At 47.6% G+C, this 71875-nt stretch overlaps 1 protein-coding gene and 1 non-coding gene across 5 annotated transcripts; one reads left to right on the forward strand and one right to left on the reverse strand.

The window, feature by feature from the left end:
- The first annotated feature begins 1570 nt into the window (after positions 1–1570).
- On the forward strand, positions 1571–46346 carry GYPC (glycophorin C (Gerbich blood group)). 4 transcript variants are annotated; one of them, XM_050752574.1, is made up of 5 exons: positions 1580–1961; positions 36026–36082; positions 39853–39960; positions 43420–43476; positions 45622–46346. In XM_050752574.1, exons 1-5 carry the CDS (start codon positions 1913–1915, stop codon positions 45816–45818), a joined length of 468 nt encoding a protein of 155 aa, XP_050608531.1. In that variant the 5' UTR covers positions 1580–1912; the 3' UTR covers positions 45819–46346. The 4 variants fall into 4 exon arrangements, with proteins under 4 accessions (XP_050608533.1, XP_050608531.1, XP_050608530.1 ...); XM_050752573.1 differs by having other exon boundaries at positions 1581–1961; positions 36026–36133; XM_050752576.1 differs by lacking the exon at positions 39853–39960 and having other exon boundaries at positions 1571–1961; positions 36026–36133.
- Positions 46347–52484: 6138 nt separating this feature from the next.
- Positions 52485–52591, reverse strand: LOC126933352 (U6 spliceosomal RNA). The gene has a single exon (XR_007718574.1). It is a non-coding gene; the product is annotated as a U6 spliceosomal RNA (small nuclear RNA).
- Positions 52592–71875: the final 19284 nt, after the last annotated feature.

A 71875-nucleotide genomic window follows, 5' to 3' on the forward strand; every position in this document is an offset into this window, starting at 1 on the left:
CAAGAGCAAAAACTCCGTCTCAGAAAATAAAAAATAAAAATAAATGAATTAATCATTGCTTGTTTCTGTTCATTAAATGCCTTTTCTGTTCCCACTGTGATTCTACAATCACTGCCTCTGTAAAACCCTGGAATGCAGGTGTTCTTGCCTCCATTTTATAGATGAGGAAATCAAGACTCAGGGCATTCGGTGAGGAGTTTATTTCAATTCAACATGGCTGTGCTGCACATGGCAGTTGGACTAAAGATCTGTCAGCATCGGGGCTTCTTCATGATCTAACTAAAGTGAATCATAAGTGCTTTCCCACTGCGTCAAGAAGGCCTGGAGTTTGTGCAGCCCAGGTAGAGGTGAGCAAAGCCTCTGTGTTGCACATCTCCAGGGCTCAGCCTCTCATTGTATTCAATGCAGATGACAGCCCCAAAGGCACCGCCCATACATTGTACAGACAACTGGCCTGGCTCTCTGGATTGTGCAGGACAGGCCTTAATGGCAGAAGGTAGGGGAGACGAGGGCGTCACGAAAGTGCTTGGGGAACTATAAAGTACATATGTTTATTGCGGCACTATTCACAATAGCAAAGACTTGGAACCAACCCAAATAACCATCAATGACAGACTGGATTAAGAAAATGTGGCACATACACATCATGGAATACTATGCAGCCATAAAAAAGGATGAGTTCGTGTCCTTTGTAGGGACATGGATGCAGCCGGAAACCATCATTCTCAGCAAACTAACACAAGAACAGAAAACCAAACACCGCATGTTCTTACTCACAGGTGGCAACTGAACAATGAGATCACTTGAACACAAGAAGCGGAACATCACACACCTGGGCCTGTGGTGGGGTGGTGGGAGGGGGAGGGATAGCATTAGGAGATATACCTAATGTAAACGACGAGTTAATGGGTGCAGCACACCAACATGGCACATGTATGTATATGTAACAAACCTGCACGTTGTGCACATGTACCCTAGAACTTAAAGTACAATTAAAAAAAAAAAAAAAGAAAAGCAGCACAGGACGGTTCAGATATCACACAGGAGAAGCACAGGGTGTTCCCCTGGGCGGCGATTTAAAACAAGGGCCTCAAGTTCCCTGCCCTTGTCTCTGGGCAGAAGGGGCAGATAATGCTATGATACACTTTTTTGTAGGTGGTGCCAGTTGACTGCATTTAACCAACCAAGATATGTAACGAAATCCTTGTGGAGGTTTTCATGGCAAAAGTAGAGCGAATTCACAAACTGCACTGTGTCTGGCAGCTTCAGACAAAAGCAATGGGAACAAATCACAACCCTTGTCCGGCAATTCTTCCTGTTTTGGAACGATCTTTGCTCAACACCCCATCCATGGGTACAGGGCCCCCAAAGGCCAAGAAGACAGGGACTCTCTCCAGGGACAAATGCCCCGTGGCTAGCTCAGAGAGGCCGCCCAGCTATCCAGCGGCCGCGCAGCCAGCCAAGATTTCAACACAGGTCTGCCCTATTTGGTCACCATTCCCGACAGTGCTGGGCCAGGCCAGCAAGTCACATTGGCGAGTTCTCCCTGCACTCCAGGGGGAATTCTCAACCACAACCTCTGTATCCGGTAGTGGCAGATGGAAAGAGAAACGGTTAGAAAAGCGTGGTTCTTGCGCAGGAAAGTTGGAGCAAAGAAGAGTTCAGAAGTGGGCGGGTGTGTGTTCAAAAAAAAAAAAAAAAAAAAAAAAGGGTGGAAACCCTACCAGCCAAGTCTGCAGAAAAAAAATGAAGTCTGCCTATCTCCGGGCCAGAGCCCCTCCCCTCGGCCCGCGCGGGAGGAGTGTGACCCAGGTGCCGCTTCCTCTCGCCGCTGAGGGTCAGGAGCCCGGGAGCGCGACCCTCCCCCGGCCCGGCCCGGTCCGGCCCTTCCCCGCGGTCTCTGCCCGGGCTGATGCCCAGGACCAGCAGCCCCAACGGCACGGCGCGGCCACTCAGCCTCGGTGAGTACCCGCCGTGGGGAGGGGTCCTGGGGACCCACTGGAGGCCGCGGCCCGCAGCAGCCAGGGGCCGAGCCGCGGTCACGGACTCCCGGGTGTCCTGGTCCTTGCCCGGCCTCCAGGCGGAGGAGGCGCCCGCTGGGCTCAGATCCCCGACTCCAGCCCCGGTTCCCCGGCGCCTGGGCTGCGCGGAGTCCCTGTCCCGCGTCCCGGACGGCGACGCGCAGCCTCCACGCGCCCCGAGCTGGAGAGGCCGCCAGCCCGCCCGCCCAGGGCGTGTCGCCCGCTCTCTGTTTCTTTGTGCGGGGCATGGGAAATGTGTGGGGCCAGCACTGTCCCCCTAAAGAACAGTTAGGGAAGAGTCCACATCACAAGTTGCGTCTGTGCTGCTCCCTAGCCAGGGGCCGACCGGGCAGGCTCTGGTGTACTCCAGGCAACTCCAGCCTTGCCCAGGGACTTGCTCGCTCCTCTGGGCGCTGCAAAGGCACACAGATGCGGGGGAATCCTGCGGCCTGGATCCTTTGGGGATTTGTAATTCCTCGCTGCTTGTTTTCTTTCTCTTTTAAACCATTACGTTTTCTTGCTGACAGGAAATCATATGCGATGAAAGTCTTTGTAGGTGGTTGGAAACATTGCTGGGCCTCTCTCTGCGCTCTTCCTCTGCTGTTACTTTTGCAATAATAACTACCATTTTATTTTACCTAAAAACCTAATGCATATCCCTCTTATCCCCCACCCTGCCGCGGTCTTATTCTTAGAGTCTGTCAGAGAGGAGATAGCCTGAGCCTATCATGTGATAATGTTACCTTATTGATATGATGATGATATGGGTATTGGAGACACCAACTCAAAGTCTTTGAAATTCAGGGGGTGGTGAGGCCTCAACCCCACCCTGCCGGAGCCTGGAGCTTGGCATGGAGGAGCGTAGCTTCGGTCTACGTGTGTACACGGCACTCCGTGTGCCCGTGGTTGTGCTTGGGTCGGCCTGGGAGTGCGTGGGCATAAATGGTACTTGAGAGCGAGGCCCCTCAGTCTGCACTGGGATCACTGCACTGCCTCTAAACAAGGCAGCCTCTCTTAGCTCCAGTTTCCTCATCTGCAAAGTAGGAATAATAACAGGAGATTCCTCATCCAGCAGTAAGAAGTCCGTATCAATGTCCCAGCACGGAGACTGACACATCATAAGTGCTGGATCCGTGCTGGGCATGTTTATATCATTGTCCATGAGACTGTGGTTCCCGGAGTTTACGTGTGTGTGTAACTTGAGCACGTGTTTGTGTGTGTGTGTATGGCGGGTCCTGGGTTAAAGGGACAGAAGCCACTGTCATTATTCCAATTCAGGCACTGAGGAGGTGAGGCTGACAGGCATTCCCATGTCTGAAGAGGATGGGCTTGCCTGACCCCCGCCCCCGTGCCCAGCCCAGCCCAGCCGCCCAAGCAGTTCTCCAGGACTCAGATTTCAGACCTTCAACACTTGCCTTGGGAGACAAACAGCTGCGCAGCCCTTGCTTGCAAGCCATTCCGCTTTAGACTTCGGACTGATTTATGGCAGGATCCCTGCTGTGCGAAAACGGCAGGGGGTGGGGGGGGGGCGGAAGGGGGGCGGCTATTTCTTGCTGCTAACTCAGGCAGGATGTGTCTATATCCTGTCTCAGTTTATGTAGCCGCTGCTCATCAGAGCCAGAGGTTAGAGTGGAGAGGACCCACTTCCGCCAGGCAGGCCTGCTTTGCTCAGCTCAGCTGGGCTAGGTCCCAATGCCACATTTACTGCGCGGGAGTCATGCACAGCGATCCGTGGCCTTGCCCTTGGATGGAAGAGGTCAAGGCTCAGTGAGAAGATGGCCAGGTTTGGCAGCTTTATATAGAATACACCGCCTCTGGCAGAAGCAGAGGATTGCATTAAGTGCCAAATGAAATTCCACCTCAGCCATTGCTCAGTTCCTCCAGATGTCACGGGCACTGGGAGTCGCAGGGCGCTGGTGGTCAGCAGCTGGACCTTTCCAAGGGTGCCAGTGGTTGGGCAAGTATTTCTGGGGACTTGCAGAGCTCCCTGGGGAGCAAAGGGGTGGGAAGTACAAGGCATTCTGCGCTTGTGGTGGGAACAAGTGAACTCGTCTGCAATGAGTAGGAAGAGGTCCCCTCCACAGGGGTGAGAGGTTGGGCCAAGCCAAGTCAGTTTGCCTCTTCGGGTGGCAGACCTGTATATACATCTATGCCTCAAGTGCCTGTCTCAGGCCACAGCCAAAACATCTTCCAGTAACTGAGCACACACAGTGGGCCAACAGCACGCTCTAAACACAAAACCAAACAGTAAAGTTAACAGTGAATGAAGGGTTAAAAATAGGAAAAAGACACCTTTCTCCCTACCTCAATGGCAATTACTGTATTTATTGAGGATAATCCTTCTAGAAGTAAATTTGCTGATACAAATATTTCTTATTTGACATAATAAAAACTTATTTTATATATTTAATGTCATCTTGCTTTTTCCCTCAGAATATCTCTGAAAGGTTATACCTTGTTTTTTTCTTTAACCAGTTCCTCTGCTGATGGGCATTTAGGCTGTATGCAGACTTCATTTAATTTTTTAAACCACATACAGTACTCCTGTGACAATGCGTAAGGAGGATTTTACGTGCTTGTGTCTGTAAACTGTTGGGATAAATTCTCCCACCTCAGCATTTGATTTCTGGGACAAAGTATGTATCCATTTAAAATGTTAGTCGATCTTAAGAAACTACCCTCCTAAAGTTCACACTGGTTTCTCATGCTCACAAATAGCCTGTGAAAGTCACTATTTCACTATTTCCCTGCATCCTCACTCACACTGCACTTTTTTATCTTAGCCAAACTGAGGGGTTAAAAAAAAAAATGCTGTCACTTTGGAATGAGCCTCTGTAATTAAGTGAGACGGAGCATGTTTTCTTACTTCCATAAGAGGCTGCATTACTTTTCTGGGAAGTGTCGGTTGATGCCTTTGTCCGTTTCCTGTCAGCACCCCACCCCCGTGAGGAAACGTGCCCCAGAAGTGAAAGGACATGTCCTCATCACATGATGAGTAAGAGGCAGAGCAGAGGCCCGAGCAACATCCGTGTTGTGGAGTCAGCCCTGGGTTTGATGGCCCTCCAATGTTCACCAGCTTTGGGAGAGACAGGAAATACCCCAGCACCTCAGTTTTCCCATCTGCGAGTGGGAATAACAGCTGCTTCCCCAGAGTCACCTGATGAGCAACAGCAGAAGGGCCTGGACCTGCGCCCAGTGGCAGAGGCTTGGACGGTGGCTTTTGTTAACGGAAAACGGAATTTATTGGCGCAAACCTGGCCTGAGGATGCTGGTAATTTCAGGAGTGACCCTCCAGACAGCTGTTGTTTTTAGCTTTTGATAAAATAACAACAAACTTAGATGCCAAGCCCTGGTAAGGGCCTTGCCTGGGTCTCCCCTGCACACCTGCTATGATAGGCATTTTTCTTTCCTTTCCTTTTTTTTTTTTTTTTTTTTTTTGAGACAGAGGCTCGTGCTCTGTCATTCAGGCTGGACTGCAGTGGTGCGTCTCGGATCATTGCACCCTCCACTACCTGCGTTGAAGAGATTGTCTGCCTCAACCCCCAAGTAGCTGGGACTGCAGGCATGCAGCACCACACCCGGCTAATTTTTGTATTTTTTGTAGAGATTTTCGGGTGAAACACAGTTGCCAGACCCCACAGGCAACTGAGGCCAACCCAAGGGGAGAGTTGCAGGGTATGTGGGCCCGCAGCTTGTATGCGCCAGGCAGGGCATGCTGCTGTGGATCTGCACACCGAGGAACTGCATGCACAGACACTCAGGACCTGCCTGCCACCCCCAGCTCCTCAGCCGGGCCTGTGTCCCACCCCAATCCACCGTTGTGCCCATGCTCTGCTTTCTGTGGTCAGGCCTGGCCTGCGCTGGGCTGCTGCTGTCCTTGCCTGCCTCAGCAGCTGGCTCAGGGTGGCCCTCAAGCCCTCCCTCACGCACCGTCCCAGGCCTGCTGCCTTTCCAGTCGCACCCCTTACAACTGCTCAGGTTAGACCCCTCAACACACTGCGGGCCCGGTGCACACTCACCTGCTGGTCTGCTAGGACCCAGTTTCCCAAGCCTAGAAAACCACCCACCATGGCCGTGGGCACAGTTTGAAGCCCTGACAGATTCCTGAGTCTGCCCTCTTCTCAGGATTCTGACCTCTCCAGGGGCTCTGTGACCCTGCCTGTCCCCCACTCAGGGCCTGTCACATAGAGCTGTTTGCTGAGCCACTTTGAGGCGGGTGGATGATTGCAGGGATGACCCAAGGTCCCTGCTCCCAGGACTGCCACCATTCCAATACCAAAAGAGCCTTTAAAAGCCTTCACTCAGGAGTTCCTGGTGTAGAACTTGGCATGGACTTGGAGGCCAGTAAATACTAAGTTGAAATGGACAGGAGTCAACCCCAAATAAATTCTAAAGGCACAGTTGCTGGGCCCCAGGAATCCCACCTAGTCCTTCCCACCTTCTCACCCAGCTGGAGTTCATTTTCATATCCACTCCCTCCCCCTACCCACCTCCCCTCTCATCTTGGCCTGGAGTTTTCTTCAAATCCTTACATAATCTGAACTTCTGAGAGAATGCCGGCTCCTGTCCTTAGTTACTATACATTTTCATTTTTCTACATTCTTCCAGAACAATGTTCCTATACAAAATCTCAACCGATGGCAGAAACTGGTATGAGCCGGTTTCCCATGTGCAGGCAGAGCCTGGCCCACCGACACTGGGTTCCTTCTTGGGCAAGGCGAGGGTCAGGCAGGTCCTGGCATGACTTCTCCAGCCCCTGGAGAGCCTGTGCAGTTCTCACCCCTTCACAAGTGAGCACTGGGCTTGGTGAGGGGTGCCTGCCTCGCCTGGCGTCCCCCAGCTGCAGATGGGGGCAGAGCAAGGTTTGCTGCTGACCTACCTGGCTGTGTGGTCCCTGCTCCCTCTCCCGTTCTGCTGGTGTCACCACCCCTCCTTCAGAACTCTCTATGGAATTGCATTCTAGTCTCTCTTGCTTCCACTTATGCATGTGAAAACCAGATGTACTTTCTCTTTTCTTTTCTTTTTTTTTTTTTTTTTTGAGATTGAGCTTCGCTCTTGTTGCCCAGGCTGGAGTGCAATGGCGCAATCTCACCGCAACCTCCATCTCCTGGTTTCATGCAATTCTCCTGCCTCCGCCTCCCGAGTAGCTGGGATTACAGGCATGCGCCACCATGCCTGGCTAAGTTTGTATTTTTAGTATAGACAGGGTTTCATGTTGGTCAGGCTGGTCTCGAACTCCTGACCTCAGGTGATCCGCCTGCCTCGGCCTCCCAAAGTGCTGGGATTATAGGTGTGACCCACTGCGCCCAGCCTACCAGATGCCCCTTCTCTTATTGCCAAAACACTGTGGTCACACACTGCTTGGGGCCCAGCAGGCACAACACTGACCCTTTCCAGGGCTCAGGGGAGGAAGCGCCATTTTGGGGCATGTAGAGCCAGCCCTGGACAGGGTGACCTTGCTTATCTCCCTGCATCCCTGGCACACCCTGATGGCGCTGTTTATCTGCACTTTGCACATGATGGTCTTGACTGACACATCCTCGCGGAGAGCCACTGCCAGGGCACCTCACACCCGCTGCTCCCACATGCAGCGGACATTTTTACGAGGGCCTCAAGCACAGGGCCTCCAGCTGACCCAGCCCAGCGCTGCCACTCTTTCTCCTTGAACTCTGAAATGGAAAATCTTCACATTTTGTCAGCAGCTGATGGGCACATGTATTCTCAGCAGAGTCTTAAAAGGGGGGAAATTATGGGGTTGCCAGATCAAAACCTGATAAAACAATGATGCCTCTGGTGTGGGACCCAGCCGAGCCCTTCTCCTGTATTCACCGGGCAACAGGGTCCCACTGGATGTGAAATCCACTTTCACTCGAGAAACTCTCCAATGCTCTTGCTAAAACCTACACACAGGCCTCAGCAATGCTCAGAGTTTCAAGTTCAGGTTCCCCTTCTGTATATTTTTTTAAACCTTTAGTTCAAATAGACTTTGTGTCAATTTGCTAGTGATAAAGGGTTAGCCTTGAAATCTGAGGACGAGGTTTTGGGTCTGGATCCACTATGAGCCAGCTGTGACCTGGGACAAGTTGCTGGTCCATCGTCTGGGACAGGGATGGCTTCACGGGGATGGGACCCGCCCAGCAGGGTCCTGCACTTCCTTGGTTTAACGCTCTGCCACTGCCATCTTCAAATTCTTCTCTTTCAAACAAGGGGCCTCATATTTTTATTTTGCACTGGGCTCTGCAAATTCTATAGCTAGTCCTGAACCTGTCAACGGCGCTAATAATAGTCTCTACCTCAGGGCTTTGTTCGGAGGATTCAGTGTATTCTCATAGATAAACATCCTAGTGTAGTGCCTGGTATGTGCTTATAATTGTGCTTCATTGCTTCCGCTCACTGAGTGCTTGCATGTGTGCTTAAACGCCAGCTTCCTCCCTGCTGCCCTGCTCCCTCCTTGCTTCCCAGACTCCTCTCTGTTTGCCCTTTTGCCACTGAAAATCATACCCAATGACAGGGGGCCATCTGCATCTGCGTGGTCCCACAGAGACCAGGGCAAGGCCCTCTTGCTCCTGATGCTGCTCCTTCGTAGTTTTTATTGTTTTTGTTTTTCTTTTGAAATGGAATCTTGTCCTGTCACCAGGCTGCAGTGCAGTGGCGCGATCTTGGCTCATTGCAAACTCTGACTCCCTGGTTCAAGCAATTCTCCTGTCTCAGCCTCCCGAGTAGTGGGGATTGCAGGCGCCTGCCACCACACCCATCTAATTTTTGTATTTTTAGTAGAGATGGGGTTTCACCTTGCTGGCCAGGATTGTCTCGATCTCCTGACCTCCTGATCTGCCCGCCTTGGCCTCCCAAAGTGCTGGGATTACAGGCGTGAACCACTGCACCTGTCCTCCTTCGTGTTTTTATCCAAAAGTCAGCACTGCGGTGGAGACAGCCCAGAAAGCACAAGCAGGCCCTGCTCTTGGCCACACACACACCAGCTGTGTGACGGGGAGCAAGCCTCTTACCTTCCGGAGCTCCACTTCCTCACATCACCCTGGAGAGAGGTCATCTTCACCCCCACCTCATCTGGGCAGCAGTCCCTCAGCCACTCATACCTGGACCGTCTGGTTCTCCATGGAGAAGACTAGGCTCTTTGAAAGCACCCTACGAGTGAAGGAATGAGTGAATGAGTCAGCAGATGGATGGAGGGATGCGAAGGTCCATCCATGTAGGCAAGCAGCTTCTGCAGAGAGGGCCCTGGACCCCAGCATTTACTGCAGCCTCTCCCTGCCCTGGGCGAGGCCCTGACCCTGGTGTACTCTAAGCTCCTCTCAGCTCAGCCCCCAACCTCTCCCCTGCCTGCCAGTGCCCCCTGCGCTCGGGGTGAAGGGGGCCTCCTTCCCGCAGCTCGCCTGGCCCTCACGCGCTCTACCTTTCAATGTCTTCTTTGGGCAGTCATTTCTCCTTTTTCCTTCATGCTTCCCTTTGAACGGGCTTGGAGCTGGGTCTCTCTAAGGTTCTGGCTTCTCTGTCTCTCTGTCTGTCTCTCTGTCTCTGTGTCTCTCTCTCTCTGTGTCTCTGTCTCTCTCTCTGTCTCTCTCTCTCTCTCTGTCTCTGTCTCTCTCCATCTCTCTCTGGAGAAAGCTCCTTCTCAGGCTTTTCCAGCCTTTCCAGGTCCCAAACTCCTGGGAGGGGAGCCAGGCCTTGCTTGATCATGCCCTGGATGGACTGGTCACCTGTGTCCCCTTCCTTCAACTTCTGCAAAACTTCTCATTTTAGTGAAATTAATTTCAGTTATGGCTGAAAATCCTGAGTATTCCCTTTTTAAAAAATTTTCATAGTCTTTTTTTTTTTTTTTTCTTTTTCACTGATTCTCTACACGATCCTGAGCCATCTTCCTCCTCTGGTGACTGTAGCCCTGTCTCGCAGCGTAGACATGAGGCTCCACTCCACAGACGCCATCTCACTTAGCCCTCTGGCAGCCCCGGGGAGGTATTTTAATCTCCAGTTTGCATGTGATGATACCGAAACTCGCAAGTAGATGTGACTTCCAGAGAACCTGCTAGCCCCTCGCACCCCCTTCTCTTCCCCCTCTACACGCAGGGTCTCTGGAAGGCTCAGCCAGGGCCTGACCCCCGGACGCAGTGCTCAGAGCCCACAAGGCTTCCAGAGGCCCACGACAGTGTTAGAGCTTCTTTCAAATCAGAAGGAAGGAAATGAACCTTTAAGATCAAATAGTACGTTTGCCTTTATACCAGTGCAGCCATGAAATATGATTTCTCATATTTGGGAGGAGAAGGGATCCATAAAGTAAAGCACCTTGGCCCGTGGAAGACACCTGTGACCTGAGCTCAGCCCATTGGAGGCTGAGGGGCCGGAGCCCACTGCCTCTGCTCTCCCTGCCTGAATCTGCCCCTGGCTCCCGGGGCTCTGATCCTCCTCTGCACTGGCAGTCCTGGTTCCCTAGCAGTCCTGTCTGTCACCGCAGGGCTCCCTGGGCTGGACAGCTGCAGGGTCAGCCTCTACCTCTCCCTGTGGGACTTCACGAACACAGCTGGAGCAGATGCTAGGGAGGCTTAGGGCATGCACTACTTGCTGTCTTTCTCTTTCTCTCTCTCTTTCTCTCTCTCTCTCTCTCTCTCTCTCTCTCTCTCTCCCCCTCTCTCCCCCTCTCTCTTTCTCTATCTTTCTCTTACTCTTGTGTCCTTTTAAGTCAGAAGATTAGGCTACTCTTCACTTGCAAGTTTAAAAATAAGTTGTCTTTGGCCTATTTCATTTTGCAGAAGCAATTCATGTTCACTGTAGAATTGTAGGAACAAGATCAAGAGGAAGGATGTAGGAAGAATCTCTCTGGGGAAGGGGGTGACTCTGAGATACAGTCTCTTGCCCTGATCTGAGCTTTCAGTTACCTGAGGTACAGTACAGTAAGATACTTCGAAACAGAGAGAGAGAGAAAGACTAGTTCCTATAACTTTTATACAGTAGATTGTTACAATTGTTTTACTTCATTATTCATTATTGTTGTTAATATCTTACTGTGTCCAATTTATAAAATAAACTTTATCGTACTTATTCGCACATAGGAAAACTATCATGTATGTAAGGTTCGGTGGTATATCTGGTTTCAGGGATCCACTGGGGGTCCTGGAAAGCATCCCCCATAGGTAAGAGGGAACCACTGATTCATGGGACAGATAGGTGATCACCCAGTTGCAGCTCAGAGGGAGATTAGGGCACAGATAAGACTGGAGGACGTCAGTGTAAAGAGGCCACCCTGTGAGGGGTCCAGAGGGGAGCCCTGGAGAGCCTCTGGGTGCATTGATCACCTCAGATGGGGGCCCAAGGGATGCCAATGCAGGGCAAAGCACTACGGCAGACTCAGCACCGGCACCTGGGGCTGTGTACACCCTGGCGAGCGCCCACCCTGCCCTGCACCACACCTACTGAGGACATGTGACACACACAGTGCCTCCTTTAATGCTGAAGGCAAGGCACAGATGCAGATATTATTAATTCCAGTATAGGAAGATACAAAGTGAGTTTCAAAGAGGTTATTTCCCCAGTGCTTCCCTGTGCATCATTGACATGCTCTCTCCTGGAAGCCAGGTGTGTCCTCCTCCAGCTCTAGGACTCTGCAGCCTGCCCTGCTGGGAGGGGGCTGCCCATGACCCCTTGCCCTTCTGCTCAGCTCCTTACAGCCCTGAGGTCACTCTCCTGGTCTCTGAAGAAAAGGCCTTTCTTTGCTCCCCCTACACCCGGAACCACTTGTGTTCCCTCTGCCGTCTGCAGGCATCCACCTGTGGCCCAGCAGCTGCGAATGCAGTGCTCAGAGTGGTACACAAGAGCTGGGTTGTGACTGTCCTGCCAGCCCCGGCCAACCCACTCTTCCCCCGGGGAAGCAGTGGGCAGCTGCCTCCCGAGGTCACTACAGGGGCACTGGGAGAGAATAATGTCCCCACCAACTCTTGGCCAATTCCTGGAATGCCTCCACCGCGGAACCACCCCTGGGCTGGCAACTTTGTTCTGTGTTAAAATACAACAAGCCAGCTGGAGGACCACTGTCACTGCATGACTGCAATTTCTGTTACACTTTGCTAGGCACTTTCAAATCTGTTTCCTCTCTTCATTTAAGAGATACTAGTCTCCCTTTCTCGCAGGTAAATAAAGCAGATCTCAGGAAAGTTCAGTGATTTGGCAGAATTTACACAACCAGGCTGCAATAAAGGGAGCCAGACTGGACCAGTCCCTGGTCCCTGACTCTTTTGTGAGTATACTGTTCAGGCCACAGAAACTCATTCATCATTCTTAAGTGGGAGGGTCTGAGGCTGAAGAATCATTGGAAGTAAGAAACTGTGATGTTGGCCTTCCATTCTCCTGCCCCCTGTCCCCTCCCTCCCTACACACACACACACACACACACGCACGCACACACACAAGCACACACACATTTCTTCCTACACATCTCCTCGCATTTCTTAGCAGCAGGCAGGTATCAGCCCCAGACGTGAGGCAGACCCTTGGGGATCTGGTTTGGGACAGGGCTGACAAGGATTTGGTCCATGGATCCTGCTGACTTCCCAAAGATAACTAGAAACAAATGTAAGAACTGCTGCCTACAGCATCTTTTGGCCTTGGGTGTGAGGTACTCCATGCTTTGGAAACTTTTTCTACTCCACTATTTTTAGGACTCTGTTCCCATTTCTTTGCTCAGTGCAGAGCATCTGCCATGTAGCCTATCCTCTCATAGCCTCTTCTGTCTGCTTGTCACTCAAGGTCATTGTAGCCATCAGACCCCACCTAGCAGACAGAGGATTTAGAGACACATGGATTTAGAGAATTCAGCAAGGCTGTTTTGCTTATTTTTGGTTTAGGTTCAGCACTAAGTCTCCCATACCCTCCTGCAATGAATCCCTCCTGAGTCTATCAGTAAAGAAAACAGAAACAACCTTCCCCAATTATACCCCAGTAGTTAAATATTTGGGTCCGTTTCCAGATATGACTCCTACATGCATTGCCTATCACATGATCCAGAGTCCTTTCTTTTTTTTTCTTTTTCTTTTCTTTTTTTTTTTTTTTTTTTTGAAATGGAGTCTCGCTCTTGTTGCCCAGGCTGGAGTGCAATGGCATGATCTCGGCTCACCACAACCTCCGCCTCCTAGATTCAAGGGATTCTCCTGCCTCAGCCTCCTGAGTAGCTGGGAATACAGGCAGGTGCCACCACCCCTGGCTCATTTTATATTTTTAGTAGAGACGGGGTTTCTCCACGTTAGTCAGGCTGGTCTCAAACTCCCGACCTCAGGTGATCTGCCCACCTTGGCCTCCCAAGGGGCTGGGATTACAGGCTTGAGCCACTGCACCTGGCCTGTGGAGTCCTTCTCTAAGTTCCAAGTCTGCAGGGGCCTGTGGTGTAGCAGGTGACCTGAGCCCCGAGCCTTGAGCTCTTCATCCACTTATAGTGAATCCAGTCATGAGCCCCACCGTTCAGATCATCCCAGTCCAATCTGAGGCATTTGATTTTAATCCAGGGAGTCCCTACTGTGTGCAAGGTGCCGCACAGGAGACATAAAGGGACAAAGAACATATCTTCAAAGGGGCTTCAGCCTAGTTAGGAAGGGGAGATCCAGGAGCGTCAGAAAACAGAGCAAGTCAAAATGCTGGTTAGAGACACAAGGCGCAGCAGACTGCTTGCTACACCTGGCTCAGGCACAGGTAGCAGAGCAGTGCCAGGCTGCTGTGAGATGAAGTGGCTTTCACCTCAAAGAACTTTCAAAAGAAGGGGCTCCTCGCCTGGGATCCCCACCCTAAAAGTCACATACACACAGAAGAGTGCCACAACTACAAATCTCTATTGCAATATTTTTGGTTTTGACTTATTTTTGCAGCAGTGGTAATTTTATAAAATTAATTCTTACATGAAGTCTAGAAATACATAAGAGATAAAAGTCCATCTGACCCAGCTGAGTAACGAGTCAGGCTTGGTGACCACACCCCCAGGGCCCCTTGTGATGGCTCACTCCCGAGACAAGTTTGAAGGCTCCTGCCTGGTGCTTTCCAGAGCCAGAGCAGTTAACTGATGCTCAGCCACTATTTGCTCTCAAGGAGGACACTCTGAGGCCTGGATCTCAGGTGATCCCTCCATAGCAGACATCCCTACCCCATGCAGTTGTAAAATGCTCTCATTGTGGTTAAATATTTGCCTGCAGCCCACTACAACGCACACACAGCTGTTTATCACTTTACCAATTAATTCCATGAGAAAAATGCTTATCAAACTTCAGAAGCTCTACGCTCAAACTCCAGAAAGAAAACCTGAAATGTTAAAAAAGAGACTGGATACAAAATTTGATTGCAAGAGCAATTCATCCACAAGTAATTACTAATCCCTTTATACATCCCTGGTTCCACCATCGTGGGAAACTCCTAAGGTTATGGTGGGTTTACCCCGCCATCAGTCCTCAGAACTGAGAGGGGACAAAGGTGTGAGATGAGATGGCTGCCCTCGAAACATTGCTGGGCTTCTTGGGGCAGCAAGGTTCACATCACGACAGGAATAAAAAGTATCCAGTCTTCCCGGTAAGAAATTTCTTATCACACGAATTCAGGTTTCAGATCGAATTGCCTACGACTTACTGTGATTAGTTGCTGAATGGCTAAATAGCTACCTAGCTATTTAGAGAATAACTTCAAGGAGTATACTTCCCCCCACGTAAATGGGTGCTTTTCTAGCTAATAGGAAATGATAGTAAATTTTTGACCTAGCTAGACATAGTCTCAGCTTGTTGAATTAAAATCTTGTGCTTGAAGAGACAAGTTGTGAGTGATCAATGCTGACTGCCGAGGATGCTCTAACTCTGGAGAATGAGTTGGTAAAGACAAGTTGCAGGGCTACACAGCAGGAAGAACAGTGCTAATGTCCAGAGCTCGCTACGTGCACAGTGTTGCCTGGAGACTTTTGTCCCTGGTCATGGTCCTGTGCTGCGAGTGGGTGCTCCGGGCTGTGCCCCATCCTCAGGGTACAGGACATGTCTGTGAGTGGCAGGGTTGTGATTCAAGCCCAGAGGTTCCAACCCCTAGGCTATCTCTTAACCCCTGCACAGCACCACCCCTCATATGTGCAGAAACTGGGGAGTTTCAAGGAAGAACAGAGTATCCCTTCCCAGGAGGAGTGACAGAAAGTTGGTTCAAGCAGGCTGTCGAGTACATTTATTTATATCAGGCTTTGGTAATTCGCCCTGGGTCATTTCTTATTTCAGAATCCTGGAGCAGTTGAAAAACCCTTTTGGGACAGGCTATTTTTAAACAATTTATTTGAGTGAAATGAAGCTTGTCACTCACTGAGAAAACCAACAATGCTAGAGGAAGTCAAAATGCCTCTTTCAGGACGTGGCGGTCACAGGCGGATGAAATCCACGGTATTCCTTCCAAGTTCCGATGAGCTAGTGTTTCCTGCTCATGGGCACTTCTGAGCCTTATTATTATTATTTCCTGGAGGCTTTTGTCCTCTGCCTAACTCTCTTCATGGTCCTTTTCCCCTCTGTTTCCAGAGTGGTGCTTTGGTAAAAGCCTTCTCTGAGGTTGCAACATCTCAGAGGCACAATTATCTGAGTTTCTGGCCACATCTCGTCTTCCTCGACCCAGGGCTGTGGGAACAGAGGCTGAACTGTCTGGTGGATGAAAGGATGAAAGACTGGCCTCCCACTGCCCTGCCTCCTGCCCCGAGAGCCCCAGTAGTTCTCAAAGACGGTTCTCCTTTGAATTCCCTGCATGTGAGGCCCTCCCCAAGGAGAAACAGGTTCTCTCTGTCAAGTTCTTGGTATTTCCTTCTGATACCACAGTTCCCACTCAGGGAGTCTTGTGCTGCAGCATGCCACTGCCCAGAGCTGCTCCAGCATCCCTGGACCAAGCCCTCAGTTTAGCCAGGACTCACTTGCATGGGGCCTTTCTGGGACACCCCCATTCCACCCTGGGGCTCAGGATTGCCTGGAGAAGTCTCACTGTGCAGCGCCTTGCCAACCGGTACACTCACAGAGGGGCACAAGAAGCCCAGCAGAGCCACCCACCTCACCTCCCCATTGCTGTCTCGGCCCTGCCATGAGCCAGTGAGAGTGGCCTTGGGGTACTGGTTTCATCCCCTTTGGTCTCTGCTTCCCCAGCAATGCCTGTGTCCTCACAGGCACTTCTGTAATCCCTAGAAGGGGCTGAGGCAGCAGGGATGTGCCTGCGCTCTGACAAGAAGCAAGATACCGCATGGGTCACAGGCCTCGAGAGGACCAGTCTGAACCACAGGCACAGCTCAGCCTCTTGGTGGCTTAGTCCCCACAGGCACCTTGCATGAGAGGCTGTGGATGACGGTCCAGGCCTACCACGGGGCACACACTCAGTAAATGTTAACCAGCGAGGAACCCAAGAGACTCAGAGACAGGGAGACTTACACAGGAGGGCTGCAAACTGAGACCCACCGCCAAATCCAGCCGCCCCCGTCTGCACACATGAAGCTTTCTTGGGGTACAACAGCACCTATCATTTACCGAGTGTCATGCACTGCTTCCCTGCTACAACAGCAGCATTGAATCTTTGCCATAGAGACCGGTAGCCCCCAAGCCTAAACTATTTACCGTCCAGCCTTTTATAGACTCCTGACTTTAACCAACAAGAGACTCTCTGATAGCACAACTTCTAGGCCTGGGCCCACCTGAGCCCGTTGCACCTCAACCCCATGAATGGATGGGAAACCACGGAAGAAAAATCCACCCCGAGGTCAGGGAGCAGGCAGCAGCCAGGGAGGCCCACTCAGGCTGGGGCCCACTCACCTGGGCCCACGAGAAGAGCACCAGCTCCCGTTCCCTGACCTGCCACTGCCCAGGCTGCCAGCAGGCAGGAGGCGCTCTCGTAGTCTTCCCCTCTCTCCTGCCCTCCTCCAACCTCCTCTGGAAATACAAGCACTTGGGGCTTTGCATCTGCGCTGCAGAAAATCCCCACCTCACTGGGCAGGTGCAGGAGGGAGAGCCAGAGCAGGTGCAAGCGTGCGAGGCAGGCTTCCCTCAGCCCCACAGCTAGGGACAACCAGCTAACACCCAAGTTCAGACAACAGCACATTATCGCAGGCACAGGCGCAGGGGAGCAACCTCTCCACGCATGGGCAGGTGTCAGCCGTGCACTTGCATGCTTCCTCATTGAAAGCTCTTCGTACCAGGAGTCCGTCATTCAGATTTGGAGATGGAGCCTCGAGGGTCGATGTGTGTCCACATTCGTCCAGTTATAACCTGGTGGCTCCTGAGCTCAGCCGTGGTCCCCTGGAGTCCACACTTCTGCCAACTGCCCCAGCACACCTGTGGCCTGGGAGCTCACATGCCACAAATGGTCACTGAGCACCAGCCGTGCGTCAGGCCCCGGCCAAAGCCCTGGGAATAAGACAGTGAACAAACCGGCAGAATCCCAGGAGGAGCTCACGCTCTGGTGGAGTGGATGCGTGGGTAGAATGTTCAGTACATCAGATGGACAGTGAAGCTGGGAAGGGAGATGGAAGGTGAGAGGTGAGGGGTGCCATCTTATAGGGTGGCCATGGAAGGCTTCACTAAGGGGGGCAATGTTTGAGAAAGCCCTGAAAAAAGTGCGTGATCCAGACATGCGGTCATCTGAGAGAAGCATGACAGGCAGAGAGCACAGCAAGTGCGAGGGTCCTGAGGCAGCTGCAGGCCTGATCTGACCGAGACACATCCAGGGCCAGGTGGCTGGGGGAGGAAGGAGGGAAAAGGTAACTGAGAGAGGCAGGTAGACAGGTGAGGTGACAGAGAGATGAGGGGACCACCTCCTGGCACCTGTTACAGCATCCAGAAGTCCACCATCCCCTCTAAGTCTTGGAGCCTTCGAGCCCCCTCCAGAGGTCTCGTGACTCTGAAGAGGTGCCCTTCTGCATCTCACCTGAGCTCTAACAGGGGCCTGAGAGGAAGGCCTGGGCAACCTGTGACATGAGGTGGGAGCTGGGAAGGAGGAAGAGGATAGTGAGCCCTCCTGCAGTCCCTGAAATGGGGGGTTCACAGAGTGCCCAATTTGCATATGCATCTGTGTACACACACACACACACGCTTACACACATACACGCTTACACATACATACACACACACTTACACACACACTTACACTCACGTACATGCTTACACACACGCTTATGCATAAACGCACACACACACACGCACATACATGCTTACACACATGTGCACACATACACACATGCGCATACATGCTTATGTATGCTTACATGCAACACACATATGTACTTACACACAGACACATGCTTGCACACATACACGCTTACACATACACGCACACTTACATACACACACGCACATACATGCTTACACAAACACACATACTTACACACATACACACATACATGCTTACACATACATGCTTACACGCGACACACATATGCACTTACACACATACACATGCTTACACACATACATACACACACACACACACACACACAGAGGCTAGTTTTCAGAGCCTGTCTGAAATTGTCAGTTGTATCTTTTGGGTGCCTGGCCCTGCAGGGAGTGAGTGTAAGTGTGGGTCCCCTGTCCCCTCAGCACCTGCAGTCCACAGAGTACACAGGACCCTTAGGGAGCAGGGAGAATATGCATGGGCCCCTCACCCGCAGCTCTGGGTCAGTGCAAGCCCTAGAGGCATCAGCCCGGGAGAGAGCACAGAGCAGTGACCTTCTCCCCTTGGGGTGGAAGGGCTGACCCAGCAGTGGACAGAGAACAGAACCGTGAAAGGATGTGGATACGGGAGGTCTCGACCCGCTGCTTCTAGGTCCAAGCTGCCACCTAACCTGGGGGAGGAAGGCCAGGAACCACACTCAGACCCACCCACACTTCCCTGGCACAATGAAAGCACAACCCAGATACATGGACTCCTTCTCCTGTCTGAAAACAGAGAGGCAGAGAGAGCAGCTCGGGCTCACACAGCTCAGGCTAGAACCCAGTATTCTACCACCTCAGTCTTAGCCTCACCCACGTCAGAGGTACAGACTAATGTAACTCACCCAGAAGGCAAGTCACACTCGAGGTCAGGATCGTAAGACCCAGAAGGGTATTGGGAGGTGCTTTTCATCTGCTTAATGTAATGAACGGTCCAGGGAGGTCTAGTGAGCGAAGCCCCTCCAACCCAAGCACACGGGCTTTTTCTGTGTGCCTCCTGTCCTCAAGTAATACGATGCCAGGACAAGAATCCAGTTGCTCTGTTGACTCCTGATTCCCGCGCTTCTCTCTTCACCTAACGTCTTGGAAGTTGGCCCCTGGGCATCTGCTGTCTCCACTTGGAATCGCTCATGCACACCAAAACACATCCACATTTCTTATCCCTCTGTCCTCACCACAGCCTGGGACCGTGGCGGGTGGGGGTGGAGAAGGTGATCACGTTCACTGAGCCCTTCCTGTGCCAGGCGAGCTGCCAGTGTGCTCTCCGGAGAAGAGTGTCATTACGCCCTTGTTTAAAAGACAAGGTCTGGGGTCCTAAAACAACTTGGTATCGTGAGTGTTCCTAAATAAATGAGATCGGAAAGGTGTGAAATAACAGTCCTAAAGCCACAGCAATAGCAAATGGCAGAGCCGCAACTAGAATTCAGGTGTTTTCCACAACCTCTGTCCCCCACAGACTCATGGGCAGGCAGACTGTGCCAACTCCTCTTCTCGGTTCAACCAGGTGCTTTAGGTACCATAATTTTAAGCAGACAAATGGTTTCATGCTTAAGCACCTCCAGATCCTCTCCATGAGATGCACACATGTACACACATACACACACTCTCACACACACACACGCACATGGGCACAGGCACACTGTTAGGAGACTTAAATGACACCTCTTCAGTCTAGGAGGGTCGGCCTCTTGGATTTAACCTCGAGTCTCTGCTAAGCTTGGCCCCTGTGCGGCCTGAGGGCTCCCAAGTGGTTCCAGAGCAGGGATGCCTGTGGCACCTTGTCCTAAGAAAACCTGTCTCTGAATAGAAAGTGAGACACCTGCCTCCTGTCTGCAACATCAGGACACAGAGCCCGGTCTCACAGTCAGGCAGCTCGGTGGCTGCATCTGAGTGTGCCTGGGCATTGTATTGTAACATTTCTTCCAAGGGCCGTTTTTCCCTCCTCTTATTCAAGCTGATGGAAATGGCTCCTCCACCCAAGCCTGCCTCTGATAAGCCTCTGAGCGGGAGAAGCAGCAGAACTGAGCCTCTTATCAGGCAGGTGCAGGGGGACCCGGTGGGCCTGCGCTGGGTGGCCTGCTGCTGATAAAGTGGGCCTGGGCCAGCCGCTCACCAGCTGCTCCCTCAGACCCATCCCCAGGCCCCAACCTCTCAGAAATGGGAGCAGTGAGACCCAGAAAACTTCTTTACTTTCTGAGATACCAAAGCAAGGCAGGCTTCTGGTGGCCATAGGCAACAGGACCTGTTTGGAAACCAGAGGGGATACAGGCTTGGCAAGGCCACGGGTGAAGAAAGGGCACTAGAGAGGCCCTTGGGCCCTGAACGTGGTGGTGGGAGCTGGTGCCTCCCACAGGTGTGACAGGATTTTGCGTATGCTCAGAATTCTCTGTAAGGCAGACACTACTGCTCCCATGTGACAGCACTGAGCCTCAGAGAAGATGGAAGCTTTTTTTAAGTGTTTTGTTCCTTTAAGGTATAATGTGGTGTGGTCGGGTTGGAAGCCAGGTCTGCTGGTGCCTAAAGCCCAAGCACCTTGCTCCTTCCTGGGACTGGAGGGGTTCATCCCTCCAAATCCCACCCCCGCCACACACACACACCCTGTTCGAGACAGCACATTTTACCTTCAGAAGTTAACTTTTCTCCTCAGCTTCTGTTACTGTTAACCCCCCAACACATTTGGTGAGTTCAAACAAAGGCCTGACCCGCAGTGGAGCTGTCATGCAACACTTGGGACGTACTTATATTCAGATAATTTTCATTGTTTATCTGAAAGTCAGATTTCACTGGCTTCTTGTATTACGTCTGGCAGCTGTAATAGAAAAGGACCTGAACATGGGTGTTTCTGAAAGGGTCCCAGATGATTCCAAGGTGCAGCCAGAGCTGAGCACCCAGGGCAAGGGGTGCCCGCTGGGCGTGCCCACCTGCTGCAGCCCTGCCAGGCCCCGCCACAAAGCCCAGGGTGGACGGACCCTTTCTCATCAGAAACATCCTCCAAGGGGCTTTCCCTGGTTCCCTTCCCATCCTTTGCATCCATCTCATGGATTCCTCCCACAATGAACAGAAATCTATTTTGTATGTAACTGTGGAATCTGAGACCCATCTTAATTTTTAATTCTTTACTGTAATTGTGGAAGTGATTCAATAACCAGGCATGTAGAAACATAGAATAATAAATGATTATTCATAACACTCCTACATCTCCCATCACACTGATGTTCCCTTCATTCGCTTCTACTCACACTCCTGCCTAAACCCCAAATTCTCAGACCACCAGCCTCTCCTACAGCTCCTGCCTCACATCCAGACCCTTGCCTCTGTCCGTCATTCACTCCTGTGAGCCTCTCATTGTGTCATCCTGATTCTTTCTCAGTAGCTTCTAAGTGCTATTCTAAACAATGGGCTCTCCTTTCCATCCCTGCCCTGCTTCAAAACTATCTAGAGAATTCCCTCCTCTATGACCTCGTCACCTGTCGTGGCTGTTTGTCACTACCTGAGAAAACCCAGACTTCTTAGCCTGGTCTTTAGGATCCTTCATTGCTCATTCCTCACCCAAGCAGGTGACTAATAAGATTGTATTAGTGATATTCACCATAGTAGTGATGGTGGAAGAAGTAATAAGATGAGGAAAAGAAAAAGATAAAAATAAGCTAATGATATGTACTGGGTTTAGCCATTTATATTCTTTCATTTATTCCCTCCTAAAACCACAGCTTTTATACTTCCCAAAACAACTCTGAAATAGTTACATTAAAAGTGTAAAAAAAAAAATTAATGCATTTGTTTCATTATGAAATCATCTATACTTGAAAATGATACAATTTTGAAATCTATACAACCTGGCTTCTTGCAGTTGTGCCATGAGCCCTCCATACAACCTGGCTTCTCTAGGAGCCTCTAATCCTGATTAGACAACCTGGCTTCTCTAGGAGCCTCTAATCCTGATTGAAGAAACAGATCCACCCCTGTAGCTGCCTCATGTCTTTTTGGGTAACTGCTTTCACTCTGTTACTTGGTTTGCTTAAGCAAAGACTTCTTGCCTTTATCAAGGAAATTAGCACACCAGTCTGACAGAAGAATAGATTGTGTTTGCACTTACCCTTCTTCTCCTAAGATTAAGTGTTAGCTTTCAAACTTGCTTTTGAAGTGCTAAGAACCCTGATGAGAAATGATGAACAAAGCCTCCTGTTTACATTGGAAGCATCAAAACATCAGAACTGGGCCAATTCACGCATTCCTGTTGGTCATTAGTCATGAACTGATTGTCCAACTTCAACCACATTACCTACAAAACTCTGAAGTGAAACAAAGTCTAAGTTAGTTGACTTTTCTTTGATTAGTCTCCAGCGCATTTATCACTTTCTATGAAAGAAACATCTAATTTAGATGGCAGTTGATTTGTGTCATGGGATTTCTTCTGACAGGGGGCAGAGTTATGTATGTGTTTATGGCTTCTTTGCTTTTAAAAGATTAATGTTGAGCAAATATAAATCACAAGACCTGGACAGGGGGCTGGGAAGATGGAGCAAGAGCTTGCCAGGGTGATGGACTGAGATGTATTTTAGAGGATTTTCATCTGCTAGAAACACAGTGAGAAGATGGGGCTGAGGGGTGGTGGGGCAGGGATAGTGAAGGGAGATGGCTTTTTCTCCCTAAGCACATAGAAAAGACAGGATGGGCGCTTGAGCCAGGGCAAGTGGCTTCCTGGCTCTGTTTCAGAAGCAAAATGAAATTGAACTGGTAACTTCCCGAAGCTCCTTTCCTGCCCTGATACCCAGAAGACAGGATTGGAGGACAAAGGAGGGTTCACAGCACAGCTGGAAGCGCTCAGGGTACCCAGCTGCTCCAGGAGAGAAAGTGCTCCCTGCCTGCCCCAGTCACAGGAACTGGCCCCTGAAGCCAGGCTCCCACACCATACCTTCCCATAGAGCAAGTCTAGGCTTCTGTCCCCCGAGGCTGTGTGTGTGTGCATGTGTGTGCGTGTGTGTGCCTGTGTGTGCATATGTGGGAGAGTGTGTGTAAGAGTGTATGTGTATGAGTGTATGAGTGCATGTGAGAGTGTGTGAGTGTGTTAGTGTGTGTGTGTGAGAATGTGTGTGATAGTAAGAGAGTGTGTATGTTAGAGTGTTAGAATGAGTGAATGTGTGTGTGTGAGCATGTGAGTGTGTGAGTCTGAGTGTGTATGTGTATGTGAGTGTGTATGTATATGAGTGTGAGTCTTTGTGTGAGTCTGTATGTGAGTGTGTATGTGTGTGTTCGTGTGTATATTCATCCTTAAATATATGAGGACAATCAGAATAACTCCCATGTGCCCTGCAACGCCCCGATAGCCACTCTCGGTGATTTGTGTGTGTTATCTTTCACTAGGGATGAGCACGCATGGGTCTGGGAGGGGTGCTTGGAGTCGGAACACGGAGCACAGGACTTACTGCCAAATCTCTGGCACCAAAACCCATGCTCCCTATGCCACCTATCAGGATGCACCCTTAAAGCACTTTTAAGATGCGTTTTGGAAAGAGCCATTTTTTGGTGTGCATTTGTCTTCACCACCGCCCCAAACATAGCTGCCCAATATTCAGATGAAAATGCCCCCCGTCGGCCGGGTGCAGTGGTTCACGCCTGTAATCCCAGCACTTTGGGAGGTCAAGGTGGGCGGATCACGAGGTCAGGAGATGGAGACCGTCCTGGCTAACGCAGTGAAAACCCGTCTCTATCAAAAATACAAAAAAACTAGCCGGGCGTGATGGCGGGCGCCTGTAGTGCCAGCTACTCGGGAGGCTGAGGCAGGAGAATGGCTTGAACCCGGGAGGCGGAGCTTGCAGTGAGACGAGATGGAGCCACTGCACTCCAGCCTGGGCCACCGATCAAGACTCTGTCTCAAACAAAAAAAAAGAAAGAAAGAAAATGCCCCCCGTCTTTCCAACAGGCTTTCAAATACGAGTCTGACATAAAAGACAAATCATGGCATCACCAACGGCAATGGCTAAGATGTACAGTGTATACACTCCCCACGACTTTCACAGGCATCCTCTCCTGCAAGCCTGGTCACGTCACCGCCCTCTGCTGCAGGCTCCCTCCCCATCCCACTGAGCCAGTGTGCCTCTGGCTGGCCTGAGTAGGGAGAAAGCAGTGGCCTTTCCTGAAGCCTTGAGTTCTCACGGAGCCCTCCCTGGCTAGAGAGGAGAAGAAGGCTTCCAGGGAATGAGGAGAAGCGGCCCCCTGCATCCTGCTCCTGCACTTTTCCTTCCTTCCAGCATTCTTCGCCACCCCATCTCCACCCGTTGCGCCCATAAACCGTGGGTCCTCTTGTCTCTGGGCCACTTTGGCCTCCCCTTCCTGAGCACATCTCCTGGGCAAGCGCGGCCATCTGCCTTGGGATGTAGCCACGAACCTCCTCCTTGGAGCCAATCCTCCTGGATGTTTGAACTGAGCTTCCAGGCAGCAGAATGTTCCCTCCTGCCGCCCCTGTGGTCCTGCCCACTCCCCACACGGGCTCTGCTGCTCCTGCCTGTCAAACCCGGTGGAGGAAGGAGAAAAACACTTTCCACATCCTGTTCACCAACTGATGAGCCTTCTGGAAACCCAATAACAAAGCGTACCTAACTAAATCATCATTATTTACACATGCAGCCCGATTGAGGACATTTAGTCATGTAATTAAGTACCTAATTATGCTGAAAATGCAATTATGTGATTTTTTAAATGAATTAAGTCCTCCAGAGAAGTGGTAAAGATTAGCACGCAGCATCTCTCTGGGGAGCAGGGACCTCGAAGGGCACCCAAATGTGACTCCAAGCTGCACAGGGGCCAACTGGTCTGAACCCAGATCACATGTGTGAGCACACACGGGCCCACACAGGCTCACACACAGAGGATGCCAGCTTCACCTCTGTGTCTCCAGGACTATACAAAGGTCTGCTGCACCAGGAACTTAATAAATGACAGTCATTAATGTCATTGATGTCATTGGAAGCATAGTGTATATCTATGGAGTGACTATTGAGTGACTTAGAGAATCTTAGGGAGGTTTTCTATCCAGCATCTGAGAAGCAGGTGTGTAGAGAAAGAAAAAAAAAATGAGAGAAGGATCAGCCAGGACATGACAGAGAATATTTTAAGCAACATCACTCATTCATTCAGATGCTAGAGCAAAAAAAAAAAAAAAAAAAAAAAAAAAAAAAAAAAAAACAACACAGGAGCTCAAAAATTAATGCAGAGTCAGCCGGTCCTGGTGGCTGACACCTGTAATCCCAGCGCTTTGGGAGGCTGAGGCGGGTGGATCACCTGAGGTCGGGTGTTTGAGACTAGCCTGACCAACATGGAGAAACCCCATCTCTAAAAATACAAAATTAGCTGGGTGTGGTGGCGCATGCCTGTGATCTCAACTACTCAGGAGGCTGAGGGAGGAGAATCGCTTGAATCCGGGAGGCAGAGGTTGCAGTGAGCCAAGATCGTGCCACTGCACTCCAGCCTGGGCAACAAGAGTGAAAATCCATCTGAAAAAAAAATTAGTGCAGAGACAGAGAAAGCATCTTAATGGTGATATGAACAGGTTGTTCAGCAAACTACAGCCCGTGGGCTAAATGCAACCTGTGGCCTGTTTTTGTACAGTCGGGTAAGCTAAGAATGATTTTTACCTCTTTAAGGTGTTTCCTCACTTTCACCCCATGCAACTCAGGTTCCAAAACCACAGTATTAATCACTCAGTGTACATCTAAAACTCCAGTGGGGGGTCCAGAGTGATCATTGTGTGCAGGAGCCAAACCTCACATTTCTTTACAAATACGGAAACAAAACGGTGGAGCCAAATTGTTGATGAAAGAAAGATTCATTATATCTTGGAAAAGGAAGCCAACGATGTGGATAAGGATGAAGAGGTTGAAGATGGCCACAGGAATTGTCAGAGGAGATGGAAAAAGATGAGGCCAAGAGGAGAAACTGAGTCTCCACACTTCAGTGTAGGGTTTCCCTCCATGAGGCCAAAATCCAAGGGAAAACCCAGAGCCTCCCCTCAGATAATCCTGGCAGGGGACTCTCAATGAGTGTAGGAAGTGAGAGGAATCTTTCCAGTGCCTCTAAGAAACGTTCACACTGGTGATCCCTGAAAGGACAGCTGAATAGCACACCAATAACAAAGTCAGGCAGCTCGAGAAGCAAAGTCCGTGGCCAGCAGCGCTGTGACTCCAAATGCCCAGCCTCTGACCTGCTCCCTGAGAGGTCAGAACTTCCCTTCATTTCCACCTGCAGAAGCAAGGGACTGGGGCTGAACCAGGGACTGAAGCCACAGCCCACATTTCTCAACCTGCAATTGCAGCCCAGGGAAAGGGTGGGAGGAGCTGTGGTCACTGAATGCACTCCTTTTCCACAACATGCATGTCTTTCTTGGAAATGAAAACGGCTACTTGGAGCATGTCCTGACCAGATTAGGCAAATGATGTGTGGACACAAGACTCAGAGGGCCATTCAGAGAAGGTGGCCATGGTCCTGCTATCCAACCACAGCCTGATGCCAGCTCGCAGGAGACACTGCCAAGCAGGTGCAGGCACCCAGCAGGAACCTGGAGCAAGGCAGGCAGGTCAGGGCGGCGGGAAAGGACCTTGACAGACCTTCTAGTCGGCGACTTTGACGATTCTGCAAGACAATAACCAGTTCTGAAGATCCATCCCCATTTCTTCACTGTAAAAGTAACACATGTTTTTTGTAGATGACTTTCGGAAAACACAGACAGCCATATATTAGAAGAAAACTAAACCACTCCTAACCCATCTACTACTTAAAAGCCAGTACTTAACGTTTGACGTGTATTTCCTTTCATTCCTTTGTCTTAAGACTTTTGTGGAATATTTCTCATCATTTCTATTTAGAGGATCTTGTTTTCTTCACTTAACATCATACCCTAAGCATTTCCTCCGGTCACTAAGTTCACATGCACCCCTTCCCTAACTGCATAATACTGGGTCATATGCAGGTATCGTAATTTACATAACCAATGCCCAAATATGGAACATTTAGATTGTTCTCTCTCTTTAATTTTTCATTTTAGACTGCATTGCAATCTACTTTCCTGAGCCCAGACTTTTGTTCCTGATCCAGATTGTTTCTCTAGGATCAATTCCTAGAAGTGGATCGCTTGATTCTCAGGGTGATACATATGCCAAATAGTATACCAGAGTATTGAAGGTACTTGTTTCTAGGAATCCCATTTTGACATATTGACGATCAGAATAATTAATGTTCAAATAGCTTGACCTATGTCAGGCACTGTGTACCACAAACTAGCTTACAAGGAGGCTACATGGTTGTGCCACCGGGTTTTACATGTGAAGAAACCGTGGTTTGCAGTGAGATGAGATTGCGCCATTGCACTCCAACCTGGGCAACAGAGCAAAAACTTCGCCAAAAAAAAAAAAGGAAAGGAAAAGGAAAAGGGAAAGGGAAAGGAAAAGAAAGAAAAAGAAAAGCTATATAGCATTCCTCAAAATAGTCTGGCCATGAGTGTCGCCACTGAGGTGCCACTCCCTCACCTGTCTGCGCCATGCCTGGCAAGTGTGCTGACTTCACAGCAGGGTGGCCAGATGCCTGGCCCCGAGCCTGGCAGATGGGTGAACCCCGGAGCACGGTGTGCAGGATTACACACCCTCACTCTCCTCAGGGAGGTGTCTGGATGGAGCTGAGGCTGAAAATTGGTGTGTCCAGGATATTCTGCACTCCAGCCACCTCTGGTGGAGCTTGGAGCTGGCAAGTCAAGCAGACACTGATTGGGATACACGGGCCTTCCTGGCTCCTCAGAACATCTGCACACAGCCATTTCCTTTGCCATTTTGGTGCCCCAAACACCTGTTTTTGGAGAAGCATTTCCCTGCTGCCTCACTGGAGCTCAGCTATCCTTAAATCAATCAGCAGTGGTCTAGTAGGTGGATCAGCTGGGAACACGTGCTTAATTTTCCAACAACAAGGCCAAAAAGACTGCAGTCTCAGGAGCTATAGAGCAGGAGGGCATATGCATGGACCAGACCCTGGCACAAGGGCCCCAAATCCCCAAACCCAGCACCAGGCGTGGGGGCAGGCAGAGGACAGACAGAAGGAATAGATTCTCAGAGTCCTCCACTGTGCCCAGTCCCCATCTTTGTCAGGGTGGGGTTCTTGCGAGCCTGGATGCTGACTCACTCTCAGACGGCATGTCCCGCTTCTCCCCTCAGCTTCAGTTCCCTCTTAAGGACTCTGTTCTCTTTCCGCTGTGAAGATCCCTCAGCGTGATGCAGATGCAGGGGCAAGTCAGAGGTTACATGGCGGGGGCTGCCCTTCTAGTGTGCTAAAGCCACCAGCTGTTCACGGCAGCTTTCTGCTTCCAGGCTCCTTTCAGCAATCTGGGCATTGTCTTAAGCCTGAGCTTCTTCAGTTGCCTGCTGACCCCAGACACCCACTCCAGTCCCTACCCATCTCCAGCAGCCAGATGCTGACCGAGCCCCAGGAACTTCCCAGACATAAGAGCCACTAGAATCGCCTCCTCCCCACTCTTCCTGCCTCTTTCAAATTTTATTTCCCTAGAAATCTTCCAGCAGGGTGTGTCTGCTGGGGGTCAGGCTGGGGAAATTGTGGTTCTGCTTTCCTTCAATCTATGCCATGAGTAAAGAAAGATATCTGTGACCAGGTGAGGTGGCTCACGCCTGTAATCCCAGCACTTTGGGAGGCCAAGGCGGGCAGATCATGTGAAGTCAGGAGTTTGAGACCAGCCTGGCCAACATGGCGAAAAACCCATCTCTACTGAAAATACAAAAATTAGACAGACATGGTGGCAGGTGCCTGTAATCCCAGCTACTCGGGAGGCTGAGTTCAAGTGGAGAACCCACCACTTGAACCTGGTGGGCGGAGGTTGCGCCATTGCACTCCAGCCTGGGTGACAGAGCGAGATTCTGTCTCAAAAAAAAAAAAAAAAAGGATATTTGCTGCTTTCCTGATAAATTACAAATGCTGCACCATCCACAGCTGACAACTTCCTCTCCCCAGTGGTGGACAAGAGTAACTTCACCTTGCTCAGCCAGGCTTTTATCCCCAGATTCTTCCTCCTTCAGGGTGCCTTCCTGATTTCTGCTGTTGTCAGCATCCTGGACTTAGGAGTCGATGGTTCCGCTTTTTCATATTGTCTCCTCACAATGAAGAAAAAACACTCTTTCCTTTTACTTAGATATTGTAGCTCAACTGAGGCAGATTGGTTATGGTGTTGAAGTAAGGTTGTGTTTAAATTTTTTTTTAAGGCTCAGGGGGAATAACAGGGAATCTATACAGAGAAAACCCTGGAACCAGACAGTTCAAGTTCTAAGTCACGGCAGCCTCACTTGCTTTCCAGTTCTCCTCCTGGGAGCACATCCCAAAAGCAAATGGCTAGGTAGGAAAAGTTCCGCAGCAAGACTCCAAGATGTGCGTAAGGAGCAGATGTCCTTTGCTGACTCTGCCTTCTGAGTGTTGAGCCTCTGCTTCATCCCAGTTTACTGACATGGGAATGACTGTCTTCTCCGGGGCAGAGAGGCCACGTCTCCTCCACACCCACCTTTGCAGGCCTCCACACTTCCATCCAGATGGTGCCGTGCAGCCTGCATGGGTCCAATCCTGTCATCCATGTGGTGTTTTGGTACCGTAGCCACAGATAAGACCGGATAAGGTTTAGGAGGAGGAAAGCACTGCTGATAGTCTTACATAGGGTGTCAAAGCAGTACAGCTAAATTGCACAGCACCTTGGCAGCCCTGGGGATTGTTGGGGGACTGTTTGTAAGGTCACCCATATGGACCTTCAGGGCAATCACATTGACCTTGAGACTTTCAGACACGTTCTGAACAGGCAGGTCAAGTTCACATCAACCTCACCTGTGTATTCCATCTGCAAGACCAGATGAATGCACATGTGCTTTCTGCACAGACAGGAAGGGTGGCCATGCCTGAGAGTGAAGGCAGATTGAAGACCTCATAGCATACATCCAGCAAGTCCCTGCAGCCCATGGTGGTCAGGCGTCCAGGAAGGCTCTCCACCCAACCCAGAAACTTACTGACCACTCTATCATCACGGCCTTCCCTTCGTGTATCTCTCCCACCACCATGCCCACTACCACACTGGCATTGCCCACCCGCCATCTCAGGACAGACTTGGGGCCACCTCTTCCAGGAAGCCTTTCCTGAGGACACTGAAGATCTGTGGGCTCCAACAGAGAGCAACCTTTTCCCAACTTACCCACATGCATTTGTCCTTGTCGGTTACACAGTGTGCTCCTGACTGCAGGGGCTTGGCCTTAACGATAGAGCATATGGCTGGAGTGTAGGAGGTGCTACAAAAGGTTTGCTGAAGGAAAGAATGAACCAGCACAATTATGAGCACCCCCAATGCCATAGAATCCTAGAGTCCTGGGGCTCAGTCTCACGGTTGTGTCTCCACAAGTCTCCAGACCACCTCGTCAATGCTCATTTTGATGCTTCATCACACAGAGACTGTGGGCAATCTGACTTTTGCACCTCCGCAGCCAAGTCATATGCTTCCTGGGGACACACACCATGTTCTCCTCTTCCCTGCAACTCTAGGGCTGAATAAATGCTAACTGCTCAGCCAACACCGACTGGCTTCTAGGAGAAATGGATGGATGGGTAATAAGCTATTTATTTGTTTCTTGGGGGCACTTTACTCTGAGACCCTAGAGCCTGTACACTGCATCTTTTGCGGAAGCAATAATAGCCAGCCATCAAGGGCAAGTAAATGCATTTGACCTTTCCTACCAAAAAGAAAAGTTAGTTCATGTACTTCAACTGTCATCTGATTTCTACTTCACTCGTGCAAGGATGCTGAGGAATCCAGAGCAGGAAGAAAAACCACACTGCTAGCTGCGAAGCACTTTCCACGCCCCTAAAGGTTACTCTTCCTTCCCCTATAGCTGTCCGGTTCTTGAACCCCAAATCAGACTTGCACAAAGCCTTGCTGCTTCAGAGTGCTTGGTAAATTGACTTTTCTTTTTTTTTTTTTGAGAGGGATTCTCACTCTGTCGACCAGGCTGGAGTGCAATGTTGCGATCTCAGCTCCCTACAACCTCGACCTCCCAGGTTCAAGTGATTCTCCTGCCTTAGACTCCAGAGTAGCTGGGATTGCAGGCACCTGCCCATGCCTAACTAATTTTTGTATTTTTAGCAGAGACGGGGTTTCACCATGTTGGTCAGGCTGGCCTTGAACTCCTGACCTAAGGTGTTCCACCCACCTCAGCCTCCCAAAGTTGGGATTACAGGCGTGAGTCACTGCACCCAGCCTGGTAAACTGACTTTTCTAACCAGGCCCATAAGTTCCTCTCAATTGAACACTCTGGGTAACTGGCACAGCACCTGGCCAACTGTCAAGCAGTCGACGCTGCCATTGCTGCTGCATCACTGTCACCAACAAGGTTTGTCATTGCAGAAGTCTCCAAGTCCCCCATGAAAAACCTACATTTCCTGTCATGATGTTGAGGCTGAGATCATCTTCCTCCTCCCAGAACACTTGGGGGTTCTAGTCTGAAGCCATCCTCACTCTCACTCCCCTCCTTCAAGCCCTCACCCTGTGCCTGAATTCTTCTTTCTTTGCTGGACCAGATGGACAGTGGAAGACAGGAAGTGGGGAACTCCTTCAACTCCTATGGCAGAGGGGAGCCATGGGAGTTGGGCCCGGAAATGTAAAGACCAGCCCATGCGGGAAAAAAAATAACTTTTTAGCACAGTGTCATCTGAAAATGCAAGAGAAGAGAGGCTCTTGGTGGCAACAAAGGAGCATGACTTCCATCCTCAGGGCTAGCACCTGACCCCTGCTCTCCATCCACGTCGGAAAAACACCACTGCCCCCTAAGAATCCATTGCAGCTGAGGTCCTTCACCCCAATAGCTGCACTCAAGCTGCCAACTGAAGCACAGAGCACACTGCCCGCACTGCAGGGTTGTGCATGTGTGCCCCACTGCCTCCAGGGGTGGCTGCCTTCCGCCAGAGAATAGACAGCTGACATCCTGAGGACATAGAGAGTTGATAGGGATGACTGCAGCCAATGGCAAATTCTCTGGATGAAAACCCATTCCCAGCTCCACAAAGATGAGCATAGTGAAGGCTGCAGTTTAGTTGGTTCGTGGTTCCCCAGAAGGCTTTCAAACGTTCAGCAGTTGTCATTCAGTGCCAGGCACCCAGTACAAAGCTGAGTATAGAGTTGTGAGCAACACAAGCCCGAACGTGTGGAGCTTCCTGTCTGGCGGGGGTGTTGCAGGGGGCAGCAGGGGACCTTGCAACCTGGAGGAGGGCTCACAAGAAAAAAAGTAGGATGCTTGGGTCTTTCCAAAAAATGGGTCCTCTCATGTCTGTCCAATCGCTGTGCTGGGTAATTGTCTATTTCTGATACCAGACCCAAGCTTGGCCGTAATTAACACCTTATTCTGCCACAAACGCACCCCCAAGGCTGCCCGCAGATCACCCTCATCCTAGTTGCTGAGCTCAGCATGAACCTAATCCCAACCTCAGAAGCATCCCTCAGCTCCAGCAAGGGGCAGGCTTTCATTCCAGGCCCCTTAAGCTGGATGCAGACAACCACCTACTTTCTGGGCAGGACCTGAGCTCACTCAGCCAGCCTTCTCCAAAGACCTCATATCACTGATGCTAGCTGAATGAGCACAGGGCAAAGGAGTGCACCGAGGGGGACTCTCACCCCGCCATCTCCAGAAGCTTCCAGAGCCTTGGAGCTGTGGATGGCAAGCAGACACTGGGGAGAAAGCTGAGAAGTGGGGAGAGCTGCCTTAGATGCTGAGCTCTCTGCCTGGAAGGCTTATATGCTTTGTGCAGCAAAGTCCTATTTGTCCTTAAAGGACCAAGCCTGATGTCACCGCTTCCGGAAGCCCTCCTTACACCAGCACTTCCCAGCCTAGAGCATGCATCAGAATCTACTATAGTAATTACTGGGACCCAGTCCTAGTGCTTTTCTTTAGCAGGTCTGGGCTGGGGCCTGAGAATTTCTATTTCTAACAGGCTCCCAGAGGATGCTGTGTGTTCAGAGACTACGCTTTGAGAACCACTGTCTCACAGCATCTGCACCTTCCCAGACAGCTTCGAGCTTCCTCTCTATGCTGACGATGATCTACTACTATAGGGCAGCTCTGGTCCGGCTGAAGTGCCACTTCCCTGGAGTCTGTCACATCGGGAGACATGTGGAAATCAAGCTCCACACACTTGGAGGACATGGGGCATGGAGGGAGTAGTTCCAGCTGAGGGACTTTCCTGCCCAGCATGCTTCTTAGTGGGCATGAGCATGGAGGGAGCCCACATTGGGAGGCCCAAGTGGCAATGTCCCAGAGGTCTCAGGCCCCACCCATCCCCCAGCCTGGCTGGCCTGCTGAAAGTGTGTATAGTCTCCCGGTATACAGATGTGGGTACAAGGTCCCTAACAACAAGCCAAGAAATGCACCCCAAGTCGTTCAAGCCAAATGGAGAGCAGCTTACCAAGGCTCTCCACTTGGCAGTGCACTACAAGACAAAACACACTGACTCAAAGCTGCCAGGGCTTCAAATCACTGACTTCTGACTCTCAAGGTAGCTGTACAAGCCGGGGAGAATAACACTTTTCTGGCACTCAGCTGCCAAATCTGTAAAATGGGGCTAATAATAACTCCTATGGATTGGAACTGTTGGAAGGACTGAGTTAAAATACATTAAATGTTGAGAGCAGAACCTGGCACTTAGTATGAAAGTATTACTTGTTTTAAAGGAAGAGGAAATAACAGTCTCTTCTAACCCTGATTCTGTTGGACAAACTGTCATAAGAAATGCTGTCTTTACCTGGAAAATTTCTGAGGGCCGTTCTGGGTATTTGAGCTTCTGTAACCATCCATGTCTACTTAAGCAAGGTATTATTCTTTCTTTCTGAACTTTGAGGTGCTTGGTGATTGGAAAAGTCTAGAACCCCACCACTGAATCCATTCATTTATATATGCATACATTTACTCATGCATTCAGTAAATATTTACTGATACCTACTACCTGTTACATACTAAATTGGAGGCTGCACTTGTTCACACTGTATAATAAAGTCCAGCACCCACCTGAACTTGCTATGGTCCTGCTTCAGGTCTTGCTACTGAGAAGCACTGTGAATACTGGACCCTCCACCCTACCTGGTTCCTGGCTCCCCAGGCCGTGACTCCTAGCGAGTTCACTGGGTTCCTTTGCTGACTTGATGCCTTGTATTATCTTCTTCCCCACCTCTAAGCTCCTTGCTGGCCCCGGACACCCCTAGCTTGGCCCACCTGCTTCCTACTGTGGACCCCTAGCAAGGAGTCTGTTCTCCCCTCACCCACTATGACTCCTGACACCAGCAGCTGGTTTCTTATAAGAAAGAGGCATCTGGCAGCTGCACTGGGGAGAATGACCTCACAACACTATAATTAAAGTGATTTTCTGAGTGGAAATGACTATTATGAAGCATCCTTCTCTGTTTTACTATGCAGAGCCATTGTAATGGGAACATGGGATTTCCTATATTAACACTGATATTTCTGTGATCCAATAAATCCTTCTTCACAATCATCTCCCAGAGGAGAGAAGGCATTCTGTGCAGCAGCTCTAGGAAACATGCAGGTCTCCGATGTCCTACACATCCCAGCCCTCTTTGGCCAGGCCATTAAGCCGTGAAAAAACGCATTCAGTAACTTGGATAGTGTCATAGACTGGTCCTTCCCACAGGACAGTCAATGGAAAGACCTATGGGAGGGCTTCTGGAACGACTTCTCAGACAGGAGCCCTGGGAAGGGATTCTCCAAGAGAGAACGTCCACTCCAGAGGCAAGAGCACTGGCTAAGTCCTGACCTGACACTGAATGAGCTGTGTGATCATGGGCACATCACATCTCTGAGCCTTGGTGTTCTTCCTGTGACATGGGCCAACAACACCAGGCACCTCATAGGATGGCTGTGAAGACTGCATGATACAGTAGATAGAAGACAACTAAAGCAACACCTGATGCTGTGGTTTGGATGTGGTTTGACCCTGCAAAAGCTCATGTTGAAATTTGATTCCCAATGTGGCAGTGATGGGACGTGGGACCTGGTGGGAGATATTTGGGTCATCGAGGCCAATCCCTCATGCATAGACTAATAGCCCTTTGAGGGAGGGAAGGAGTTCCTTCTGTCACGAGACTGGATAGGTTACCTCAGAGCAAGTTATTATAAAAGCAAATTCACCTTTGTAAACTCTCTTGCTTTCTCTATCACCTTGTGGTCTCTTTACAAATGTCTGCTCCCCTTCTGCTTTTTGCCACGAGGGGGAGCAGTATGAGGCCCTCAACAGATGCAGCTGCCCAATTTGGACTTCCCAGCCACTAGAACTGTGAGCCAAATAAACCTCTCTTCTTTATAAATTACCCAAGAATTCAGATATAGCATCACAAAATGGACTCAGACACCTGGTGTAAGCATCAGATACTCCACAAACGTTTTGTCACAAACACAACAAGAGTCCCTGCCTTCATACACACCACAGATAACTGTTGAGCATCTACCAGGTGGAGCCACCACCCTCAGTACAGGCATACAGCAGAGAACTCAAATGGGCCTGGAGTGACCTGGTGGTTCAGGTTCAAACAGTTCCATCCCAGTCAGTGACCAACCAGAACCTGGTTCCTGGGCTGTGCACCCCTGCTAAGAGTCATTGGTTGCATCACACTGCTCCTGTCCACTTGGGCCCATTCACAGAGCTGCTCACACCTGAACAAAGGATGCAGCTTGGGCCAAGGTGCTGCTAGGCATGGAGAGTCCTCCTGTCTGACCTCAGATTCTTGTCCTCTGTTCACAGGGCCTTATCCAGGGGTGACCTCCGCCTCCACCACAATGGACATCACCACCATTGACGGTGAGCTCTCATCGCACAGCCCCACCACAATGTACACTTCTATCACTGCAGGTGAGCTGTCATCACAGACCCCTTCAAGCAGCCAGGGTGGGGCACCTTGGTGAAAACATCCAGGGAGAACTGACCTAAGGACTTGGGCGGGGGGGCTGTGGTCATTTTTTCTCTCCTTAGGAGGTGCTTTTGAATGTGAAATGGAGGAGTCTAGCCCTGGGTAAATATACATACATATGTACATCATACATATCTGTGTATATATTTATCAGCCTTCCTCAGGGCTATTGACTCACAGGAACTCAGGGGCTGAAGAGACAGCAGTTTTGGTGAGGGAGGTTGAGGGTGGAGGTGGGATGAGGGTAGACGGACCAGGCTACTTACACTTCTCCACCATCTCCCTCATCCCACATTATTTTCTGCCCTGGGTCCATGCCCCCCAACTCTCCATCCTCAAGGAAACTTGAGCCTGCCTTTGCCTTGCTTTGAACCATGAGCAAGTGGATCCCCACGGGTCATGGCTGTGCCTGTAAACTGTGTCACGAGAACAACCAAGTTTGGGAGGTGCTGTGTGCTCTGTGACCTTCTTTGAGATCCAGACTTCTCAGCAGCTTATTAATAACTAGGAAACATCTACAATTTAAAAAGAAAGAAAAAGCAGCAGCAGCAAGTAACCAAAGACACCTGTTGGACTCTGTGTACCCTGGCATTCTCCAACTCATTGCACTGCTGAGCATTTTTCTCTTAGGTGGTATTATTAACATTATGCAGACACAAGTGTTCCCCTGAAGGCTGTAGGAAGTTTAGGAAATTGTTCTATAAAGGTGGGACTTGGGAGCAGTTTCAGACTTTCCATATTCTTCAGCAGTCCCTCCCCAAGGCCTCCAAAGAAACCTGCATTCTAAGAAGAGACAGAGGCTTGTTCTGCAGCTTCAAAGTAAATGCCCAAACTCAAAACAGCCCGGCCCCATGAGACTGCTGCTCTATCACTCTCAAGGCCCTGAGTGATCTGACCCCTCCTCAGTCGCCTCACACTGTACTTCCCCATCCCTCTGGAGTCCCAGCAGAAGTGAGGGGTGACTGCTCCCCCACCCACACATAGCCAGCACCTTGCCATCCTCTGCGTTACCCTCGCCCACTTCAGTCCTTTGTGTGGCCAAGTCCTGCTCCTCCTGCAGATTCGCTGCAGTCCTCACTCCCCAGGAGGGAATGGGAGCAGGGTAGGGTGAGGAGCAGCCATCAGGCCATTGAAAAACACAAACCACACAACCTGTCCCAAGCACAGTTAATGGCCTCATCTTTTCCCCCTGTATAGTGTACACAGAGCAACCAGCTCTGCCCTGTTTTCTGGAGCTTTCCTGGTTTTAGAATGGAGGAGCTCAGAGCAAGGTTCTGGCAACTGTTGCAAGGACTGAGTTAAAATGCATTAAATGTTGAGACCAGCACCTGGCACCTAGTAAGCAATTATTAGTTGTTTTAAAGGAAGAGGAAGTAACAGTCTCTTCTAACCCTGATTCTGTTGGACAAACTGTCATAAGAAATGCTGTCTTCAACCGGAAAATTTCTGAGGGCCGTTCTGGGTATTTGAGCTTCTATAACCATCCATGTCTACTTAAGCAAACTGTTATTCTTTCTTTCTGAACTTTGAGGTGCTTGGTGATTGGAAAAGTCTAGAAGCCCACCACTAAATCCATTTATTTATATATGCATGCATTTACTCATGCATTCATGTTCACTGAATTGAGTACCTACTAGGTGCTAGATACTAAATTGGAGGCTGCACTTGTTCACACTGTATAACAAAGTCCAGCACCCACTTGAAGTTGCTATGGTCCTGCTTTAGGTCTTGCTACTGAGAAGCACTATGAATGCTGGACCCTGCACCCTACCTGGTTCCTGGCTCCCCAGGCCCTGACTCCTGGTGTGTTCACTGGGTCCCTATGCTGACTTGATGCCTTATATTATCTTTTTCCCCACCTCTAAGCTCCTTGTTGGTCCCAGACACCCCTAGCTTGGCCCACCTGCTTCCTGCTGTGGACCCCTAGCTGGGAAGTCTGTTTTCCCCTCACCCACTATGACTCCTGACACCAGCAGCTGCTTTCTTATAAGAGAGTGAAAAAAAAGAAAGAAAGAAAGAAAAGAAGACAGGAAGGAAGGAAGGAAGGAAGGAAGGAAGGAAGGAAGGAAGGAAGGAAGGAAGGAAGGAAGGAAGGGAGGGGAGGGAGGGAGGGAGGGAGGGAGGGAGGGAAAGAAAGAGAGAGAGAGAGAGAAGGAAAGGAAAGGGAAAGGAAAGGAAAGGAAAGGAAAGGAAAGGAAAGGAAAGGAAGAGGCATCAGGCAGCTGCACTGGGGAGAATGACCTCAAAACACTATAATTAAAGTGATTTTCTGAGTGGAAATGACTATTATGAAGCATCCTTCTCTGTTTTATTATGCAGAGCCATTGTAATGGGAACATGGGATTTCCTATGTTAACACTGATATTCCTGTGATCCAACAAGTCCTTCTTCACAGTCATCTCCCAGAGGAGAGAAGGCATTCTGTGCAGCAACTCTAGGAAACATGCAGGTCTCCGATGTCCTACACATCCCAGCCCTCTTTGGCCAGGCCATTAAGCTGTGAAAAAACACACACAGTAACTGGGATAGTGTCATAGACTGGTCCTTCCCACAGGACAGTCAATGGAAAGACCTAAGGGAGGGCTTCAGGAAAGACTCCTCAGACAGGAGCCCCGGGAAGGGCTTCTCCAAGAGAGAACGTGTACTCCAGAGGCAAGAGCACTGGCTAAGTCCTGACCTGACACTGAATGAGCTGTGTGATCATGGGCACATCACATCTCTGAGCCTTGGTGTTCTTCCTGTGACATGGGCCAACAACACCAGGCACCTCATAGGATGGCTGTGAAGACTGCATGATACAGTAGATAGAAGACAACTAAAGCAACACCTGGTGCTATGGTTTGGATGTGGTTTGACCCTGCAAAAGCTCATGTTGAAATTTGATTCCCAATGTGGCAGTGATGGGAGGTGGGACCTGGTGGGAGATATTTGGGTCATCGAGGCCAATCCCTCATGCAGAGACTAATAGCCCTTTGAGGGAGGGAGGGAGTTCCTTCTGTCACGAGACTGGATAGGTTACCTGAGAGCAGGTTATTATAAAAGCAAATTCACCTTTGTAAACTCTCTTGCTTTTTATATCACCTTGAGGTCTCTTTACAAATGTCTGTTCCCCTTCTGCTTTTTGCCACGAGGGGGAGCAGTATGAGGCCCTCAACAGATGCAGCTGCCCAATTTGGACTTCCCAGCCACTAGAACTGTGAGCCAAATAAACCTCTCTTCTTTATAAATTACCCAAGAATTCAGATATAGCATCACAAAATGGACTCAGACACCTGGTGTAAGCATCAGATACTCCACAAATGTTCTGTCACAAACACAACAAGAGTCCCTGCCTTCATACACACCACAGATAACTGTTGAGCATCTACCAGGTGGAGCCACCACCCTCAGTACAGGCATACAGCAGAGAACTCAAATGGGCCTGGAGTGACCTGGTGGTTCAGGTTCAAACAGTTCCATCCCAGTCAGTGACCAACCAGAACCTGGTTCCTGGGCTGTGCACCCCTGCTAAGAGTCATTGGTTGCACCACACTGCTCCTGTCCACGTGGGCCCATTCACAGAGCTGCTCACACCTGAACAAAGGATGCAGCTTGGGCCAAGGTGCTGCTAGGCATGGAGAGTCCTCCTGTCTGACCTCAGATTCTTGTCCTCTGTTCACAGGGCCTTATCCAGGGGTGACCTCCGCCTCCACCACAATGGACATCACCACCACTGAAGGTGAGGTCTCATCGCAGAGCCCCACCACAATGTACACTTCTATCACTGCAGGTGAGCTGTCATCACAGACCCCTTCAAGCAGCCAGGGTGGGGCACCTTGGTGAAAACATCCAGGGAGAACTGACCTAAGGACTTGGGCGGGGGTAGTTGTGGCCATTTTTCCTCTCCTTAGGAGGTGGTTTTGAATGTGAAATGGAGGAGTCTAGTCCTGGGTAAATATACATACATACGTACATGGTACATATCTGTGTATATATTTATCAGCCTTCCTCAGGGCTGTTGACTCACAGGAACTCAGGGGCTGGAGAGACAGCAGTTTTGGTGAGGGAGGTTGAGGGTGGAGGTGGGATGAGGGTAGACGGACCAGGCTACTTACACTTCTCCACCATCTCCCTCATCCCACATTATTTTCTGCCCTGGGTCCATGCCCCCCAACTCTCCATCCTCAAGGAAACTTGAGCCTGCCTTTGCCTTGCTTTGAACCGTGAGCAAGTGGATCCCCACGGGTCATGGCTGTGACTGCAAACTGTGTCACGAGAACAACCAAGTTTGGGAGGTGCTGTGTGCTCTGTGACCTTCTTTGAGATCCAGACTTCTCAGCAGCTTATTAATAACTAGGAAACATCTACAATTTAAAAAGAAAGAAAAAGCAGCAGCAGCAAGTAACCAAAGACACCCGTTGGACTCTGTGTACCCTGGCATTCTCCAACTCATTGCACTGCTGAGCATTTTTCTTCTTAGGTGGTATTATTAACATTATGCAGACACAAGTGTTCCCCTGAAGGCTGTAGGAAGTTTAGGAAATTGTTCTATAAAGGTGGGACTTGGGAGCAGTTTCAGACTTTCCATATTCTTCAGCAGTCCCTCCCCAAGGCCTCCAAAGAAACCTGCATTCTAAGAAGAGACAGAGGCTTGTTCTGCAGCTTCAAAGTAAATGCCCAAACTCAAAACAGCCCGGCCCCAGGAGACTGCTGCCCCATCACTCTCAAGGCCCTGAGTGATCTGACCCCTCCTCAGCCGCCTCACACTGTACTTCCCCATCCCTCTGGAGTCCCAGCAGAAGTGAGGGGTGACTGCTCCCCCACCCACACATAGCCAGCACCTTGACATCCTCTGCGTTACCCTCTCCCACTTCAGTCCTTTGTGTGGCCAAGTCCTGCTCCTCCTGCAGATTCGCTGCAGTCCTCACTCCCCAGGAGGCAATGGGAGCAGGGTAGGGTGAGGAGCAGCCATCAGGCCATTGAAAAACACAAACCACACAACCTGTCCCAAGCACAGTTAATGGCCTCATCTTTTCCCCCTGTATAGTGTACACAGAGCAACCAGCTCTGCCCTGTTTTCTGGAGCTTTCCTGGTTTTAGAATGGAGGAGCTCAGAGCAAGGTTCTGGCAACTGTTGCAAGGACTGAGTTAAAATGCATTATTTGTTGAGACCAGCACCTGGCACCTAGTAAGCAATTATTAGTTGTTTTAAAGGAAGAGGAAGTAACAGTCTCTTCTAACCCTGATTCTGTTGGACAAACTGTCATAAGAAATGCTGTCTTCACCCAGAAAATTTCTGAGGGCTGTTCTGGGTATTTGAGCTTCTATAACCATCCATGTCTACTTAAGCAAACTGTTATTCTTTCTTTCTGAACTTTGAGGTGCTTGGTGATTGGAAAAGTCTGGAAGCCCACCACTAAATCCATTTATTTATATATGCATGCATTTACTCATGCATTCATGTTCACTGAATTGAGTACCTACTAGGTGCTAGATACTAAATTGGAGGCTGCACTTGTTCACACTGTATAACAAAGTCCAGCACCCACTTGAAGTTGCTATGGTCCTGCTTTAGGTCTTGCTACTGAGAAGCACTGTGAATGCTGGACCCTCCACCCTACCTGGTTCCTGGCTCCCCAGGCCCTGACTCCTGGTGTGTTCACTGGGTCCCTTTGCTGACTCGATGCCTTGTTTTACCTTCCTCCCCACTTTCACACCTACCTAGGCCTACCTGCTTCCTGCTGTGGACCCCTAGCAAGGAGTCTGTTTTCTCCTTACCCACTATGACTCCTGACACCAGCAGCTGGTTTCTTATAAGAAAGAGGCATCTGGCAGCTGCACTGGGGAGAATGACCTCACAGCACTATAATTAAAGTGATTTTCTGAGTGGAAATGACTATTATGAAGCATCCTTCTCTGTTTTATTATGCAGAGCCATTGTAATGGGAACATGGGATTTCCTATGTTAACACTGATATTTCTGTGATCCAATAAATCCTTCTTCACAGTCATCTCCCAGAAGACATACGGCATTCTGTGCAGCAGCTCTAGGAAACATGCAGGTCTCCAATGTCCTACACATCCCAGCCCTCTTTGGCCAGGCCATTAAGCCGTGAAAAAACACACACAGTAACTGGGATAGTGTCATAGACTGGTCCTTCCCACAGGAGAGTCAATAGAAAACCTATGAGGGGGCTTCAGGAATGACTCCTCAGACAGGAGCTTTGGGAAGGGCTTCTCCAAGACAGAACGTGTACTCCAGAGGCAAGAGCACTGGCTAAGTCCTGACCTGACACTGGATGAGCTGTGTGATCATGGGCACATCACATCTCTGAGCCTTGGTGTTCTTCCTGTGACATGGGCCAACAACACCAGGCACCTCATAGGATGGCTGTGAAGACTGCATGATACAGTAGATAGAAGACAACTAAAGCAACACCTGGTGCTATGGTTTGGATGTGGTTTGACCCTGCAAAAGCCTCACATTGAAATTTGATTCCCAATGTGGCAGTGATGGGAGGTGGGACCTGGTGGGAGATATTTGAGTCATAGGGACAGATCCCTCATGCATAGATTATACTCCCTTGAGGAAGGAAGGGAGTTCTTTCTGTCATGAGACTGGATTAGTTACCTGAGATCAGGTTGTTATAAAAGCAAATTCAGCTTTCTAAACTCTCTTGCTTTCTGTATCACCTGTGGTCTCTTTGCAAATGTCTGCTCCCCTTCTGCTTTTTGCCACGAGTAAGAGCAGTATGAGGCGCTTACCAGATGCAGCTGCTCAATTTGGACTTCCCAGCCACTAGAACTGTGAGCCAAATAAACCTCTCTTCTTTATAAATTACCCAAGTATTCCGCTATAGCAACACAAAGTGGACTGAGACCCCTGGTGTAAGCATCAGATACTCCACAAACATTCTGTCGTAAACATAACAAGAGTCCCTGCCTTCATACACACCACAGATAACTGTTGAGCATCTACCAGGTGGAGGCACCACCCTCAGTGCAGGCATACAGCAGAGAACTCGAATGGGCCTGGAGTACCCTGAGTTCCATCCCAGACCAGGCAGAACCTGGTTCCTGGTCTGTGCACCCCTGCTAGGATTCGGTGGGTGCACCACACTGCTCCTGTCTACTTGGGCCCATTCACAGAGCTGCTCACACCTGAGCAAAGGATGCAGCTTGGGACAAGGTGCTGCTAGGCATGGAGAATCTTCCTGTCTGACCTCAGATTCTTGTCCTCTGTTCACAGGGCCTTATCCAGGGGTGACCCACGCCCTCACCACAACGGACATTGCCATCATTGCAGGTGAGCTGTTGTCACAGAGCCCTTCAAGCAGCCAGGGTGGGGGGCCTTGGTGAAAACATCCAGGTAGAACTGACCTAAGGACTTGGGCAGGGGTGGCTGTGGCCATTTTTTCTCTCCTTCAGAGGTGGTTTTGTATGTGAAATGGAGGAGTCTAGTCCTGGGTAAATATACATACATACGTACATGGTACATATCTGTGTATATATTTATCAGCCTTCCTCAGGGCTGTTGACTCACAGGAACTCAGGGGCTGGAGAGACAGCAGTTTTGGTGAGGGAGGTTGAGGGTGGAGGTGGGATGAGGGTAGACGGACCAGGCTACTTACACTTCTCCACCATCTCCCTCATCCCACATCATTTTCTGCCCTGGGTCCATGTACCCCAACCCTCCATCCTCAAGGAAACTTGAGTCTGCCATTGCCTTGCTTTGAACCATGAGCAAGTGGATCCCCGTGGGTCATGGCTGTGACTGCAAACCATGTTTCAAGAACAACCAAGTTTGGGAGGTGCTGTGTGCTCTGTGACCTTCTTTGAGATCCACACTTCTCAGCAGCTTATTAATAACTCAGGAAACATGTACAATTTAAAAAGAAAGAAAAAGCAGCAGCAGCAAGCAGTCAAAGACACCCGTTGGACTCTGTGTACCCTGGCATTCTCCAACTCATTGCACCACTGAGCTTTTTTTTTTTTTCTTGAGATGAAGTCTCGGTCTGTCACCCAGGCTGGAGTGCAGTGGTGCTATCTCAGCTCACTGCAAGCTCCGCCTCCTGGATTCACGCCATTCTCCTGCCTCAGCCTCCTGAGTAGCTGGGACTACAGGTGCCCGCCACCACACTCGGCTAATTAGATGGTATTATTAACATTATGCAGACAGAATTGTACCCCTGAAGGCAGTAGGAAGTTTAGGAAATTGTTCTATAAAGGTGGGACTTGGGAGCAGTTTCAGACTTTCCATATTCTTCAGCAGTCCCTCCCCAAGGCCTCCAAAGAAACCTGCATTCTAAGAAGAGACAGAGGCTTGTTCTGCAGCTTCAAAGTAAATACCCAAACTCAAAACAGCCCTGCCCCATGAGACTACTGCCCCATCACTCTCAAGGCCCTGAGTGATCTGACCCCTCCTCAGTCACCTCACACTGTACTTCCCCATCCCTCTGGAGTCCCAGCAGAAGTGAGGGGTGACTGCTCCCCCACCCACACATAGCCAGCACCTTGACATCCTCTGCGTTACCCTCTCCCACTTCAGTCCTTTGTGTGGCCAAGTCCTGCTCCTCCTGCAGATTCGCTGCAGTCCTCACTGCCCAGGAGGGAATGGGAGCAGGGTAGGGTGAGGAGCAGCCATCAGGCCATTGAAAAACACAAACCACACAACCTGTCCCAAGCACAGTTAATAGCCTCATCTTTTTTCCCCCTGTATAGTGTACATAGAGCAACCAACTCTGCCCTGTTTTCTGGGACTTTCCTGGTTTTATAATTAAAAATATCCAAACAAAGTTCAGTCCTGGGGTATGATTCTAGACTGTCTGCAGAATGCTTAGTAGCAGAATTGTGGGGAAGAAAAAGAGGAGGGAGGGAAGGAAGGAGATGAGAGAAGGGGAGAGGAGGATCATTTTAGGAAGGCACAGGTTACAGGGCCAGCACACAACAGGCTGGTGAAGCATGGGGAAGGAATGAACTGGCCTGTCTGGCTTTGGCACAGTTGTCTCCGATGTACAATCGTTCAACTTATGAGTTCTTGAGTTTGCAATGGCATGAACGCAAACGCATTCAGTAGGAACCATACTTTGAATTTTGAACTTAGACCATTTCCCAGGCTGGCAATATATAGTATGATGCACTACATTATAAAATATGGGTCAGATGATTTTGCACAACTTTAGATTAATGTAAGTGTTCTGAGTCTGCTTAAGGTAGGCTAGGCCAGGCTTTGATGCTCAGTAGGTTTGGAGTATTAAATGTAATTTTCGTTTACAGTATTTTTAACTTATTATGGGCTTACAGGAACCTGGCCCCCATCATAAATCAAGGAGCACCTGTTTTGGTTGTGGCAGCATATCTGTCCTCACACAACCCCTGTGGGTCTTGACCCCCATCCCAGATCCCAGGGCCTCTGCCTCAGACTGACCCTTGCACCTCTTCCCACCTGCAGTCGTGATTGCTGTTGTGGTCATCGTCCTAGTCTGCCTCCTCTTCGTCTTGCTGCACTACATGTACCGGCACAAGGGCACGTACCACACCAATGAGGCCAAGGGCACGGAGTTTGCTGAGAGTGCAGATGCAGCCCTGCAGGGCGACCCTGCCCTCCAAGATGCTGGTGACAATAGCAGAAAGGAGTACTTTATTTGAGGGACAACAGACTTCACTTCCCTGAATGCCTCCTCCAGCTCCATCGGGAAAAACGTACCCCATCGCCCAGCAGCACTCCTACTGATACCACCAGGCAGAGACAGACAGCACTTGCTCCTTCCCGAGATAGGCACCTGGAAACACTAGGTACCTGCCCAGGGAGGAATGGAGGAGGACTCGCGCTGCAAGAGGCCTCTCCCAGGGACCCAGGGAGGCGGTGGCCACCCCAGAGGTCACCCTTTGCTTCGCGGAGGTGGGAGAAAATCTGGGCACACGGGGCCCCCTGGGTAGTGCAGGACGGTATCAGCTCACTGGCAAGAAAGTCCTTGTTGAGGGAGAGGGGGTGCCGGGGTACCCGGGGGCTGGGGAAGCAAGGAAATAAGTCATCTGTGTGCTGACTGGGGATAATGGCATCAAATGTCAGTCCTTGACATTTGGGGGGAACAGCAGGTGCCGGAGCTAAAAGGTACCTTTGTCTCCCATTGATCCAGCTCAAAACGATTGGAAATAAATTTGAAATGTAACCGAGCATTCAGAGTCCAACAGTATTACTATAGTTGTCTGGGGAAAGATAAACGCCACCCAGGGCTTGCTTTTCACCTGTGCAATGTTATGTTCTCTGACGGGGCCTGGACAGTTCATTTCTGGCTCCTGTTGGGGCCAGCTCTCAGAAAGCACAGCCAGTACAGGCGGCTCCCAAGCCTGCCAAGGGAGGAAGGACAGTGACCAGCTTTCCTTTCCCTACAGGAGCACCAGCTGCATGAAACAAAAGGAAGGGTGAAATGTCCCTCTAGAAATAGCCTGTCCCAGCAGCCAGGGCACCGGCTGAAGTGTTGATTTTCCAAGGTGCAGTATGAGAACAAATGGACCTGATCCAAAAATATGAGTGAATCTCGTCCTTCCAGTCACAGTGACCATGATACCCCGTGGTGCAGAGCTCTATTCCCTGGCTTTGGGTCCCAGCTCCCCTTTCCTGGTCCCAGGACCTTGAACAACTTGGTTGACCCCTCTGGCCTCCGTGTTCTCCTCCCTTATGTGGAAATGTTGCTGATAATGGCACCTCTGTTGTGCCTGACTCCAAGCGTTGAGGGTCAAGTGCTCAGACCTCCCTATCTTCCAGTGTCAACTGCGTGCAGCGGTAAACAAACATTCCACATTGCACTACTTCTGCACACTTCCTGAGGAGTAGCCATAATTCAAAATAACAGAGTAACAGAAAGAGATGAACTGGTTAACCATTCCCTTCCAGGCGAGTTTTTCCAAGATTTCCAACAGCTCAGCTGTCACTCCAAGGACCAGCAGCTGTGAGGTTAAAGACTGCACGCCAGGTGCTGGGGTCACCTAGGTACTCCCTGGGGCTGCGGCTTCTTGAGGCTGCACCATCTCCACCTGGGGGTTGGCAGAAAGTTCTCAAAGATCTCCCTGGGAGGATTATGGGGAATGTGAGCTCAGTGGGAGGTCCACCTGCCAGAGGAGCTGGCAGTCCTGGGGCCGTGGTGGGGGAGATGAGCTGGGAGCTCACAGAAGCAGTGACGGCAGAAGCCTGGTCCAAAAGTGAGAACTTTCCCTGGTGACCCAAGCTCGCAGGCCTTCATCTATGAAACAAAGGGCTTGACTGTATCTGCATGGCCAACAATGATCTTCAGAACAGCAGCGTGGCAAAGATGGCAATAAACAGTCCCAACAAATATGCGCAAGTCAGTTTAGAAAACGATGTATCGTGCAAAGTGAAAGCAGTGCAGGTTCCTCAGCGTCTTCACTGGCCCAGTGTGGATGCTGGCTCTGGTGGGAGGGGAGCAGTGCACACAACCTTTCCCAGGCATGTTGACCCAAAGACCCCATTTGCCCACAGGATACCTGCTAGGAGCTCATGGACCAAGTGGTCCTCGAAGCACATTTTGGAAACACTCAGGTAAACGGTTTCTAACATCCCTTCCTGTGGCAATGCCATTTCAGGTTTTTGAGCACCCGTATCTTCCAGGTTTGGGAGCACAGATCACTGTCCGGGGAGCACAGAGGAGGCACCAGAACCTACACATAGACATGCGTTGGGGTGAAAAGTCTCTAGAAGAGGATGAACCCGGGGCTCTCCAGGCCTCCTAGACAGCGGGTGCCTATGTGGGGGAAGGATGACGGCAACTCATTCCTTTCTCCCTCACTGGGCCCAGGAGCTGTCTACCCTAAGCTTGACTCCCTGGCCACTCACTCCCCTTCCTCACCTCCTTTTATCCTCACTCTTTTGCCTGCACAGTGTCCTGGAAAACAATTGAAACACAGTCTATTCCCAGTCCACTGGGTCCCCAGACCCAGCCAGAATCAGGCTCAGTAGCAGTAGTGATGACACAGAAGTTGCAGAGCTGGGTTGTCCCAGGTGGCCTAGCTCAGATGCCACAAGGAAGGAGCTGTCACAGGCTAACTGCAGAGGCCAGATGGCCACACCAGAGAGCAGGGCAACTTCAAGAGATAATGCACACACACACACACACACATACACACAGAGAGTGCACGCTGGTGGACACTGGTGGGCAATTAATAATGCTCTCTTAGATTAGGGACCAGGTTTTTAAATCTTTGATCCTTCCTCCAGCAATGCACTAAGTCATTCTGCAGCATGCCTGCAACCAATGTTAGTTGCGCTAAATAATGCACAAATTTGCATATACCAAAGAGTCAAAAAAAACTTAAGAAGGAAGAAAGAAGAGAGGAAAGGAAGAGAGGGGATGGGGCAGAGAAGGGCTGGAAGAAGAGGGAAAGGCACAGAGCTCTGTCTGTAGAAAATCCCAGCTTCTTTGCACATAAGCCTCCTTTAATCCTCGAAATAATCCTGGCAAGTGGATATCCTTATCCTCCCTTTATATCTGTAGAAATTGAGGCTCAGAAGGGTCAATGAGCTTTGCTGGAGGTCTCACAGCTGCTAATGGCAGAGGAGCCATTTAACTCAGGCCTGTCTGGCCTCCCTTCAGCAGGTTGAGATAAGTCAGCAGGAGCTCCCCAGGGAGCAGAGCAGGTGGCATCAAGACTCATGAATGCTGGCATGACTCACCAGTGCTGGGATCAGAGAATCCTCAGCCAGGTCTCTGCCACCCAGTGGCCCCGAACAGTGATGGCCCAGGCACCTCTGCCAGCATCCCCATCCCCAGTCAGAGCTGGCCTGGTTGAGAGGTCCCTCCTCGTGCTGGGGAGAGATGATGCAGTGGAGCCTACCTGCTTTTGGTGGGACGATTAGCTTATAGAGCTAGCAAGTGCTGCCAGCCCGGTCACTCCTCATCCACACTTCCAGCACCCAGGACACTTGCACCCGGGCCACTCTTATGAAAAGGAAAGTGATCATCCAGATTACATCAAGCCAAAGCTTCCCTACTAACCTTAGATGATTTGTGCTTGTTCAAAGTGCTCGTTCCCAAACTAAGAGTATTTAGTGATTAAATTTCAGATCCAGAGACAGATAGGTAATATATATGTGTGTGTGTCTGAGTATACTGCTGTAATCCACAAACATTTATTAGGTACCATGTAAGTGTTGGAATTACATAGCTGAATATAGCAGCCTCTGCCTTCAGGGGTCCATGGCTTAGGGGAGAAGATGAACATGTAAATGTATATAAGCCCTAAAGTATTATGGATGCTGAGAGAGTAGTGATACAAATCAATCTAAAACACTAAGGAGAGTGAGATGGACTTAGGAAAGGCTTTAGAGAGGAAGGGAGGCTTGGGCCAGTTACACAGTATATAAGGGCTTGACCATAGAGCAGCTTTGGTCCCAAGCTAAGAAATTTGGACTCTGTTGCATAGGTAATAAAGAGTCACTGAAGGAATAGGTCAGTCTCTATCATATGGATAAGATAATGATCAAATTAAACAAGACAAAAGATTAAAAATGCACCATGGAAATTCACAAAGGGGCTTCAAAAGGTCTAGCAAGGCTCAGACCCTGCCCGCGGAGCTGGAGGCCTCCCCACCCCGGGGCTCACCCGCTGCTCCAGCTGCCCCATTGTTTAGTCTGAGTTTCACATGACTCGGCCCATCCTGCCTGGAGAGAGATGGATCTCATCCATTCCCCAGAAGAGGCAGCAGGAGGTCAAGGCTTTGAGCCAACTGTTACGTAAATATTAAAGAGAATTTTCTCTTCTTTTTTAATGGAAGGAACTCCCCTTCATGATTTTATCTTTTTGTCCTCCCTGGAGAGAAGCTGCTCAATTGTTTTCATTCCTTACCTAAATATTTTTATCATCGTAGCAACGGGAATGATTTAGGGGCCAACAGGATTTTAACTGGCCCAGTGCCACAAGTGGAACTACAGGCATTTTAATGTTTGCAATTTAGCATGTCAGCACGATGTTATGAAAAGAGAGTGGCTCTGGAATTGGACAGACTTGGACAAAAATCTTATCTCAGACACTAACTAGCTCTATGTGACCTAGGAAGAGTTACTTAATTTTCCGTGCTCCAGGATCCTTACCAGTAACATGATGGCCAAAATATTTGCATTTTCATGTTTTGAATAGTAATTTAAATGAGGATATAAGCTTGCCAAGAACTGTGAAGGGTCTGAGGTTTTGCCCTGCTTTTAAGTGAGCAATTTGGCCTACACCAGTTTCATAGATGCTGACATAGATGAGATTCCTGGGTCAGAGACAAAGGCACGGACAGCCCAGCAAGCAGTATGACATCAGCATATTTGAATGACATCTCCTCATCTCCAAGTTACACGTGGGAGATGTGGGTGATCTCAGAGAACGTTTATCCATATGGTGGGTTGAGTTCCAGAAGAGAAATCTTGAACCAAGAAAATCAGAATCTCATAATGGGCAGTAAAATGCCTGCCTTTTGCACTGGATGGAGCTACTACTTGGTCTTCCAAGTCTGTTTAATACACAAACAGCCTGGAAAATGTAGTCGAGAACACAGTGCAGTTCCTGCCTCACTCAACAGACGTGAAAAATGCAAGAGACCCTTGGAGAATTGTCTCCTAAGAAGGTAGGCACTGCCTAACATCATGCCTGGTACCTGTGAGTACTCAATAAATACATGTTGAATGAACAACGCAATGCACTAAATAACAGGGCTCATAGTGAGTTGAGATTGTGCCACTGCACTCCAGCCTGGGCGACAGAACGAGACTCCGTCTCAAAAAAAAAAAGTAGAAAACTTTTCTTCTCCATCCTCTGGCCAGTGTATGAGAGATCTCACTGCAGGCTTGTATTTTTTATTGGTTTGCTATGACAGGAACACATAGAGGCATACAGCTGTGAAAATGTCTTGGTTCATGGGTGGATCCATAAATCTAGAGCCCTGGCAAGAAGGTTGGGTGGAGTTCGCCAGCCTCTATTCTAAGATCATCCTGTAATCAAGAGGTCTCCTGCGAACATTATAGACCTCCAAAGCTGATGTTAAGATATGCAGATCTCCTAGTCGTTTTAGAACCAAATACATTACGTTAGCCACCTTTTATTTTTTAAGTAGCTGAAATTATTATCATTTTTTCTCTCTCAAAAAGTACTTAGAAACAAGTTCTATATACAGCTCTCTCAAGATAAAGCATCCTGTGGGCTTACCAAGATGCCCTAAGTCAGAGTCAGGTCACTCCTTTCTCTAGGGAAGGACCATTTTTTTTTTTTTTTTTTTTTTTTTTTTTTGAGATGGAGCTTTGCTCTCATTGCCCAGGCTGCAGTGCAATGATGCAACCTTGGTTCACGGCAACCTCCGCCTCCCAGATTCAAGCAATTCTCCTGCCTCAGCTTCCCAAGTAGCTGGGATTACAGGCACCCACCACCACACCCAGCTAATTTTTTTGTATTTTTAGTAGAGAAGGGGTTTCACCATGTTGGCCAGGCTGGCCTTGAACTCCTGACCTCAGGTGATTTGCCCAGCTCGTCCTCCCAAAGTTCTGGGATTACAGGCGTGAGCCACCGCGCCTGGCCCGGGAAGGACCATCTCGTTCATAGCTACAGTACACGGACATTGTCTTCTTAAGGTAACAAATGGAGGTGTTACGGTGAAAGGATGGTAGACATCCAGACCTCAGCTCCCAGGCAGAGATAACACCGCTAATTCTTTCATTCAGGACACAAATGTTCTCTGCATTGACACTACAGGAGGTGCAATGCCAGAGACTTGGAGCTGAGCAAGGCCTTGCTGGCTCCCTGGAGGACACTGGCTGCAATAAGAGATGTGTTAAAATAGTTCAAGCTGCAAGGGGTCCATCATGGAGGACCAAATGGACTGAGGAGAAGTCAGGGGAGGATTGTTGGAGGGAGAATTCTGAGACAGGTTTTGAAGGAGCTATCTAGGTGAGCAGATGACAAATGCAGAGAAATCGAGGTGATATAGGAACCTGCAAGTATGCAGTTCTTCCTGCAGCTTCAGGCATGTATGGAAGTAACCGAGGATGACTCCAGACCCAGAGACCCTAAAGAACCAGGTAATGAGGGGGCTGGCCACTGTGCTGTAACTGAAGGTAGTAAGAGCCCTTTACAGGAGGAAAGTGGGAGGAGATATGGTCAGATTTGCAAATCACGTTGCATCCAATGTTGAGAGGAATTAGAAGTTGTACTCTGGGGACGAAGACAGCCTAGAAATTACTGAGGCCTGAATAGGGAAAAGCACCTTATGAGAGATCTCTCAGGATGGAGACAAAATCCTCTTTATATATATATATATATATATAAAAATATGGAATGCTTCATGAATGTGCATGTTATCCGTGCACAGGGGCCGTGCTAATCTTCTCTGTAGCATTCCAATTTTAGCATATGTGCTGCCTAAGTGAGCACCAAAATCCTCTTTTAACGCAATTGTGAATCGATATGACCCTGAATTGGTTATGAAACACCTTGTGTACAGAACACAATAGCCCCTAGAGCAAAAGATCAAACTAGACCTGTTCGGTTGGTGGATGAAGACCGTCCATCTGCCTTTGTAACTAAAATCTCTACGGAATAAACCAAGTTTTTAAGTATCACAGAGACACATCTGCAGCTCCTCCACAACAAAAGATACCTAACTAGGATCCCAGAGAGAAAAGGAAAGCAAAGGATTCAGAAGGGCTACCCCATGAGGCCTGGCCTCTATGCCTCTGGGAGGCCAGGGGAAGGCTATTCCACCCAGGCTTTTGACCTGAGTCAGAAATTCTACCCTGCAAGTTTTCTTCTTTGGGATTAGTATTAGAAAGCTCTCCGCCAAGTACGTCCCTCCAGGCGGAGAGGAAGCAGGGAGAATAGTGAGAAGGTCCACCACCTTCCCTCTTCATCTGGAGACAGGAGAGCAGAAAGGGATGCCGAGGCATGTGTGTGGAGTGTGTGGTGGGAGGGACACAGGAGGGAAGAAAACATAGAGGATTCCAAGCTCACTACTCTTCCCCAGCTCAGCTCTGACACACCCTTCTCGGTTCGGAATGCCATCCTGCGCCCATGCGAGAACATGAGACCAAAAAAAAGGCTGTGCTAGAAGTCAGGCAAAATACCCAGGAGGGTTTCAGACAAGGTCACAAAATCCACTATGGGACTTGTGTCCCACTTTCTCATTTTCCTAAGAAATGAGGTCATGGAGATGCCAGAGGGAGCAGGCTTCACGTAAGTTGTAAGTACCGGATACCTGTGCGATGCTAACATCTGTTCCATACTGAGCACCTGTGCAATGCCGACTAGCTGTGGAATACTAGCCACCTGGGCAATACTGGCACCTGTGCAATACTAGCGTCTAAGCAGTACTGCACAGCTGTGTACCACCAACATCTGAGCAATATCAACACGTGTGCCATGCAGAATACCTGTGCAGTACTGGCCCCTCTGCAATACTGAGCACCTATTCTATACTGGGCACCTGAGCAATACTGGTACCCGTGCAATACCGGACAGCCGTCCAACATTAGCATGTCTGCACCTGGGCAACATGTACCTGTGTAATACTGGGTAAAGTTGTGCAATACCAGCATCTGATCAATACTGGCACCTGTGTAATACTGGATATTTGTGCAATACTAGATACCAGAGCAATACTAGGCATCCATTCAATACTGGGTACCTGTGCAATTACTGGACACCACATGTGCACTGACAGTTGAATGAATCTGTTGGTGTCTTGCAGTTGATAGTCACTAGGTGAATAAGACAAGGAAGCTCCTGGGAGATGACATGGAGCAGTCAGGTGGCTCTCCTCTTGGAGCTTTGTTCCTCACTAGTAAAAAAGGGGTGATAGGCCGGGCGCAGTGGCTCACACCTGTAATCCCAGCACTTTGGGAGGCCAAGGTGGGGGGATCACTTGAGGCCAGAATTTGGAAGCTAAACTGGCCAACATAGTGAAACTCTGTCTCTACTAAAAATACAAAAATTAGCCAGGTGTGGTGGCACGTGTCTGTAATCCCAGCTACTCAGGAGGCTGAGGCAGGAGAATTGCTTGAACCCAGTAGGCAGAGGTTACAGGGAGCCAATATTGGGCCATTGCACTCCACCCTGAGTGACACAGTGAGACTCTGTCAAAAAAAAAAAAAAAAAAAAAAAAGCACAAAAAAAAGGCCGGGGGGTGGGGTGATAAACCTTGTTCCTTTCTTCTTCCTTAAACTTATAATTAGCCAATGTAGTGAGATGCAGAGGTGCCTAAAAGTAAAGAAAGCTCTTTACCATGAGTATTTTTCATTCCTTTCAATACCCTGTTGAAATGTACTATCAGAAAGATTTTGTTTGTTTGTTTATATGGAGAGAGATTTTCCCCTCACAGACATGTTTGATTTTTAAAACAAGGCTGGAGATTGTAAATAGCAAAGCTGAATTGGAATTCTTGGCAGCTAACTGCAGCTACCCCCCAGGGAGGTAGAAGGAAGTTGTGTAGCTTGTTTATTCCACCCACTATTAATCACCTGCCATTGAAAAATGATTCTAACAGGAAAAAAATGTACAGCTGCATTACCGATCAAAAAATACAAATATATACATGTATATTTGTATATACATGTATATATACAGCGCGGACCCTTGAACAACACGGATTTGAACTGCGCAGGTGCACTCATATGCAGATTTTCTTGCACTCTGCCACCCCTGAGACCCCTGAGAAAGCAAGACCAACCCCTCCTCCTCCTCAGCCTACTCAACGTGAAGATGAAGATCTTTCTGACGATTTACTTGCACTTAATGAATGATAAATATATCAAATATATTTTCTCTTCCTTATGATTTTCTTTTTTTCTTTATAATTTTCTTGAGACATAGTCTCTCTCTGTTGCCCAGGCTGTAGAATCATACCTCACTGCAGCCTTGGACTCCTGGGCTCAAGCCACCCTCCCACCTCAGCCTCCCAAGTTGCTGGGATTACAAGCGCAAGCACTAAGGACCTCATCCAGTCCTTATGATTTTCTTAGTAATGTTTTCTTTTCTCTAGCTTACTTTATTATGAGAATATACTATGATACATATAACAATTGATTAAGGTTATAGGTAAGGCTTCTACTCAAGAGTAGTCTATCAGTAGTTAAGTTTTGGGGAAGTCAAAAGACTTATTCATGTATTTCTGACTGTGTAGGGATGGGGGTGGCACCCCCAACCCTCACATTGTTCCAGGGTCAACTTTACAGAGGCGTAGCTATAGATAGATAGAATAGATTTAGATATAGATAAAGATAGGTAGATATATATGTATACACTTATATATATGTATACACGTATGTGCATATATATGTGTAGTAAATATGGGTGTACATGTGTGTATTGCATTTTAAAGTATTAATTAGGGCAGAGATCATTTAGAAGAATCACCCAAAGTCACTAGGCTCGCACTGGCTGGTGAATAGAAACGTGAGCATGACCTCGCTGACAGTACATTTGGTAGTGAGCCAAGAATCTCGTAAATGTTCGTATTCTTTCATCCAAAAATTCTACTTCTGAAAGTCTATCCTGAAAACAATGTGTTGAAATACGGACTAAAATTTCCGTTTAAAAAAGGCTTATAATAGCTCTATTTGCCATGGAAAAAATACAGAACTATTTAAATTTGCATCGTTACAGGAATGTTAAGAGAATTATGATGTAGACTTGCAATTAAATATTCTACAGCAAGAAAATGACGTTCCAAAGAATTTTTAATACGCTGAGGAAATGCTTGTGATATAATGTCAAGTGAAAAACAGTAAAATACACAATAATACCCACTATAAACTCAAGCATGCCAAAAAAGCACAGAAAAGATTGGAAAATTTCACCTGCATATTAAGGGTAATTACCTAGGGTGCGAAGACCACTAAAAGAAGGTCCATCAAAATCAAGGAAGTTTTCCAAGACCCCACCTGCTTCAGAGGCCGAGACAGGAGGCAGCTTCAGGCTGTACCTCTTCTCTTTGCCTTCCAGGATCAGACACCTTTGTGGGTGTCTTGATGGGTCATTGTTTCAGATACTTTTCTCCTACCAAGTACTTTTCCACATCCCCTACCAAAAATATATAATAAAAAGAATTTTAAACATTCGATGCGCCTCACCAAGAATTGGCACTCTTGTAAATTACAGAGTATTTTCCAGCCCACGCCCAAGGGGGTGGTCTTTAGAACCAAAAGAGAAAAAGTGAATCATCATGATTATCACCCAAACTACAGTCAAGGCCCTTCCTTCAGAGAGGGATTCCAGACCTGTGCCCAGCTGCACTGCTAACATGCCGTGGGTGTTTGGAAGCCAACTAGGGCGGGACTGACTGGTGAAATGGGAGAGAACCAGGACCCTCAGCTGCTAGAAGGCACAGAAGAGGTTATGTGGCCCAGCTAAGAGATGGGGCAAAGGCTTTCCTGAGGCTACACAGTGCATTAGACATCAGTCCTGACTAACATTTCTAAGTGTACTAAGCATTTACTATGTACAAGGTATAATCTGTTAACTCATTTAATGCTCAGAACAATCATTTGAGGTAGGTATTATTATTTCCTCCCCATGTTACAGATGAGGAAATAGAGAAAATAAATCTTAGAAAACTCATCCAAATTGCATGGCACAAAGTGGCAAAGCCCAGAGCTGAACCCAGGCTTCAGCCAGTACATGTAAAAACTACACAACGTATTAGAAAATGCTAGCTCTGAGATGGAAGATCCACACTAAGATCTGGGAATGTGGGGTTTGTTTAACCAAGGGACCTGCAGGAGAATTGCTCTAAGAGGGCCCAGACACCCTCCTGCTTGCCTCAAGGTGAGTAGGGACACCAAGGCGGCATCCCCATTTGCAGAGGTGGCATCTATTCCCATGGAAGTAGGTGCTTTCCCAAGCAAACCCTCAGGAGCAGGGCAAACATGTTCTCAGAGATACCCCACAAGGTAGCTGTTCTTTTGGGATTTCCCTGCTTTACCGGAGATGTCTGCCTGGGATGGGATAATGGATAATGGAGGCAGTAATGGTACATCCTTCCAGAAATGTCTTATCTGGATACACACACTCAATTCTCAGGACAGAGGGAAGCCCTGGGGGATGGTGTTGCCCTGGATTCAAGCGGGAAGCTTTGCTCCTAGGCCAAGGCAGAGCAGCACTTGCAGGACCCTGAGCCGGCACACCACCACCCACACACCATAGTGGCAGAACACACCTTCATTCCAAGTCACCAAGCACGCACGGAGGACCTGCTATGTGCCTGGTCCCGTGTGCACACTAGGTCTACAGAGGACAATACCCGTCCTCAGGGAGTTCCCAGAGGCAGCAACAATAATAGAAAGTAACCCCAAAATGGCCATAAAGCTTGCTAACTACAGGGAGAGAGAAAACTGCAAGATGCTTCAATGTATGACCCAGAAGACGGCAGGATGGAGAGAGAGGAGTTGGTCAAGAAAACCTCAGAGGAAGAACTCTGTTAGTACTGAATGGGTAAGGACGTATGATTGAGTTACCAGATTTATCGCTTATCTGAGCTAGCAAATGGGGGATTTCAGGAAGAGGTAAATGATTAGGTAGAAATGGCTGTGACATGTCCAAAGCGCTGTGAGTCGCTGGAGCGTATAGGTGGAGCGGGGAAGGTGGCAGGAGGCAACCCCAGAGACGGAAACAGGAAGATGCTCACTGACAGCCCTGTGGGTCCAGCTACGAAGTTTCTACTTTGCTCTGTAATCAGAGGGATCTCCAGGAGGATTCTCAGCAGGGAGTGGCATCATCAAATTTCGAATCCAGAAACATCACTTTTAGTGTCAAGAGATGGATTAGAGGGACTCCTCCCTCACCACAGGCCAAAATGGTGGAAATTCCTGCTGCTTTTCAAAGTTCCTAATTTAGACGAACCCATTATCTCTAGAAAAGAAATGAAGAGCATGCAAATACGTTCCCTGGGTATCTCACCTTACAATCCCTTAACATTCACCTACTAAGACGTGAAAGCCCACAAACATGTAAACATTTACAGCACATGAACCCACACCCCTTTCTCAGATTACATGACAAAGCAAAACTAGGCTCAAAGATCATGCAGCAAAGGAAAGCTCATTTAATTTAGGCTTAATCTAACTATCCTAAATACATATGCACCCAATACAGGAGCACCCAGATTCATAAAGCAAGTCCTTAGAGACTTACAAAGAGACTTAGACTCCCATACAATAATAATGGGAGACTTCAACACTCCACTGTCAACATTAGACAGATCAACGAGACAGAAAGTTAACAAGGATATCCAGGAATTGAACTCATCTCTGCAGCAAGCAGACCTAATTGACATCTATAGAACTCTCCACCCCAAATCAACAGAATATACATTCTTCTCAGCACCACATCGTACTTACTCCAAAATTGACCACGTAATTGGAAGTAAAGCACTCCTCAGCAAATGTACAAGAACAGAAATTATAACAAACTGTCTCTCAGACCACAGTGCAATCAAACTAGAACTCAGGACTAAGAAACTCAATCCAAAACCGCTCAACTACATGGAAACTGAACAACCTGCTCCTGAATGACTACTGGGTACATAACGAAATGAAGGCAGAAATAAAGATGTTCTTTGAAACCAATGAGAACAAAGATACAACATACCAGAATCTCTGGGACACATTTAAAGAAGTGTGTAGAGGGAAATTTATAGCACTAAATGCCCACAAGAGAAAGCAGGAAAGATCTAAAATTGACACTCTAACATCACAATTAAAAAAATTAGAGAAGCAAGAGCAAACACATTCGAAAGCTAGCAGAAGGCAAGAAATAACTAAGATCAGAGCAGAACTGAAGGAGATAGAGACACAAAAAACCCTCCAAAAAATCAATGAATCCAGGAGTTGGTTTTTTGAAAAGATCAACAAAATTGACAGACCACTAGCAAGACTAATAAAGAAGAAAAGAGAGAAGAATCAAATCGACGCAATTAAAAATGATAAAGGGGATATCACCACCGACCCCACAGAAATACAAACTACCATCAGAGAATACTATAAACACCTCTACGCAAATAAACTAGAAAATCTAGAAGAAATGGATAATTTCCTGGACACTTACACTCTTCCAAGACTAAACCAGGAAGAAGTTGAATTCCTGAATAGACCAATAGTAGGCTCTGAAATTGAGGCAATAATTAATAGCCTACCAATGAAAAAAAGTCCAGGACCAGATGGATTCACAGCTGAATTCTACCAGAGGTACAAGGAGGAGTTGGTACCATTCCTTCTGAAACTATTCCAATCAATAGAAAAAGAGGGAATCCTCCCTAACTCATTTTATGAGGCCAACATCATCCTGATACCAAAGCCTGGCAGAGACACAACAAAAAAAGAGAATTTTAGACCAATATCCCTGATGAACATCGATGCAAAAATCCTCAATAAAATACTGGCAAACCGGATTCAGCAACACATCAAAAAGCTTATCCACCATGATCAAGTGGGCTTCATCCCTGGGATGCAAGGCTGGTTCAACATTCGCAAATCAATAAACATAATCCAGCATATAAACAGAACCCTCCAAAAAATCAATGAATCCAGGAGTTGGTTTTTTGAAAAGATCAACAAAAAAGACAAGAACCACATGATTATCTCAATAGATGCAGAAAAGGCTTTTGACAAAATTCAACAGCCCTTCATGCTAAAAACGCTCAATAAATTCGGTATTGATGGAATGTAACTCAAAATAATAAGAGCTATTTATGACAAACCCACAGCCAATATCATACTGAATGGGCAAAAACTGGAAAAATTCCCTTTGAAAACTGGCACAAGACAGGGATGCCCTCTCTCACCACTCCTATTCAACATAGTGTTGGAAGTTCTGGCTAGGGCAATCAGGCAAGAGAAAGAAATCAAGGGTATTCAGTTAGGAAAAGAAGAAGTCAAATTGTCCCTCTTTGCAGATGACATGATTGTATATTTAGAAAACCCCATTGTCTCAGCCCAAAATCTCCTTAAGCTGATAAGCAACTTCAGCAAAGTCTCAGGATACAAAATTAATGTGCAAAAATCACAAGTATTCTTATACACCAGCAACAGACAAACACAGAGCCAAATCATGAATGAACTTCCTTTCACAATTGCTTCAAAGAGAATAAAATACCTAGGAATCCAACTTACAAGGGATGTAAAGGACCTCTTCAAGGAGAACTACAAACCACTGCTCAGTGAAATCAAAGAGGACACAAACAAATGGAAGAACATACCATGCTCATGGATAGGAAGAATCAATATCGTGAAAATGGCCATACTGCCCAAGGTAATTTATAGATTCAATGCCATCCCCATCAAGCTACCAGTGAGTTTCTTCACAGAATTGGAAAAAACTGCTTTAAAGTGCATATGGAACCAAAAAAGAGCCCACATCTCCAAGACAATCCTAAGTCAAAAGAACAAAGCTGGAGGCATCACGCTACCTGACTTCAAACTATACTACAAGGCTACAGTAACCAAAACAGCATGGTACTGGTACCAAAACAGAGATATAGACCAATGGAACAGAACAGAGTCCTCAGAAATAATACCACACATCTACAGCCATCTGATCTTTGACAAACCTAAGAGAAACAAGAAATGGGGAAAGGATTCCCTATTTAATAAATGGTGCTGGGAAAATTGGCTAGCCATAAGTAGAAAGCTGAAACTGGATCCTTTCCTTACTCCTTATACGAAAATTAATTCAAGATGGATTAGAGACTTAAATGTTAGACCTAATACCATAAAAATCCTAGAGGAAAACCTAGGTAGTACCATTCAGGACATAGGCATGGGCAAAGACTTCATGTCTAAAACACCAAAAGCAACGGCAGCAAAAGCCAAAATTGACAAATGGGATCTCATTCAACTAAAGAGCTTCTGCACAGCAAAAGAAACTATCATCAGAGTGAACAGGCAACCTACAGAATGGGAGAACATTTTTGCAATCTACTCATCTGACAAAGGGCTAATATGCAGAACCTACAAAGAACTCAAACAAATTTACAAGAAAAAAACAAACAACCCCATCAAAAAGTGGGCAAAGGATATGAACAGACATTTCTCAAAAGAAGACATTCATACAGCCAACAGACACATGAAAAAATGCTCATCATCACTGGCCATCAAAGAAATGCAAATCAAAACCACAATGAGATACCATCTCACACCAGTTAGAATGGCGATCATTAAAAAGTCAGGAAACAACAGGTGCTGGAGAGGATGTGGAGAAATAGGAACACTTTTACACTGTTGGTGGGATTGTAAACTAGTTCAACCATTATGGAAAACGGTATGGCGATTCCTCAAGGATCTAGAACTAGATGTGCCACATGACCCAGCCATCCCATTACTGGGTATATACCCAAAGGATTATAAATCATGCTGCTATAAAGACACATGCACACGTATGTTTATTGTGGCACTATTCACAATAGCAAAGACTTGGAATCAACCCAAATGTCCATCAGTGACAGACTGGATTAAGAAAATGTGGCACATATACACCATGGAATACTATGCAGCCATAAAAAAGGATGAGTTTGTGTCCTTTGTAGGGACATGGATGCAGCTGGAAACCATCATTCTTAGCAAACTATCACAAGAACAGAAAACCAAACACCGCATGTTCTCACTCATAGGTGGGAACTGAACAATGAGATCACTTGTACTCGGGAAGGGGAACATCGCACACCGGGGCCTATCATGGGGAGGGGGGAGGGGGGAGGGATTGCATTGGGAGTTATACCTGATGTAAATGACGAGTTGATGGGTGCTGACGAGTTGATGGGTGCAGCACACCAACATGGCACAAGTATACATATGTAACAAACCTGCACGTTATGCACATGTACCCTAGAACTTAAAGTATAATAATAATAAATAAATTAAAAAAAAACAAACAAAAAAAACAAAACAAAAAAAAATTAGGCTTAATATCATTATTATCACATTTTATTTTTTCTTTTGAGATGGAGTCTCACTCTGTCGCTAGGCTGGAGTGCAGTGGCACAATCTCGGCTCACTGCAACCTCTGCCTCCTGGGTTCACGCAATTCTCCTGTCTCAGCCTCCCAAGTAGCTGGGACTACAGGCACCCACCACCATGCCCAGATAATTTTTGTATTTTTAATAGAGACAGGGTTTCACCATGTTGGCCAGGATGGTCTCGGTCTCTTTTACATACTTTTAGAAGTAATGTTTTCTGTCAAGATAGCACATGTAAACCTCTTTAGATGCATCACTTCTGTTCTAAATATACGGTTATAAAAGATAAAGCACAAAAGAGGGAAAGTAGCCTCAGATGCAAGGAGGACGTTTCTGTGGACTCAGAAAAGAGACAAAGATGCAGAAAGGCACCAGCTTGCTGACTCAGGAAGTAAAAGTATTTGCCTGGCAAGGGAGACCCAGAGTTAGAAAACCAGACTCTCATAGCAAATGGGCTCCCTGAGCACCAAGTATGTTAAGCAAAATTAAGTCCTTACTTCAGATGTGTGTCAAAGATACATGGAGGGCTGAGTAAGGAAAGCTAGACTCCATCTAACCAGACTTCCAGAAGGGGAAGAAAGAAATGGTGGGAGGCAATAGGTGACTGAGAACTTTCCAGGATTAACTAAAGACACCAATCTTCAGAATACAGAAATCCCAAAGACCCAAATAGGATAAATACAAAGAATCCACACCTGACATATCACAGTGAAAGTGCTAAATACTGATGAGAATAAGAATGTATTAGCAGTAATGTGAGAGAAAATACAGGCTAAATTTTAATGTATCAACAGTATTTTGGCAAATGTCTTCTCAACAGCAACAAAGGAAGCCATGAAAACTGAAATAATACGTTCAAGGAGAAAGTAGAAAAAATTGTCAACCTAGAATTCATATTTGTCAAGAACATGATGAAAAAATATAAGTAAATCTAAACAAATACTGATTTTACAAAAATAATAATAATTATTATGTCCAATAAGGTTAGAAATATAGTAAAACTTAAAGACTGTGCATCAATATTGTATTTAGAAAGGAGTTAAAATTAACATGTTTTTGGGTCCTATATTGTTTGGGGAAATTATAATTTATTAAATTTTGACTTTGATAAGTTAAAGAAACCTGTTAAATAAATGACAGAAAAAAATGTATAAATTCTAAACCAGAGCCCCAAAAAATGGAAGAAAAAAAAATCTAATCAATTCAAAAGAAAGAGAAACAAATATAGAAAAGATTGGACAGAAAGTACAAAGTGAGTTATTAGAAACCAATAAATTATATTAGAAATACAATTAATGCAAATCTATTACATTTTCCACTTAAAAGAGAAGATTGTCATAATAGAAAAGTAAAACATGCTATTTATAAGAAATAGGTCTAAAATATCAATGCAGAAAAGATAAAAGTAAAAAAGTAAAAAAAAATGCAAATACCAACTCCCCAAAGCTAATACAATAGTTATAAACTTGTATGCACCTAGAAATATGGTTTTGAAATATATAAAGCAAAAGTTGGCAGGAACTTCACAGAGAAATAGACAAATCCACCATTATTTCAGGAAATATTGACACAGCTGTCTTGCAAAGAGGGAGGGGAAAAAGGAAGGAAGAGAGGGAGAGAAGGAAGGAGACACCCAAGATTTGAAAAATACACCAGTCTTGATATAATGGAGATCAAGAAGGAAGGTAGGTAGGTAGCTGGATAGGAAAGTAGGTAGAGATGATAGAAGATAGAAGATGAAAGATAACAATAGACAGATAGATAGATAACAATATCCACAGCATACAACAGTAAAGAAATACACATTCTCTTCAAGTCTACATAGAATATTTACAAAAATTGAGCTGGGCACAGTGACTCACGCCTGTAATCCTAGCATTTTGGGAGGCCGAAGTGGGCAGATCACGAGGTCAGGAGTTCAAGGCCAGTCTGGGCAATGTAGTGGAACTCCTTCTCTACTAAAAAAATACGAAAATTAGCCAGGCATTGTGGTGCGTGCCTGTAGTCCCAGCTACTCAGGAGGCTGAGGCACGAGAATCGTTTGAACCCAGGAGGCAGAGGGTGCAGTGACCCGAGATTGCACCACTGCACTCCAGCCTGGGCGACAGAGTGAGACTCCATCTCAAACAAACAAACAAAAAACAAATATTTACAAAAATTGTTAACATACTAGGACCAAAAAAAAAAAGTCTCAACTACTGTCAAAGGATTGGTATCTTGGTATCTTATAAACCCTATTCTCTGGCCATGATGAAATTAAGTTAAAAATCAATAACATAAAGATAATTTTTATATATATATATATATATATATACACACACACACACACACAAATTATATATACATAAAAATATATATATACACACACAAATTCAACAACATACTTCAGAATAGCATGAGTCAAAGAAGAAATAATGGAAATTAGAAAATATTTAAAAGACTGCATATAAAAATGAAATGAAATGCTAATTTGACTTTCAAAGGGTCTTCAAAACGTTCATAGAAAACGCATATTATAAAAAAACTAAGCTTGGATTTCAAAAATTTTTTGCACCAAAACAAACTCATACTAACTTGTTATAACATGTCTGTTAGGATCTAGGTTTGAGGCACTAAGAAGGATAAGACATCATTATGAAAAAGGCCCTTATCAAAGCAACATGAATTCTGTTAAAATTGAAACAAAAACAAACGCAAATTTGTGGTGAAGCTTAGGTGAAAGAAGGATGAAATTATTGATGCCTTATGAAAAGTTTGTGAACAATGCCCCCAAAATCAGCAGTTTGCATATGGATAACTTCTTTAAAGAAAGCACAAGAAGATGTTGAAGATGAAGCCCATAGTGGCCAACAATTTGTATCAACTTGTGAGAAAAAAAAATTAATCTTGCTTATGCCCTAATCGAAGAGGACTGATAATTAACAGCGGAAACAAGAGACACCACCATAGACATCTCAAATCATTCAGCTTACAAAACTCTGACTAAGAAATTAAAGTTGAACAAACTTTCCACTTGATGGGTGGCCAAGCCATTGTGCCCAGATCCGCTACAGACAAGACCAGATCTCCCAATGGAAATTTTAAACAAGTGGGATCAAGATCCCGAACCATTCCTTCAAAGAACCACAACAGGAGATAAAATGTGGCTTTACCTGAAGACAAAGCACAGTGAAAGCAATGGCTACCAAGAGGTGGAAGCGGTGCAGTCAAAGCAAAAGTGGAAGGGTCAAGAGCAGAGCTCATGGGAACAGCTTTTCGAGATGCTCAAGGCATTTTGCTTGTTGACTTTCTGGAGAACCAAAAAACAATAACATCTACTTATTATGAGAGTATGTTGAGAAAGGTAGCAGTTTCTGCTTTAGGAAAAAAATGTCCAGGGAAGCTTCCCCAGAGGGTCCTTCTCCACCATTACAATGACCCTGCTCATTCCTCTCATCAAACAAGGGCAACTGCATGAGAGTTTTTATGGGATATCATGAGGCATCTACCGTCCATCCTGATTTGGCTCCTTCTGACTTCTTTTTGCTTTCTAATCTTAAAAAGTCTGTAAAGGGCACCCATTCTTCTTCAGCTAATAATGTAAAAAAGACTGCATTGACATGGTTAAATTCCAAGGACCCTCAGTTCTTTAGGGATGGACTAACTGGCCAGCTTCATTGCTTACAAAAGTGTCTTGAACTTGAACTTATGTTGGGAAATAAAGTTTATATTTTTAATTTTATCTTTTAATTAAATTTTCCATGAACTTTTTGAAGTTCCCTTGTATAGATGGAAACGTATATTCTTAAATGTTAACAGTAGGAACAAGAAAGGCTACAATTTAATGAACTAAACATCTTAAGAAAAACAATAGAACAAACCTAAAGAAAATGGAAAGGACAGCATACTAAAGATGAAAGCAAAAATTAATGAAAAATAAGCATACACAATAGACAAAAAAATGCTAAAAATTGGTTCTTTGAAATGGCCATTTTAAAACTTCAGGCAAAAGTAATCAAGAAAAACATGAGAGAATGCATGAATAAATAATTTAGGAGTAAAAGAGAAAACATAACTTCAAATTCTGCAGCTATTAAGAAGGCAATACAAGGGCAGCAACATTATACCAATAAACTTGAAAACTTAGATAATATGTGCAAATTCACTAAAAATATAACTTACCAACGCTGAGGAAAACTAAAAAACAAAAATTTTGAATGGTTCTCCAACCACTTAGTGGAGCAGTAGCTAGAGAGATCTCTCCCTACAGACAGAGCACCAGGTCTGAGTTCCACAGAGAGCTATATCAAATACCCACAAGATAAGCAATTCCAAATTTACTGAGAATCCTCCAGAAAATAGACAATGGGATCATTTTATGAAGCTGGCATCCCGTGGATACCAAAATCCAACCACGACCGTATAAGAAAATAAAATTACAGGCAACCTGTCTCTCACAAACCTAGATGTAAGAAAATCTTAAAATATATTAGCAAACCGAATCCAGCAATGTATAAGAAAGCTTATATATCACCATTGGGTTTATTCTGGCAGTGTAAGGTGGATTTAACATTTTTTAGATCAATGAATGAAAGTCATACATTCACAGTTCAAAGGGAAAGATCAGTGTCTCTTAGTTGAAGAAAAAGCATTTGATACAACTTTATTTTCATTATAAAAATTCCTAGCAAGCTAGAAATAGAAAGTTTCTCAACCCAATAATGCAAACATCACATAGAAGAGTGGCATGTTAAAAGCATTTCCTTAAGGTTAGGAGGAGGTAAAGGGCCCATTATCACTGTTTCCATTAAACATCATACTGTGGGTCTCAGCTCCCAAAGAAAGGCAAGGAAAATATTGTTATGAAGATCAGGCCAGAACAGCCAAAACAGTCAGTACTTGCAGATATTATGACTGTCCGTGTAGAAAACCCAGAGAATCTACAGGTGAATTATTGAATTAATAAGAGAATTTAGCATTACTCTGTAGATTACTAGTAGAGGTCACCTTTTAAAATTGCATTTCTATACACTAACAACATTTTAAAATGTTATTTTTAAAAGTATCATTTAAAATTATCTCAAGCTTATAAAGTCCACAAGAATAAATTTAACAAAGGATATCCCTGACCTATATGGACACAATTATAAACCTGATTTAAAAACATTAAAGAATATCCGTTGTCTATGTCTTCAATGCATTCCAAAGCACGCAAAGCACTTTGGTGTTTTGAACACAAAAGCGTTGGATTTTTTGTTTTTGTCGTGTTGTGGTTGTGGTTGTGTAGTCTGATCTGCTGCTTCTGATACTGACAAAGAAGAACGAAGAGTAAGAATAGCCAAGACGGTCCTGAAGATGCAGACTTAGACAGGAGGACTTACCCTGTCAAAGACTAGGAATTATCATACACCTCAAGTAATTAGGCAATGAGGCATTGGTGCAGAAGAGGAGAAAAGACAAATGGAAATGGGTCAGGAGCCGAAAAATAGAGCGGCACATCCATTCAACCTAACTTGTGACGGAACTAGATTGCACTTCTATGAGAAAACCCTGACTTTTGAGGAAATAAAGAACATATGTTTTCTAAGGTCTTGATGCTTCTCTGAACTTTCCCATCTCTGCTCTTGGTGCTGGTGTCTCTAGGCCCAGGAAGATCTGGGGCCCAGGCCTCAGGAAGGGGCACTGTTTGGGCGGTGCTGGTGCATCTCAGGGGAACAGTTCAGAGGCTGCAGTGGAAAGGAACTGTTGCTACTATGAAGAAGAACCAGGGCTGGGTGATTCTCCCAGGAACAGGGGGGAGACAGAAAGGCCACAGGAAACAGGGAAGAGCGATTCCCACGCGTGCCTCACAGAGGCTCGTGGGGGCCCTGCAGCCCCCAGTTGGAGGAGCCTAACAAAGAGAAGCTGGCAAGGCAGAAACTTGGTTTGCAGTCTCAAGTTTAGCATTGCAAAATGAGTTGTAAAAGGGTGGAGCTGGGACTGAGAGACAACAGCTTCATATTAAAGTGACACAACCACAGGATTCAAGAGCCAGGGTGACCTGGTGCCTGGGTCCCTCTTGTAGACTCCCTGTCTCTGCGCTTCTGGCCCACATTTTGTTCCAGCCTTTTCCTCACTTCACGCCTCTGCCTCAGGCTGCTCACCACTCATCTGCTTCCTCTACCTTACTTATTCTTCCAGGTTCAAGCCAAATGGCAACCCCCTCCCCAGGGCGATCTCAGCCTGCTCCCAATTCCTTCCTGGACACTCCGAAAGCATGGCTTCTGAACTCACCACCTCTGTCAGCTTTGCCTTGTCTGTGAGAGCCTTGGGACACCAACAGGCTAGAGCACAAGACCCAGGGTCCGGGATTCAGAGGAGGGTCCTGATGCTTACCCAAGAAACATCATCTCCTCCCACTTGCCATCCACACTGGCCCCAGCAACCAGGATTGAATCAGCGCCTGAGCTTTGCTCTAGCAGTGCAGGTGGACCAGACTTCCTCTAAGACTCATCGATCAAAACCCCACTTCACTGTCAATTATGGTCCCATGAAGCCCTAGATATCTGAAACCTCTGACCCCTGTTGTTCACCTTCCCAAAGTGCCACGGGACCATCAGCACAGTGACTCATACCACGTTTATGCCAAAGCAGCACTAAGTTAGCAAATGAGGCAAAGCAACAAACGAAGTCGATTCCTATGGTCATTGTTGCCATGTGTGAAAACCAAACGCCAGCTCTCCAGCATCAGCCCTGAGACATGGGGGATAAAAGAAAAAAAAAGTCCAACAAAAGTCCTAGCAGTAGTAAGAGTAACAGGAACAACAGCTATTATTTAACGTGCTAAGCATCATACTAGGCACTCAAAAAGTATTATCTTGATAATATATCTCAAATATATTATCTCATTTAATGCTCACACAGCACTGGATCATTATAATTGCCCCTACTAGAGAAAGCAAAAGCTCTGAGACTCAGGGAGTAAACAAGACAAACGAAAAACGAGCCCACGGTGACAGAACTGGTCAATGTCATGGCCTGGTATTAGCAAGGATGTCTTCAGCAATGAGTTCACGTTCAGGGAAATGACAGGGAAGATTTTCCTAACAAGTGTCTAGTGTGCCTATGGTAGTATCTTTGTCAGCTCAGGCTGCCACAATAACATATCACAAACTGGATGGCTTCCACAACAGACATTTATGCTCACAGCTCTGGAGGCTGAAAGTCCTAGATCCTAGCCTCTGGTGAAAGCTCTCTTCCTGGCTGGCAGAACAGCTGCCTTCTTGCAGTGCCCTCACATGGTGGAGGAAGAGAGAGATTAAGAGAGAAAGAGCCGGGCGCGGTGGCTCAAGCCTGTAATCCCAGCACTTTGGGAGGCCGAGACGGGCGGATCACGAGGTCAGGAGATCGAGACCATCCTGGCTAATATGGTGAAACCCCGTCTCTACTAAAAATACAAAAAACTAGCCGGGCGAGGTGGTGGGCGCCTGTAGTCCCAGCTACTCGGGAGGCTGAGGCAGGAGAATGGCGTAAACCCGGGAGGCGGAGCTTGCAGTGAGCTGAGATCCGGCCACTGCGCTCCAGCCTGGGCGACAAAGCGAGACTCCGTCTCAAAAAAAAAAAAAAAAAGAGAGAGAAAGAGCGAGCTCTCTGGTGTCTTCCTATAAGAGCATCAATTTTATCATGAGAGCCCCACCCTCGTGACCTCATCTAAACCTAATCACCTCCCAAAGGCCCCCAGCTCCTCCTAATACCATTGCATTTGGGGTTAGGGTTTCAAGGCATGAATTCATGGGTCGGTGGGGGGACACGTCTAGTCCATAACATAGAGAGTCGCTCCATTTCTCTCTGTAAGGAATATCTCATTTCCCTTCTTCAAGGACACACCCCTCCCTGTACTGCTCTGCGATTTACATAGTACCCTCCAGGTTCACAGAGACACACCCTCTGGCCACAGTTGATTGGCCCAAGGGGAAGTACCTGATCCAAGCTCAGACAATCACAGTACTTCACACCCACCCCATTTATAGTTGATTCCTTCGAAAGAGGGCATTTGGCTCAAGTTGGCTCAAGACTGACTCAGGGCCCTTCAGTGGGATTTTTTAATTGAGTCCAGAGAACATATGTCTCAGTCCTCCTGTGCTGTGGTGGGATGCAAGGTGATGTCAGGCAACTTGGTTGAAAGCTCTGGGCAAGCGTGTTGCCCTCCATAGACACAGTGGAAGAAATACAGTTTTTAAAATGAAATCCTAGAAAGGACCAGTATAACTTGGTCACATAGGCAGGTATCACACGCTCTGTCCTCATGAATAACACTTGGAGAAACTAGGGGAAGGAAATTGACAGCCTCCTGCACTGAGCCTCTAAAACAGAGCTCCACCTCCCAACCACAGCTACGTAGTCTTTCGATCTCACAGTGCTCCCTGCACCAGGTTTTTAAAAACATTGGATTACTTGCCCACACTTAAAAATTGGAAGACATCCCATAAATATCTGCATTTCTGGATTCTCTTGAAAAATCAGAGAAGCCGGAAATAGTAGGCATTTTCCTGTGCTGCAACAATATGCTGGAAGCACGTGACAGTGCCTGCTTCAGGCTGGGCACATTCTCCTGTTGATTCCTGTCTTCTCTAAACCCCATCCTTTAGCCTACCTGAAGTCACATGTTGGCTGCCGTTCCTCACTGTCTCTGCACTGTTCTTTTATGGGAGATAAAGAGCTGGACTAGGAAGGCCACGCACTTTGAGAAGTTTGGGAGAGAGTGTGTTACTTTGTGGGAGAAAAGAGGGCTCCTGCATGATTAATGAGAAAACAAAATCTGTGCCAAAATAACACAGTTGAAGATGTCATTCTAAAACAAATGACTGTCAGCTCGTACATCGTGCCAGGTCCACTCAGGGTGAGGCTGGGTGGCCCTTCTGAGTGTGTGGCACTCAGCTGCAAGGGCTGCTCCAGAATAGTAATCAGTGTGGGCAGCAGTAATCCAAACTCAAGGCCAGCGGTTAGGACCCAAAGGGTAGGTTGTGCTATTCACATACAGAAGGTGCACTCCGGGATTTATATTCTACTGTCTTGGTTTTGTTTCTGTTGTTAAAACAAGTACCTGAGAATGGGTAATTTATAAAGAACAGACGTTTCTTTCTCACATTGCTGGAGGCTGGGAAGTGCAACATCAAGACCCCAGCAGGTGTGGTGTCTGCTGAGGGCCCAGCATCGCTTCCATGATGGCACTGCGTGGCTGTGACCTCCAGAGGAGAGGAGCACTGTGTCCTCACATGGCAGAAAAGGTGGAAGGGCAAAAGGAGACCTACCTAGCTCCCCCAGCCCTTTGATCAGTAATTAATTCCATCCATCAGGCAGGGGCCTCATGGTCTAATCACTTTCTGGAGGCCTTGCTTCTTTCTTTTTTGTTTGGTTTTGGTTTTGGTTTTTTGTTTTTTGAGATGGATTCTCATTCTATCACAGGGCTGGAGTCCAGTGGCATGATCTCGGCGCACTGCAACCTCTGCCTCCCGAGTTCAAGCAATTCTCCTGCCTCAGCCTCCTGAGTAGGTGGGACTACAGGCAGGTGCCACCACACCCAGCTAATTTTTGTATTTTTAGTAGAGATGGGGTTTCACCATGTTGGTCAGGATGGTCTCGATCTCTTGACCTCGTGATCCGCCTGCCTTGGCCTCCCAAAGTGCTGGGATCACAGGCGTGAGCCACTGTGCCTGGCCTGCCTCACTTCTTAATACTGCTGCATTGGGGATTAAGTT

Source organism: Macaca thibetana, chromosome 12 (assembly GCF_024542745.1).
Source record: "Macaca thibetana thibetana isolate TM-01 chromosome 12, ASM2454274v1, whole genome shotgun sequence".
Taxonomy (NCBI): Eukaryota; Metazoa; Chordata; class Mammalia; order Primates; family Cercopithecidae; genus Macaca; species Macaca thibetana.

Coding starts and splice junctions, on each gene's coding strand:
- GYPC (XM_050752573.1), top strand. CDS start 1,913: ATGCCCAGGACCAGCAGCCCCAACGGCACGGCGCGGCCACTCAGCCTC. Junction 1,962..36,025: donor GGCGCGGCCACTCAGCCTCG/GTGAGTACCCGC, acceptor CTCTGTTCACAG/GGCCTTATCCAGGGGTGACC. Junction 36,134..39,852: donor GTACACTTCTATCACTGCAG/GTGAGCTGTCAT, acceptor CTCTGTTCACAG/GGCCTTATCCAGGGGTGACC.